Source organism: Aulonocara stuartgranti, assembly GCF_965226115.1.
Source record: "Aulonocara stuartgranti genome assembly, chromosome: 3".
In the NCBI taxonomy this organism is placed as follows: domain Eukaryota; kingdom Metazoa; phylum Chordata; class Actinopteri; order Cichliformes; family Cichlidae; genus Aulonocara; species Aulonocara stuartgranti.
The window spans coordinates 10,235,851-10,307,939 of record NC_138941.1 but is presented as its reverse complement, the minus strand read 5'-3'; the positions used below and the strand labels follow the sequence as shown (position 1 = coordinate 10,307,939).

The 72,089-nt window shown below is 42.0% G+C and overlaps 2 protein-coding genes and 1 long non-coding RNA gene across 3 annotated transcripts in view; 1 reads left to right on the top strand and 2 right to left on the bottom strand.

The window, feature by feature from the left end:
- LOC309702411 (protein NLRC3-like) overlaps nucleotides 1-14,847 on the bottom strand; it is a 25,681-nt gene extending 10,834 nt beyond the window's left edge. The window contains exons 1-8 of the mRNA XM_082527129.1: nucleotides 14,774-14,847; nucleotides 13,198-13,268; nucleotides 12,993-13,122; nucleotides 12,636-12,737; nucleotides 11,565-11,643; nucleotides 8,895-9,099; nucleotides 6,943-8,743; nucleotides 4,840-5,013 (exon numbers count right to left, since the gene is read on the bottom strand). Of these exons, the coding sequence (XP_082383255.1) occupies nucleotides 4,840-5,013; nucleotides 6,943-8,743; nucleotides 8,895-9,099; nucleotides 11,565-11,643; nucleotides 12,636-12,737; nucleotides 12,993-13,111 (2,480 nt within the window). The 5' untranslated portion in view covers nucleotides 13,112-13,122; nucleotides 13,198-13,268; nucleotides 14,774-14,847. The remainder of the gene's footprint in view (nucleotides 1-4,839; nucleotides 5,014-6,942; nucleotides 8,744-8,894; nucleotides 9,100-11,564; nucleotides 11,644-12,635; nucleotides 12,738-12,992; nucleotides 13,123-13,197; nucleotides 13,269-14,773) is intronic.
- Nucleotides 14,848-22,744: 7,897 nt separating this feature from the next.
- Nucleotides 22,745-23,542, top strand: LOC309702546. The gene is made up of 3 exons (XR_014275610.1): nucleotides 22,745-23,069; nucleotides 23,155-23,262; nucleotides 23,340-23,542. It is a non-coding gene; the product is annotated as an uncharacterized lncRNA (long non-coding RNA).
- Nucleotides 23,543-34,138: 10,596 nt separating this feature from the next.
- Nucleotides 34,139-52,544, bottom strand: LOC309702203 (protein NLRC3-like). Its single transcript, XM_082526715.1, has 10 exons — nucleotides 52,458-52,544; nucleotides 50,659-50,788; nucleotides 50,302-50,403; nucleotides 49,231-49,309; nucleotides 48,883-49,069; nucleotides 46,960-48,754; nucleotides 46,293-46,466; nucleotides 40,832-41,005; nucleotides 36,232-36,278; nucleotides 34,139-36,083 (listed from the first exon to the last, which is right to left on the bottom strand). Exons 2-10 carry the CDS (start codon nucleotides 50,775-50,777, stop codon nucleotides 35,548-35,550), a joined length of 3,213 nt encoding a protein of 1,070 aa, XP_082382841.1. The 5' UTR covers nucleotides 50,778-50,788; nucleotides 52,458-52,544; the 3' UTR covers nucleotides 34,139-35,547.
- Nucleotides 52,545-72,089: the final 19,545 nt, after the last annotated feature.

Here is a 72,089-nt window from a genome sequence, read left to right as displayed (position 1 = left end):
CACACACATGATCACAGCCGCAAGAATCAATCAGTGAAAGAATAAAGTGTCTCAAACCAAACCTTAAGCTCTTTATTCCACATGCTGGGATCATTTGGCCTTCAGTGGTGTTCTGGCTGACACACCGGAGTGACCAGAGTGCTAAAGAGTGAATCGGACACACCAGTGTCATCTCTGATATCTCCACTACATTTAATCGTCCTTCAGCTTGTGGCTGCCGTTAGCTGGTCTGCTAGTTAGCTGATTTGCTATTTAGCCGGTGTGCTAGTTAGCTGGTGTGCTAGTTAGCCGGTTCGCTAGTCAGCTGGTGTGCTGACCAGCGAACCAGTAGGTTACAAGATGAGCTTGTCTGTCTGATGAGCCAGCTCTCTCTGTCTTGGTCATTTTGTCCTTGGGCAAAACCTAACCTACCACTACAACTGTAGCTTACCTCCACCAGTGTGTGAATGTGAGAGTGAATGAATACAGGGAGTGCAGAATTATTAGGCAGATGAGTATTTTGTCCACATCATCCTCTTCATGCATGTTGTCTTACTCCAAGCTGTATAGGCTCGAAAGCCTACTACCAATTAAGCATATTAGGTGATGTGCATCTCTGTAATGAGAAGGGGTGTGGTCTAATGACATCAACACCCTATATCAGGTGTGCATAATTATTAGGTAATGTCCTTTCCTTTGGCAAAATGGGTCAAAAGAAGGACTTGACAGGCTCAGAAAAGTCAAAAACAGTGAGATATCTTGCAGAGGGATGCAGCAGTCTCAAAATTGCAAAGCTTCTGAAGCGTGATCATCGAACAATCAAGCGTTTCATTCAAAATAGTCAACAGGGTCGCAAGAAGCGTGTGGAAAAACCAAGGCACAAAATAACTGCCCATGAACTGAGAAAAGTCAAGCGTGCAGCTGCCAAGATGCCACTTGCCACCAGTTTGACCATATTTTGGAGCTGCAACATCACTGGAGTGCCCAAGAGCACAAGGTGTGCAATACTCAGAGACATGGCCAAGGTAAGAAAGGCTGAAAGACGACCACCACTGAACAAGACACACAAGCTGAAACGTCAAGACTGGGCCAAGAAATATCTCAAGACTGGTTTTTCTAAGGTTTTATGGACTGATGACATGAGAGTGAGTCTTGATGGGCCAGATGGATGGGCCCGTGGCTGGATTGGTAAAGGGCAGAGAGCTCCAGTCCCACTCAGACGCCAGCAAGGTGGAGGTGGAGTACTGGTTTGGGCTGGTATCATCAAAGATGAGCTTGTGGGGCCTTTTCGGGTTGAGGATGGAGTCAAGCTCAACTCCCAGTCCTACTGCCAGTTTCTGGAAGACACCTTCTTCAAGCAGTGGTACAGGAAGAAGTCTGCATTCTTCAAGAAAAACATGATTTTCATGCAGGACAATGCTCCATCACACGCGTCCAAGTACTCCACAGCGTGGCTGGCAAGAAAGGGTATAAAAGAAGAAAAACTAATGACATGGCCTCCTTGTTCACCTGATCTGAACCCCATTGAGAACCTGTGGTCCATCATCAAATGTGAGATTTACAAGGAGGGAAAACAGTACACCTCTCTGAACAGTGTCTGGGAGGCTGTGGTTGCTGCTGCACGCAATGTTGATGGTGAACAGATCAAAACACTGACAGAATCCATGGATGGCAGGCTTTTGAGTGTCCTTGCAAAGAAAGGTGGCTATATTGGTCGCTGATTTGTTTTTGTTTTGTTTTTGAATGTGTTATGGTTCACAATTGAGGAGGGAGAGTACAAACCACCCATGGTCCAGAGGATCTTGGTCAAACAATGATTTTAATGACTACACACGTGTGGGAAGACAACTCTGTACGCCGACAGCAATTGATCTTCAACTTAATCAAAGCATGAACAGATATTTTATAGCATCAGGGTTTGATTTACTGACGCCCCTTCATGCGTCACAGATACATTTTATACATAGATCAGATCAACACCACAATGACTTTTAACCCAGAAGATCATCTTCTATTTTCATGGCTGGTACTTTCCGTTCTTGTCTTAAAGTGAATTGTTCCTCTTTCTTGCCGAGACACGACTAATCTCTCCTCTAAATAAATCTAACTCATGTGTGTGTGTGTGTTGACCTCACATGCTCTTTGTGTCACCTCTTCACCTACTAACTGTCTGTGTCTCGTCCTCAAATACTCTTTCTCAATTCACCTGTTGCACTTCTGACCTTTCACCAGACCAGAGGCTCACTGAGACTATATGTATGTCTTCTACTAAATAAATGTTTTAACCAAGAACCTCTACTTAAAACCTTAATATAAAATGATCTGATATATAAGTGTTTTGTAAGCATGTATTGCGATTCCTTCTATGGCTCCAAGTCACTTGCACAATAGATTGTCCGGACATCGCGCCGAACAAAGCTTCCAACCCCCAATTAATTGACCGAGCTCCAACTCTTTAATAAGCACAGATATGCAATATGTATAAAATAGTCATAACTGTATGCATAACATCTTAAGGCCTTCTTAAAGCTATCTGTTACATTGTTAAAGCCTCGTCTTAGCCTGCTGCTCAAAATAACTTCCTGCTTCTGCAAACTCTCTGCAAGCCTGTTTCCTGTCAGCCTGTGACTTTTAGCCTTTCTGAAAGACACACACTGTTCAACCCCTGAATGCAATATAAACTCCAGATTATATTATTAATGCAATGGTAATAATGATGATTATTTAACAATAGCAGTAAAATAATTTCCCTGCTCCACAAATGTCAGAAATGTATATTTGTGAATGTGGAGATGTTATATTGGTTTCACTGGTAAAAATAAATAATTGAAATGGGTATATATTTGTTTTTTGTTAAGTTGCCTAATAATTCTGCACAGTAATAGTCACCTGCACACACAGATATCCCCCTAAAATAGCTAAAACTAAAAACAAACTAAAAACTACTTCCAAAAACATTCAGCTTTGATATTAATGAGGTTTTTGGGTTCATTGAGAACATGGTTGTTGTTCAATAATAAAATTATTCCTCAAAAATACAACTTGCCTAATAATTCTGCACTCCCTGTAGTGGGATTGTAAAGGGTCTTTGAGGGTCTCGAAAAGCGCTATATAAATGCAATCCATTATTATTATTAAGAGCATCTTTAGGCCTGACTGTGCTCATCCTTCCTCCAACCTCTCCTTACCAAAGATAACAACTACATCAGTATTAGCTCAATAACAATTTCTGCAATTCAATTGTGGACATTCATTTTTAAACCTTGTGTAAAACGATAAAACCTCAAAGTCTGAGCATTATTCTTTGTGCAAACAGCTCTTGCAGGTTCCCCCGGACTTAGGTTATTTTTATTATTTAATTACTTTCCTTTAAGCAGCTGTTCAGGCTACTAAACTCATCCCAGAAATAACAAGTGACACCATTAATAGTAGAGGTGGGAATCACCATACAACTCGCGATACGATATTATCACAATACTTAACGCACGATACGATATTATTGCGATTTTTAAAAATATTTTGCGATATTTAAATTCTGCACATAAAGGTAAACTTTATCAATATTCATTTTATCTAATATCAAAGTCTCACACTCAGTCTTTCTCTCATTTCAGTCAGTTTTATTGTTGACAAACTGAACGGTTTGTATTACAGTCTAGTCCAACTTAACTGAATGCAACCATCTGGTACAATTACAGCTATTCTGAACTATGCAATTTATGAAAACTATGCAGCCCCTTCAGCAACTGAAGAATTTGAAAGTAAATTTAAAAAAATATATAATTTTACATTAAATAAAAAAGTTTCAAACTTAATTAAAATTAAACATGTCTTAAATTAAAATAAGTAAACTGTCATGTTTATTGCTGCCAAAAAAAAAGTTAAACACATTTGGACAGTGAAGGAATGTCAGGATTGTTGCTCAGAAAAAGGATCAACATGCTCTGAAGTCAACATGCTCTGACTCCAGAGCATGTTGACTTCAGAGAAAAAATTGTTTGTAACAAAATATCGATTTCTGCTGTCCCTGTATCGATACATTATTAGCAAACAAAATATCACGATACTACACAGTATCGATTTTTTCCCCCACCCCTAATTAATAGTGGAGCTAACTTTAACAGGTGAAACTGATTTGACCTATAAGGCTACTGCAGTTACTTCTTATCAGGTTTAGTAGGGAAGACATCTGGATGAGGTAGTTAGTAGTATGTAGTTAGTACCGGGCGACTCCCCTCCCCCACATCGGCACCAGAACCCTGTATTATCTACAGCGTAAGACTGCCTGTTTTATCAAACTATGGCCATTACTACTGTGATCATTTGCAGCCCAGTGTGCCGCTCTCTCTGCTGGGATGAACCACTGGAGCTCACCCAGTCATCCCTTTCTTTCTCTCAAGAAGAAGTGAAATAAATATATTTATTATGTTACGAGTCTAATATTCTTTAAATCAAACTGTAATGAATAAATCAAGCAAGAAGATTTGGTGGCTCCACGTGTTGTAGAAGAAAAGATAAACATCTCATTTTGAGAAATCAGCCTTTAAAATTAAGTACTGTGAATAAAAAACAAACAGCGAGCCAATCAGCAGTCGCCAATATCCTCCTAATTTCATTCACAAAGAAATCAAATATATATATTATGGGCCCAAAGGAGCCTAAATCTTTAAATTAGGCAGTGCATGAAGTATTTTTTTAAATAAACAAAGACATGACTATAACAACTTTTAGTAATTCAGAGTCCAATTATCCACTCAAATGTGAATAAAAGTTCACTTGACAGCTGTAAAAGTTACCTGTTTATACAATAATATAAGTCACATTTCAAATGATCATCTGTGGAAAAGTTTGAATCCTGACCTGAGAGTTTCCACTGCACACTGTGAACTCTTTAGTCCAGCGGACAGAAGCTTCACTCCTGAATCCTGCAGGTCAGAGTTACTCAGGTCCAGCTCTCTCAGACTGGAGGACTGGGAGCTGAGGACTGAGGACAGAGCTTCACAGCTTCTCTCTGACAGGTTACAGCCACTCAGTCTGAAAAATAAAAGACAATCTATAAAACAAGTACTCATGTAGAGTTTGTTAATACATTTCAAAACATTAAATGTTGACTTTCTATTTTTAAAGGAAACATAAACATACTAAGATACAACATCATATGTATGAACTTTAATTAATAATTCTAAAAACTAAATGTTTTCTGATCTGACCTCAGAGTATTCAGTTTACAGTTTAAACGTTGTAGTCCAGCAGACAGAAGCTTCACTCCTGAATCCTGCAGCTTTCTGATACTCAGGTCCAGCTCTGTCAGACTAGAGGACTGTGAGCTGAGAACTGAGGACAGAGCTTCACAGTTTTCCTCTGAGAGTTCACAGATGTTAAGTCTGAAGATAAAAACATGAATAAAGATTGTTGTTAAAGTGTAATCAGGGTGCAATAGCTTATTGTCTTGTGCTGAGCAGGTTAGTAAAACTTCTGTTTAACTTTGAAATGAATAAAAATGCTATGAAACAAGGATAACTGGATAAAGACATAAACAAAAACAAACATCAAACACATAAACAAACAGAACTAAACAGAATACAAATTGATCTGACCTCAGAACATTCAGTTTGGCATGTGGACTCTCCACTGCAGCAGACAGAAGCTTTACTGCTGAAGCCTTCAGGCTGTTGGTACTCAGGTCCAGCTCTCTCAGACTACAGGACTGGGAGCTGACCACTGACAACAAATTTTCACAGCCTTCCTCTGAGACGTTACAGCTGCTCAGTCTGAGAGAGAAAGGGAAAAAACAAAAACAAAAAAAAACAAACAATATATGTGATCAAATTAAATTTGTTTATATGTTGAACCCTTTTTTTTTTAATTTATTTAAACCTATGAGACTATGAGTGCTACCAGTCCAGTGCACATGATTGGTACCTTGATGGTACCTTGCTCAGGGGTACCACAAGGTAACTATTCGGTGGATTCGACCCCTGACCTTATGATCATGGGGCGACCACTCTGCCTACTGAGCTAATAATTCTGTGTACACTGTCATACAATATTAACTAAAACAATTATTTTAGAAAATTTTAGTAATTCAATAATCATGCTCATTACCTGTGTATTGTGAATAACACTGGATTTTAAACACTAGCTGTATAAAACTCTTCCTGTTAAAGGTGTGTATAAAGGAGATGAGCTGAAATGCAGACTTCATGGAGAATGTTTGCTGTCAGCATATATCAAAGACAAAGCAGAGATCCATCCAGTCTCTTCCACTAAGCCCACAGAGGGACAGACAACCACTCTCACTCACACCTGCATGAAGTTTAGATCACCAGGTAACCTAACTGCATGTCTGTGGACAGTGGGAAGAAACTGTAGAGGACCCAGAGTGAACCCACTGTAATTCTGTGATAACACTGGTTATGGAAGCCTTACAGTTACATATGGTTACTGACAAGAAACACGACCTTAGAGGCAATTTCAGTAATGAAGACCGAGTTTCTCCCTCCATACAGGATGAAAACATGACAGCACAGCAGAGATTTATATTTAAAAAGGGAGGGTGTGCACTGAAAGTGAGATACAAACTTGAACTTAAATTATGAACATCAGAAAAAGATGTAGGTGAAGTCTGGCAGGTGAAGTTTGTGCTTTAGAATAAAACAACCAAACTCCTGGAGTTGGAGACAAGTGAACAAGCTGAGGATAATAAACCTGTCAGAGGGGCTGAAGCATCAGAGCTCATGTTCTTATAGGCTGGGTCTGGATTGTCCTTTGATAAGAGTTACAGAACAAAGTGTGTTTTAGAAATGCTGGAGTGAAACATTAAAACTACCATATATTTACCGAGTGACTGATGATCATTTAATTTACTATTTTAAAAAAATGTTACAGTGCTCTTTGAACTCAGCATTTCTGATTTATTTCCCATGATTTTAAGAATGAAGCGATGACAACATGTTTACTTACAGAGCTTTGTTGGAGGCTTTGACCACTGGCAGCAGCCTCAGAAGAGCCTCCTCTGAAGCAGAGTATTTCTGCAGGTCAAACACATCCAGATCTTCTTCTGATGACAGTAAGATGAAGACCAGAGCTGACCACTGAGCAGGAGACAGTTCATCTGTGGAGAGACGTCCTGATCTCAGGGACTGTTGGATCTCCTCCACTAGAGAACGATCATTCAGTTCATTCAGACAGTGGATCAGATTGATGCTTTTCTCTGCAGACAGATTCTTACTGAGCTTCTCCTTGATGTACTGAACTGTTTTCTTATTGTACTGTGAGCTGCTTCCTGTCTGTGTCAGCAGACCTCGTAGGAGACTCTGATTAGTCTGCAGTGAAAGACCCAGGAGGAAGCGGAGGAACAAGTCCAGGTGTCCATTTGGACTCTGCAAGGCCTTGTTCACAGCACTCTGGTGGAGAGATTGAAGTTTTAGTTTGTTAAATAATTTAGATTTCTTGGATGTTGTTTGTTGTTGTTCCAGCAGATTGAGTCCAGAGTTGCTGAAGGTCAGATGGACATGAAGAGCAGCCAGAAACTCCTGAACACTCAGATGGATGAAGCAGAACACCTTGTCCTGGTACAGTCCGCTCTCCTCTTTAAAGATCTGTGTGAACACTCCTGAGTACACTGAGGCTGCTCTGATATCGATGCCACACTCTGTCAGGTCTGATTCATAGAAGATCAGGTTTCCTTTCTGCAGCTGATCAAAAGCCAGTTTTCCCAGAGACTCCATCATCTTCCTGCTCTCTGGACTCCAGTGTGGATCTGTCTCAGCTCCTCCATCATACTTGACCTTCTTCACTTTGGCCTGAACCACCAGGAAGTGGATGTACATCTCAGTCAGGGTCTTGGGCAGCTGTCCTCCCTCTCTGGTTTCCAGCACATCCTCCAGAACTGTAGCAGTGATCCAGCAGAAGACTGGGATGTGGCACATGATGTGGAGGCTTCGTGATGTCTTGATGTGGGAGATGATCCTGCTGGCCTGCTCCTCATCTCTGAATCTCTTCCTGAAGTACTCCTCCTTCTGTGGGTCAGTGAACCCTCTGACCTCTGTCACCATGCCAACACAGTCAGGAGGGATCTGATTGGCTGCTGCAGGTCGTGTGGTTATCCAGAGGCGAGCAGAGGGAAGCAGTTTCCCCCTGATGAGGTTTATCAGCAGCACATCCACTGAGGTGGACTTTCTAGGGTCAGTTAGGATTGTAGTTTTGTGGAAGTCCAGAGGAAGTCGACACTCATCCAGACCATCAAAGATGAACACAACCTGGAAGTCTTCAAAGCTGTAGATTCCCGCTTCTTTGGTTTCAGTAAAGAAGTGATGAACAAGTCCCACCAAGCTGAACTTTTCCTCTTTCAGCACATTCAGCTCTCTGAAAGTGAATGGAAATATGAACTGGATGTCCTGGTTGGCTTTGTCTTCAGCCCAGTCCAGGCTGTATTTCTGTGTTAAGACTGTTTTCCCAATGCCAGCCACTCCCTTTGTCAGCACTGTTCTGATTGGTTCATCTCTTCCAGGTGAGGCTTTAAAGATGTCTTCTTGTCTGATGGTTGTTTCTGGTCTGTCTGGTTTCCTGGATGCTGTTTCAATCTGTCTGACCTCATGTTCATCATTGACCTCTGCAGTCCCTCCCTCTGTGATGTAGAGCTCTGTGTAGATCTGATTCAGGAGGGTTGGGTTTCCTGCTTTAGCGATGCCCTCAAACACACACTGGAACTTCTTCTTCAGCTTAGACTTAAGTTTACAATGACAAACAGCAGCTGGAAGTTCTGAATAATAATAATAAAAATACAACTTTAACAATCACATTTTACAAAATGCTGATGACAATTTCTGACCCACTGAGAAATGACTGAACACACTGGTGTCACAAGTGTCTCATTTATCCAGCAGCTTAAACCTTTAGATAAATCCTCTTACGTCTCTGCAGACGGTCAGCCAGCTCCTCCTGCTTCATTCTCCTCAGGAAGTCCACTGTGATCTTCACAAATGCCTCTCTGCTGTTTCTCCTCTGCTCATCATCCTCCCTCTGAAACTCCAAGCACTGGGGCTTATTTGGATTCAGAACCTTCTGGATCTTCTTCAGCTCGTTCTTCACAAAAGTGATGATGTTGTCCTCCAGCAGCTGGAACAGAATACTTTATGAATGACCCACCACTCTGAACTTTAGTCCACACAACATCCACTTCTTTACCATCAAGGGGCATATCATCCGCGAACTCTTTACCAATTATAGGTTTGACTTTATCTGATTAACTGAGACTTTGTCCACAACTCCACGATCCCAAAACGTTGATGCTGTTCATATGAATGCAGCGATTTCAGTGGGAGAAACATTTCACTGGTGTTCAGAGCTGAACTACCAACAGGTTGATGATCAAAGCCAGAAACTTGGAGATGTTTCAGGTGACTGAGTTGATCGTACAGACAACTGGTCTTAAAGGTTCACTCTGTTTACACATACAGATCAGTATTTAAGGTTTGACTCTCATCATCCACTGGGGCACAAACTGGGCGTCATCAGGACACTACAACACAGAACAAACACCATCCCCACAGACACAGCAGCCAGCGAAGCAGAAGAACTTCACATCAAGAAGGTCCTGAGTAAATGTGAACGCTGGTTTGAGGGCGGAGTCAAGGAGGCCATTTATGTGAAAAGGAAAGACCATCTCTGAATGGAGGAGGGGCCTAAGGGTACATTTGTCACCATCTTACATGCTGTGATTGCAGCCATTCCCCAGCTCTCTGTGAACTGGACTCATGAACATTGATCAACAACCATTGATCAATGGTCCTGACAATATGCGTACCAATGATCAATGAACTGACCTCCCAGCCCATTGTTCCTTCAGTGGGCTGGTTTCAGTCATACAAATGTCCTGTTTATGAGATTGAAACCTGCAGTCAGCTGAGACTGAAGAAGTCACCTGATGATGATGAAACGTTTCTCCCACTGAAAACATCCAGATGAACAGAATCAAGCTTTTTGGGATTTACGTACCTGGATGATTGAGCATCAAGACACAACTCTGTGACTTTTCTCAGATGAATCAATCCTCTCCTCCAGCTTTGTTTACATCTACCAGCCCTGTGGCGCTGCCCAGGGACAATAATCTATGTGAGAGGTGGAAAGTCATACAGGTGTCTGCTCCTGCCTTCAGTTATTTTATCTACTGTGTGTCAACTGGCTGAACCTCCTCCAACTGTCTACTGTCTCCCTAAACTCAACAATGACTTGGTGATCTATCCATTCTCTGACCAAAGACATCCTGCTGCAGGAGGTTAACATAGCAGCCAATGATGATCCCACTCACTGTGAACAACACATTTGGACCTGATTTGCTGCTCTGGTTTACACGTGAACTTCCACTGCTGCTGTCACCAACTTGAGAGGCTCTACAGAAAAACTGGACTTGTCCATAAAAATCATAAACTACATTACAAGGACAGCATTGCTCAATCAACTCTAATTACTACTGACATGTTATCTCTTCTAACTAAGGTACAGACACTCAAACTTGCTGCTTTCAGTGAGAAGTCAAATGTCTGAATATGAGCTGGAAGCTGCTGAGAGTCCTCCTCCTTCCCGTGGGGTTTACTTTCTCTACTACTTTCACTATAAACACGCCCCTTTCATGCACCTGCAGAGGGCCACCAGCAGATGGAGCTGTCTTAAACAAATCCACTTGGATAGTTAGCTGTAGATGACTTTATCAGTATGATTGTAGGACTTTGAGTTATTCTTTAGATTTATTTAAACTCTTATATTGTGCACAAGTGTTGAGCGACCCATAATTTCTCTGTACTTTTCATAAGAGCAGCCAGACTTTCAGCTAGTTTTTCTTTGCTCTGCAGGTTTATGAAGGTGTGTCAAAGCTGTTCTTTGGACATTAGCTGCTTATTAAATCATTTTCAGTCCTCGTACAGGAACATTCTTCAAGCTAAATCCAAGTGTGTTAGACCAGAGTTAACCTGATAGATATGTGTGGGTGTGTAACTCTTAGAAGCTGATTGGCTGCTTTTTATGGGGGCTGGGTCTTTGGAAAGTGTTTTAGTAACACACCCTGAACTGCACACTTTAACAAACAACATGAGATTTTAACAGTAATGTAAAACTCATGTGATTCACTGTTATTAAGCACAAACACATCTATGGCCCTGTTTCCATTAGTAGCTGCTCAGATCGACTCACCACAGGTCGCCACGACTGGACTGGATCCACTGGTTTCCATTACAGTTGAGGACCACCTAATGTGGTCGTCTCAATACAGCCGAGTGTCAGCTCACATCATTAGTAAGTGCTAATGCTGCTAATTTCCATCATATTTGTCATTTATTGCTCAAAGTTATTGAAGAAACAGTTATTCAGCTTCATTCCCACTGATCTCGACTACAAACTGTTTCACTTTGGTTTTTGTTTAAAGCCTCGATGTTTAAAACGTTTCCCTGTGATCACATTTGCACCGTCTGATTTCAAAGTTTGTTTCTTTTGGTCGTTTAGTCCACAGAGTCCTTGGTGTTCTGAAAGGGACCTATAAATAAATGCATTATTATTAATATTAAAGTAGTTGTTGTACATGTACAGACCATAAATATGGAGTCCAGCTGTGTTTGATGCTGCTGGGCAGACTGACCACTGGGAACCTCTGAGCTCTGCTGGTCCACTCTGTGGAGGAACCATGAAGGATCAGATCAACACAGGATAAAGATCCAGGAGTTTCTGCTCAAATAACTTCATCTGAATCAAGTCTGTCAAGTTTTAAACTCTCAGATTGTGAACATATCAGTAATTTTCAGTCTGTTTTCATGGACGTCCTTTCAGTGGTGATGTCAGGGATGATTTTGAAGAAGCTCATCAAACTGAACCATCAGCAGATCACTGCTCCAAAACCAGAACATGATCCGAGTCTCCCTCCACCACCAGAACACCAGCTTTACTAACGTGGTAGATCAGTGTAGTACAGATCAATAACTGATGAGTCATTTGATCAAAATCACTGAGTGCTTCACGTCTGACCCTCTGATGCTTCTGTAGACATTTTGCATATTTAATGAATGTCTGACAGTTTTACATTCATTCTATGAACACAGTGGAAATGTTGTGTTATAGTCTCCATGTTGTTTCCAGCATCATAAATTCTTAAGTTCAGAAAATTAGATTCTTTCTTCACAGCTGAAAAACAACAACATTTATTCTCTATTGAAATCTGCATCGTCCACTCCAAAGGTCACAATCTGAAGGTAACATCTGGTTTTGTTCCCTGTGGTTAACTCTGAGCATCAGTATGGTGGGATTTATCCACTACATCCACACCACTGTGGTTCAGTGTTGTCCTGATGGAGTAACAGCAGCCAGTATGATCCAGGCTTTAGCTGCTGGGTCTCTGTGTGACCTCTCAGACTGTTTAACAGATCAGACACAAAGAGAATCAGAGCAGCTCTGTTCTTTAAAGACAAACATGAACCCACTCAGGTCACACTTTCCCCACAGATATGAGCATCACTGTCCTCAAACAGCAAATGACCAAGTCGAACATTTGGATCTTTTCTCTTTCATTGTTTTCTTTTTAATGAATCTTTGTAACAATCTGAGGATGTTTCAGGTCATATTTATCCAGGAAACACAAACATGTAAAGGAGTCATCACAGCTCTCTGACCTCGTTGCTCCAGGTTCACCACTGAAGAGTGGATTTTCATCTTTGGACCGGTCACTCCTCACAGACGGACAGCTGGACCCTGCAGACTGTGACCTCTGACCTCTGCAGACACAAACATGATTGAAGCAGCTGTGATCACACAGACTGCAGATAATGCAGCTGTTTCCTGTCAGTAACATCCTCTTAGATTAGAGTTCAGCTTTTTACAGGAAAACTGGACAAAACTGATTTTTGTTACAAACTCATTTTCATTTCCTCTCAGCTCACAAACACAGTCAGACAATCAACCAGAGTCAACACTGATTATAATGTCAGTGCAGAATTATTTCTGTTACTCAGTGAGTTCAGCTCTCTGACCTCGTTGCTCCAGGTTCACCACTGAAGGCTGGATTATGACCTTTGGACCAGTCACTCCTCACAGACGGACAGCTGGACCCTGCAGACTCTGCTCTGTCCTCCTCTTCCTCCATCATCATCTTCAGTCAGTCTGAGAGGTAAACCACAAACACTCAGTGAGTTCACATTAACAGGAGGAACTGAGTTACAGTCGCTGACCTCTGACCTGTCATGTGACCATGAAACCAGGTCAATATGTCTGTAGGGTCAGTCATCCAGGTCATGTGATCTAAGGAGCTTGGAGAGAAAAGAGACGTCTTTAAGTTTCTGGAAGACGTTTCATCTGAGAAGCTTCTTCAGCTCTAAAACCAAACGGTGGAGAGTCCCAGATATTTAAACCTGAGAGGGAAAGAAAGCATGTCGCTGACCCACCACTGATGTTATTTCAAGGAGGAAACTGAGAGCCTTTGCACCAGGAGCACAAACATCAGCTCCAGCAATGATCCACTGATGTGTTTTTATTCCATGTATGAATGTTGTTATTGACAGAGATGACGTTTGTGTGTCAGTGATGCAGTGACTGTTGTTGTTACCTGTACAGGCTGGTTAGACTCTATGAAACAGATCATACAGATCTCTGCATGTTAGAAGAGACTATTAAAGGTCATGAATGAGACAAAGGCAGGGAGGCGTCCTTTACAGCTAAACAGCAGAGTGAGAGAACAGCCAGCACCTCTACATTTATCACATTATACAGCACATGTATGATACTGACAGGGATGAGAAGAATTTAGTGATTCTGATCCCATCATTGATATTACTTATTGATTCTCAGTAGCTCTGCTCTGACAGTCACCACCATCACTGAGCAGCATATCAAAGACATTTGTGCACATTAACTGCATGTTGTGGCTCAAATGTTTGTGCATGTTGGAGGCATTTCCTCTTTGTTGTGATCAGTGTTGGTCATTACTCAAAACAGTCATTATTACACATATTACACAGAACACTTTAATTAAAAGTAATGGAGTACGTTACTTCATTACTCCTCATAACATTACTTTGATGTTACTGTGTAAAATGAACAAATGAGCATGTAACAACATAAAGCTGAGGTACAGCCCCACACACCAACACAGATCCTGATGAGGTCACGTGATGTTTCTCTGAGTGTTTATGAACACAAATCAAAGATGAAACAGCACAAAGACACTTCAAAGTGATTCTACTGTAGAAACATGAACAGGTAGAAACCTGCAGCCTGACTGCTCATCACTTTGTTACCTGTTCAAGTTCAGCAGCAGCAGCTCACTTTATCACGGTGCTGGTCTGGGGTCAGTGTTTACTCAGCTTTACGTCACTCTGGGTTCTTGGCTAGCTTAGTGTTAGCTTAGCGTTAACATGCTGTCAGGTGTCTCGTGTGTAAATATTAATCACAGTGACAGTAAAGGAGGTAAAGGGCTGTGACGTCATCACGTACGCTGCGTCCTCTGTGGGCTCTGAGTGAACTCAAAGTACAAACTACAAGTACACAAACACGAACGTAGCTCAGAGTGGCGGACACACTCGGCCTCGTTGGTCCAGCTGTGAGTCCGTTACCGTGAACTATGGAGCGGCAGATTTGTGCTGAACTAAGCTGCACACAGCTGATGTTAGCCAGGAAACATTACACACTGACTTTAATGGAGAGACCGGAAATACAAACACACACAGTTTGTTGTGTGAAGAAATCAAACACGAGCTGAACAAACAGTAAAGTTCCTAAAGACAAACTGTTAAAGGAGGAAACAAAGCAAACTTACAGTTTCTTCACACACCAACAACAAGCTCCACTCCACGAAGTTCAGGAAGTGAAAGTAAACTTTGAGCAGGAAGGAAACACCCAAAGAGACGTTTGAGGACAATAAGGAGCATTGGAACACTGTGCTGCGTTCAGTTGCACCTCGGAAACTCCAAACCTCTGGCAGGCTGTGATTTATTTCTGCTGGTTTTCCTGTTTGAAGCACAAACATCCGTCATCACTTTGTTGTTGTTCTTCCTGCAGCGTTTAAATATTTCAGCACTGAACTGATGTTTCTTCAAAGCTCATTTCAACCTGTTGAAGTCATGAATGAAAGTGCAGACTGAGAGTGGATCACATGATGTTTGAGGTGTGTCATGTGACATGTTCAGTATTGTCACACATGTCTAGATTAGAGATGGCACGATACCACTTTTTTATGTCCGATACCGATACCGATATCATAAATTTGGATATCTGCCGATACCGATATGAATCCGATATAGTGTTTTTTAATCAACAAAACTGTTTTTTTAAATATCTTGCTGCATTTTGTATAAGTTCATACTCAAGTTTAAAACAACAACTACACTAAAGCTATTCTGTTATACCTGTATGCAAAAAAAAATATTTCATAGTTCAGCAATACTGATCAATCTAATAAACTTAAACCTACACCATCCTCCCTATTCTGGTATTTTAAAGAGTACTTAGCATATATATTAAGCAACCTAACTAATAGGGTTCCAACTCCCAGCAACAATAAAAATAAATAAATAAAAAATAGGGAACCACCCCTCACGCTCCACCTCATGATGCTTAATCGACGTAATCAACCTTAATTTGATGCAGTGTGAAAAAAAAATGCACAGAAATCAATTATTTTTCAAGAAATATTAAATAGATTCAACATCTTTCTTCAACAAAATTGCAGACTGCACAGATGGTACCTTCCCAAAGGAAAAAGTACTATAGCTTACTAGGGTATATATATTAGACTTAATAGTCACTATATACAGTAATTGACTTCTATTCATTTTACATCAAATTAAAACTTTGGGTGTCAGATAATTATTTATTAAAAGCTAGACATTTTAAATGAGAATAAGAAAGAAAAGTATGTCTTTGTGCCCCCTTTTCCCTGTTCATGCCCTATCGGCCCCCCTGGCTAAACTTTGCTAGATCCGCCCCTGCACAGTTACCAGCGTCAGCTACGTAGAAAAAGATCCTGGAGTAGAAAGTAATATTAAATATATTCTAACAATAGCTGATCAAGCTTAAACGTGCTGCTGTTGTTCAGCCGCTGGTTTCCTCTTTCTGGTGCAAAGTGGGCCAAAAGCAAACTAGAGTCACGGACTCGCGACAGAAAAGCCGATCAGCTGATCGTTAAGCAGTTTCATGATTGAAGTAGCAGCAAGAAGAGGCAGTCGTTTGTTAAGCTTAACGCAGGAATGCTTTACAAACATTCAGAGATGGACTTACACACTTGCTTTACTTCTCTCGGGATAACTTTGTCGGAGATGAAATGCCGGGTTGCTAGCGAAGCTCCACATGCTATCCAGACCATGACAGGTCCCGCATGCCACAGCCGCTCTATCACGTGATGCATACTGCTCCGACGTGCTAACGTTCTGAGGTGAGTTATGGGGTGTTGCAAGTTTTGTGAGGTGCTTTCGTGATATTTAATGGATCGGATTACATTTTTTATTTTTCTCCGATATCCGATCCAGTAATTTAGGTCAGTATCGGACCGATACCGATACGTAATATCGGATCGGTCCATCTCTAGTCTAGATTGTCCCTGATATCATAACTGCTCAAACACTGATGATTATATTTGAAGAATTATTCCTGATGGCAGCAAAGTTTGAATGGAGCTCTCTGTCTGTGCTGATTTGTCGCCCTCTGGAGGTCAAAGCACAAACTGCATGATGTCACTGTAACCACCACAGAGACAGGAAGTGTTTTTATGACTGAAACACTGAAATGATGCTAACGGCTGTCGTTAGGCTCACTGACAGCAGTGCTGATGTGTTCATGTCAAACACTGGCTCAGGTCAGACTCCTTCATCCTTCTCCAGCGTGAGGCCGCCCTCAGACCCACAGGAGCTCTGACCTTTGACCTCCTGACCCTAACCATTTTAGTCTTGTTGCGTCTTTAAATGCAAATCCATCCAAACTGTAGCCGAGCAAAAGAAGCTGGAAGCTGTTCTATGAATGATGTTGTTGAAGGAGCTTGGAAAGAAAAGCGTCTGGACTTCTTTAAGTTGCTTGATGAGGGACATGGACGTCTTAACGCCCACTCACATCCTGGGACATTTGATCACAGGAAATCACATGATAGCGTGGGGCTAGATCTCACAATGGGTTCACCCAAAACCTTGGCTGATTGAGACCCACACCCGTTTTCACGGAGGAGGAGGAGTTTCACATGCTGGTTTAAAGGGACCAAAAGTAACTGGACACCTGATTCAGTTCAGGTTTATTCATCCGCTCCAAACCACAGCAGCAGTCACCTCCAGGGAACCAGCTGATCCATGTAACTAGGGACAGACCACAGCCCAGAGCACTGGTTCATGATGTGTTTGTGGACTGTAGGTTGTTTGGATAGAGATGAGATGTACTCAGCAGTCTGTCTCTAATGTTTAATGAAATGTTCTGAAGATGATAATAACTTGTGATTTTCTTTTGAATGAATCTTTAATCGTGTTGTAGGGCCTCTGACTCTCATGAAGATTTTCACATCAATGTGCTTTTCACAAAGATATTAACAATGAAAATGACGTGCAGCCCTGAACTACTCATGCGTTAACTCAGCGGTTCCCAACCCCCGGGTCACGGACCGGTCCGTGAGTCGTTTGGTACCGGGCCGTGAGAGTCGAGGCTCGGTGTGAGATTGATGGTTGATAGGTTTGTAGCATAAACCTGTTCGCTGGATCGTTCAATCCAGCTACACAGCAAAGCAAGACACGAGTAGTTCTTTCTGTTTCTCGTGCACGGGAGAGACCTGGACCAATGCCGTTCCTTCGCTTGACCACAGTCGCTCTCGTCCGTTCCCTCGTAACACTGTTCTTTTATTGAGGTTACATGAATATACATAGGTTCATTAACATACACGTGAACAAAGGTACCAGTCTGTATGTTATGTAGGTGTGTGTGTGTGTGTGTGTGTGACCCCATAAACGACTTCCCTAAACCTGCTGGTCTGGAAGTCCAGCAGTTCATCTAAACAAAAGGCACTTAGACTAAAACAGACATCCTACCACAAAACAATAAGAAGGTAGCACCTCTCCCATGATCCCAGGACGTGGGTGTGAATGCCAGAGCACTCTGGAGTCACACAAAGTCTTTAAAGACTACTATCATTACACAATTGGTTCTACACCTCTAAGCATATATGGTTAGATATTCCCCAATAACAATGACAATGATAAAATATAAATCCAACAATGGTTTTCAGGGTTTTTATCGTTAACTTCGTTTCCCTGGGTCTTTTCCCGTGTTGTAGTCGTGTGTCTTATTTTGAAAGAAATGTTTACGCGTTACCATAGCGACCAGAGAGCATTAAGGCTGCAGACAGGTGCATCCAACAACATTTTATTTTCCCTTATTTGATTTATGGACCTAACTGTATGAACTGGACTTTGGCTTTAATGCTGCTCCTCTTCATCATTGCTGTGTTGCATTTCCATCATTCTGCTGCTGGATTCACTGCAGGCTTTAACAAACACTCCTTTGGGTCCAGGCCCAGCCACGTGTTTGTAAGCTGCTGTGCTCCTCACAAATAAAGCCTGAAGCAGCTCAGACTGTTAGAAGCAGCACTGAGCCCTGTTACAGTTATAGTGTTAGAGCAGCGGCTGCAGCCTACAGCATTTAAACTAGCTGACAGTAAACACATCAGTCCAGATGTTACCACATTACTTTGTGATGCTGAGAGTTAAAGGAGACTGGCTGATTAAAATCCCATTCCTTACATCACCGTCCTCTGCTCTGACTGCTTTCATTTAATCACAATCAGAATACTTTTTGATCCCCAGGGGAAATTATTTAGGTTACAGTGCTGCAGCACAAACAGGAACAAAGACACAACACACTAAGTAAGAAATAGCACAACATACACAATATATACATGCATACATATGAGTCACTTATAAGTAACATGTGAGTGCTGGGGTCTATGACAGCAGGCAGGTCTGTATTTATGTCCAGGCTGACATGAACAGCTAGTAGTTCAGGGTTCAACACTCAGGAAAGTGTGTGACCTTCCACACTGACAGAAGATGCTAAACATGACTTTAAACTGTTGTTTGTTAAAGCCTCACAGATCTGAGAGCAGGGCTCAGTGGGTACATGAGCCTTTATACATGAAGGCTTTCTGTTTCCAGGAGAGGAAACATGTGATCCAGCTGTGTTTGGTCACATGGATCTGCTCTGCATGGATCACCTGACTAAAACATGTTGTTATTATTGTTCTGTAGAATAAGGAGGGGATGTTTTTCTCATTATTATTTAATATTTTAATATGGCATTATTAGTTCATTAGAAGTATATAACCAGCTTTGCATTAAGCATGAATTGAAGTTTTTGACCTTACATTATTCTTTGCATTACAGTGATGGTGATAACTTTAGTTTGATCTTTTCTTACAGGTACCAGAATAATAACATGATTTTCCATTGCAGATGTAACCATGATCATTCCATACACATTGCAGTTTGTTGCTTATTCTAGAGTTGTGCTCAAGGTAATTAAAGGTTAAAAGCTACAGCCAGCGCGAGTCTGGCTGATCTATGGAGGGCAAAGGCTTTGAGCTTGGAAGGCCGCACGCGCTTACACAGCACTTATAAGATGTTATTCTTGGTGATTTTGTGCTTAGTCATGTTTTAATATGTTTTAAGTAGAAGTAGCTGATCCAGCAATATTCATTTAATATTATAGACTTGATTTAGAGCAATACACACTGATGGTCTTAACAAATGAAAGAGTCCTTGTAGCTGCCATGTTGTGTCTTAGCAGGGTACAGACAGTTCCAGGAGACGGGGGCAGTCAGCGTCTGCCCTCGGGAAGGAGACAATGTTATTCTTTGTGTTAAATAAAATTGTCAACATTGATTGTATTACACCTGTCACTACGCATGAGGGGGCGTTCTAATACCCTGATTTCATAAAACTATGGTGATGTGTTTTTTGAGATGAGATCTGAGGCTGTCTGCATCAGTGTCCATCTCCCACGTGTGTGATCATTAAATCATCGTTTGACTCAACCCGACCGGACCAGTGTTGTTATTGTGGGTTTTTCCTCTGGTGTCCATCCCCAATATTTTTGAACCTTAACAGTTCTTACAGTCTTAAATCGGTACATCAGGCGGGTCACATGACACCCGGGGGTGACAGCAGCATCTTTCCTCTTTAGAAAGCTGCTCTCTGTGCCAGGAGCTGTTGTCACAGTAACAGCAGGAACAGGAAGTCACATGCTCTCTGCTCTGTGATTGGCTGCTTCTTATCTCAGCTTCCTGCAGAGGGTGGGGTCTGCTGATAACGCACAACAACAGAAGTGTGACTTTCACTTCCTGTTTATTGCTGTTGTTCTTAAAGCTCTCAGGCGATGCTGCAGCGCCCCCTGCTGACACAAACTCCTCCCTCTATCTCAGAGGTCACAGGTCAGCCTGCTGCAGAGGGTCTGCCTGTTCATGGACTTCCTGTTACAGAGACGGGTCTCAGCGTCAACACTGGTTTCTGATTGGACGGTGTGGAAACCCAGCTTCCTCCAGCCGAGTGATGTGTGGATTCATCACTCTCTGTGGATCAGTGTAAGTCTGTGTGTGGGTCAGCTGCAGGACTTGTTTGACCTTTGACCCTGGCAGACAGAGCTGGTTACTGCTGTGTGACTCCTGCCGTCGCTCCACTTTAAATTTTACTTAAAATAAGTCCTGACATGGCCCCGCCCCCTCTGACCTGCTGCTCCTGGATGTGCTGAGGACACAGCGGAGGCTCAGAGGGGGCGGGGCTTTTCCCGTGGCGGTAACCAAACTGCATTAGGTCGCTGCACTGCCAGTGTTTAACCACACCTCTTCTGACTGACCTTTGACCTCTGACATGTTGATTTGATCCTTATTTAATGACGTCTTTTATCTAGTGATTTAATTCTGTGTATTTATATGTGATGGTGTTCCTGCGTTCAGCCTCAGCTGATATCCACAGACGCTCCTATTGGCTGGTTTTAAAAACACATTTTTCCATTAAAGAGACTCTTTTAAAAACACGTCTGCCTGAAATTCACATTTCATTTATTTTGGGGGATTTTAACAGAGAGATAGAACTTTATGAATCCCTCATGTTTATCCTCCAGGAAATCCAGTTTGTAGCAGCAGAACACCGACAAATCTTTACACAGCACAGAATTAGGATATCAAATAAAGGGGAATAAGAGAATATGAATATAAGCATAAATATGTACATATATACACAGACCTCACACAGAGACAGCAGCTACACTGTGTGTGGATGTGATCCACAGTCACAGCTGTGGGTTTCAGTCAGTGTGTCTCTAACTTCATGGTCACATTTCAAAGCTTATTGGAGCCAGAAGATGTTCAAGTAAAAGATTTATTGCTGTACTCGTCTACCAGGATAACAGGAGGTTCATAAAGCTGTGTAATACTTCAGCTTTACATCATGCAGTAGTAGTTTATTAAACCCCCCAAAATATGACTATCCAGAGTTGGGACCAGGAAGCAGAGTTGCAGTCTTACACGCCTCTCTGCAGCTTCTCTCCTCCTGCTACCCCCCAAAAACCCATCTCCATAGAGACTGTGTCAGCTTCCAAACAGACAAAAAACAAACTAAAAACCAGCAACAAACAACTTAAACATAAACAATCACAAAGAAAGAACAATACAGTATCCACATCTGAACCAAAGAGTAAAACAGTGAAATGTGGATTATTAAACATTAGGTCTCTCTCCTCCAAGTCTCTGTTAGTACATGTTAGTAAAAACATTTCTGCATTTTACCCATATTTTATTTTTAACTCAAAATCAAAGATTCCAGATTCTCCTACATGTTGGTTTTGAATCAGATAGGACGACAGATTTCAGGTGGCCCTGTGTCTTTCTCTATTACATTTGCCACTGTGTAACTCAAAGTTATTTAAGGACTAGTTTATTTCAATGGATGAGTTTACTGACTGATGCGCAGAAGAAATAGTTCTTTATGGAGCCTAGATGGTGTGAATGATGAGACCAAAGACTGCAATATCTTGTACCAAAAATATATTGAATAAATGGAGGAAAGGGGAAATGGAACAAAATAATTAACACAACACACAACATAAATGCCCACAATTAAATAATAAATCAATGCTGTGATCTTTCTGTGCAAAAGTCCTTTTTGGTCCTCTTCTTTTTAAAGTTCACTTTTAAGGTATTCCTCCTTAGAGTCCAGCTTCATACAATGGGGAAATATGTCCGTAATCCAAAGACGGCTAAGTGGGGGAAAGAGGGGAAACAAAGAATGGTCCTACCGGCTCGCCACTTCAATATGAAGAAGATTAATTCAAAGGGAGGGAACAAAACCTGACCTGTAGGTCAGAAAAACGTCCATTAGCACATCAAGTTCGATTCAGTTTACCGGTAAACAAATATATTTTTCTGCAAGCCTATGTAACAATGCAAATCATCATCAACCAATGTACAACAGTTAAATTATTAATCATCTTGGCTACGTAGCTTAATCTATACATTCCAGTAGCGTTCGCTACAAACAATACAAAAACAACAATAAAGGAAAACAGCTGTCTAACAGACAGCATAGCCGAATTCAAGGCAACACATAACAATAATCATTCAATCGCACTTTGTTTCAAAGTAAGCCCATTAAAGTGCTTAAGTAAATAAAAGTGTTCAAAAACAGCGGTTTTTGAGCCGGAGTTCTGCTCGCGGTGGGAACGCCGCCGCACAAAGTCATTTTTTAATCGCGAAAACGATTGGCTGGTTACTGACAACCAAAAGGTTGTTTTTGGTAGATATTAAAGATCATGGGTGGGCGGGGCAAATGGAGCAGTTTTCTACAGTCGAGTAAAATTCCAGGAAAGAGCTGGGTGTGGCTTTCCTTTAAATCACATGATCAACAGCTTTAAGATGGAGGCAACTCGCTCAGTGTTTCCTGTTTCATTCTTAGACTGTGGCGATGGTAAGTAGCAGCTTTTCACTTGTTACCTGGCATCTTTTCAGCCACCAATGATAGTCATTGTATGTTATCAACATTTCACTAACTATGTTTTCTCTCATGTTTAAAATAGGCCGACCAAGAGCAAAATAGGTATGTCTGCAGACTCTGCTGTAGCCAAAGTTATCAGATCTCCTGTGTCTTTAAATCCCTAACTGCTCGATCATTATCATTTTAGAAGACAACAATTTCTCAAAGGAGGTTCAAAACTAATGCCTACAAGATTACCAAGAGGATGGTTCGGGGCTCTTACATGACTCCGGGAAGTCAACACTTGGTGGATGAGGTGTGTTACCTTTGACACTTTTAAGACAGTCCTGTTTATCACTACTAACAATAAGCAAATATGTTTTCACTCAACAGATCCTTCACAGCATGTTGTTTCTGGGCAAAATCAACAACATCCCCTTTTCTCCAGAAGAAATCTTCCCTAATCCTTTTGTTTTGGGTTCTTTAATGAGAAGATATCCCAGGCCTTTAAAGTTGTATTCGACTCAGCTTCCCAGGCGAAGTCCCTTCTCCTGTGTGCTCGACATGGTAAGATAACTCTTCTCACATTTTCAGTCAATCTGACAAACTTCCAGTTTTTAGGAAAGTATAATGCAAAGTGCTTTTTTACTGAGAAATCCAAAGAAAATCCATACTGTACCTTATACTTCAACATATGCTTCTAGCTATACTTCTCCACCAAACACAGAGACTGCAGGAGAGCTGGAGACTTGCTTCAGAATTTGTTAGTTCTAAATAATGTCTAACAGACTCATTATTGGAGATGCTTACAGTCTTCAAGGCGTATATGATGCTGTCACTGTGTAGCTGCTGGATCTGTTAAGTCAGCTCAAAGACTCTAAATTCAGCGTGTTTTGACAGCCCAGCATAGCAAAATAGAAAAAAAAAGGTCAATTAGCAAATTTAATTATAAATTAGTGAGAACAAAGATGGATTTTTGCTTATTGATTTAAAATTAAATAGATTTTTGTGACTTGTTTCACCCCCTATCTTAAAATGTCTAAACCAAAAGCATCCAATGGTCCTGCATAGTTAAACAAGTCAAGCAGCGAAACAAACATGTTGATCAACTTTCTATGAAAAACAACTATATAATCAGGTGCAACACTTTGACCAGATCTGTAACTGTTTTCAGATCGTCCTGCAAAATAACTCAGAGAATGAAGAGCAAATAAAGCAGAGTCTGCAAGATCTCCTCACAGACTTGGACTTAGAAGAGAATAATAAAAAAACAGCTTTCGTCTCGTCCACCATCTGCATTTCTCAAAAATCCCAAACCAACAAATCAGAAAGGTACTGCGGAGTCTCCATGTCCACCAAAGGTCCTAACGCTGGGAAAATTATGATTGCTGCCTCCTGTCTTAGCAAATGGCATAAATATGTATCTGGTGCGGTGATGACCTATTATCCAAACACAGTCCAGAAAGATTACTTTGATGGAACAATTGAAGTACCTGGAAATATCAGGTGTGAGGCTTTTTGTCTCCGTGATGGTGCCAGAATGAAGCCTTGCAGATCATGTAAGAATTTGTTTGGCTTGAACACAGAAGACCTCAGAGAGTGGCCATATGGTAACTGTGCTGAAGCTGAGAGCCTGAGCAATTTGCTTGAAAATGAGAGAGAAGTTGAAACACATGTGGATGAATACTCAGCTGAAAAGGACAACAGGCAGAGAGCTGAGGATGAGGTTGGTAGGGTTCTTAGAACCGTGTTGCAAAGGATTCGGTTTAACTGGACAGGTGAATTTTACAACCCAGAACAAGAGTGAGATTTCATGAAATCATTTGCATTCATCATTCTGATAAATCAAAGATTCTCTGCTCTGACAGCATCTGTGTGGATTTTCTGTAATCACAGAGACGTGTATAAGCATGTTTACTTTCCATCTCCATGTAATTGTCACATTTAATAATTAAAACTGGCTTCTATGGGTTTTTGTTTGTTTGCTTACATATCTAGTGTTTAATGCAATATGAAGCATTATCAGACAGCATTTATTGGGAAGAATCCCATGTTTATACTGGTCTGTACCCAGGGTACACAGAAAATAAAAACACATGTTTTCTTATTATGATCCCAACTATAATTTACTTAAGCAAAAGCACTACATGTGTAGTTATAATATTTATAGCAGTTACTGTTGAGCTTTAAATTGATCATCTTAAATGTTTATATGCTGATTATATTGCTTTATATAAGAAAGGCCTAACTCTGAGTACACTCTGTGCCAAAAAGTGCTGACAGGAAACTGCATGCTTTTGCAGAAACGTGCTTTTGCAGCTAGAAAGTGAAGCTGATATATATCAGTTTTAATTAGTTTTTACCAACTGCTTGCTAGGGCAATCCCACGAGTTTGGTGCTTTTGTATTGAACATGATTCCAAGTGCTTTCTATAACACATAGCAGAGGTGCCACAACAAAGACTGAGAAGAGGACAGGAAGAGACAGTGAAAGAGATGCACTCCTTCGCCATTCATGTTAAAGCGTTGCATAGCTTTAATTTTAGAGAGTGTTGCATAACTTTAGTCATTTTTCTACCACAGGTGAAGCCAAGAATTGTGAAGCTCTCTTTTGGCCAAATACCAGAATCTGTAAGAAGAAGAAAAAACAAACAATCAAATAGGTCATTATTAAGAGAACAACCATCTCTTGATGATTATCCACAGTGTCTTTGATAACTCTGAGATACAAACTGTCAAGGATATACACATCCCAGCAAACAATAGCTGTGTTTGACTAAAGCGATTAATAACAAGGACAGAGCTACAATCACTACAGTCAAACATAAAGGGCTTAATCCTGAATCCAAGTCTGAGCTGTGATGCCGTTGGTGCTGAAAGCTGCTCAGATCCTGAAGCTGCACGTTTTGTCTCTCTCTAACCAAACCAGCAGCAAAAGAAGACACATTTCGCTTGACATAAACATTGTCATGAATTCCCTCTTACTTTTGCTGGTTTGCTTCCACCACCATTAAAACACACACAGAAAAACAACACAGCACAGCTCTCTGCCTCTCTCAGTGTACTTTAAGAACACCGTTTCCCATCTCAAATCTCTGTTTTTGGCATTATTCGCTTGCTTGTTATGAAGCAGTCTACCGTTGCTTACAGCCATTTTTTTTTTAATGACTTCCGACAAGACAGCCTCATTTCTGCTGTTCAATACCAAATTTTATTTATTTTTTTCAAATTAAGTGAAACTGCAAAATGCTCTGCTGTGTCTCTATTAAAACCTCTTATTAAAACCTCTGAATCACTTCAGCAGCATCAGCCAATGTACATTTGTTGAGTCGTGGTTCTCGTCTGCTTTTGTTCTACTGCAGAATAATATTTTTAAGGTTATCTACTGTAAAAAGCTAGGCCAGGAAAATCTGCTTCATGGTTTTGTGTTTTATCCTCAGTTACTTTGACACAAAAGCATCTGCTGTGATGCTCACACCTCTGATGAAGTTTCACAAGTGTCAGTACTGATAAATGATCAGAATTATAATGTTTCTGACTCTCTGAGTAAGAATTAAATGGAATCTAATTGGGACCTTGTGAATTGGAATTGAACAGGTTCTAGAAATCAGTGATGATACTCAGCTCCAATACCCACCTATGATATTAGGCTTACGAACGCTGACTGGGTTTCATTTACCAGCTTTTTATGTTCTTCCTGCAGTTTCCTCCCCACATCACTCATCTTAACTTTTTTCCAGTCCTCCTCAGTCTAAACAGAACACACAACAATACAAAGAAAAGCTCAGGTGATTGATCTCTAACACTAGGCATCCCCAGTCTTATTCTTAGCAGTCTAACTTCTCACCATATCTTTGAAGGCCTCTCCATTGTAGTAGCGCTTGGATGCTGGATACTCTATCGTTTTGTCACATAGTTCCAGGAAACTGGAAGCCACCAGATGCAGCTCCTCTCCGTCATAGCCGTACAGCTTTTTGTCCTCACGCGTCATCAGCACAAGCTCGTCACATGGACATGAGGTGCCCTTTACCACACCAATAACCTGCATTTTTACAATCTCGGGAAGGTAGAATTTTCCCCAGGCGTTAACTTCATCATCATCCCCGTTGTATTTGGTGTTCTCAAGCTCTTCTATCCACAGGTCAGCACCACTTGGCTTCTTCAGGTGAACGCACATGCTTTTGTTTTTGGAAACAAAATCTTTCACCCATTTCAGGTACTTTTCACCTGGAAAGAAGCAGACAAGGAAATATGGATGAATGTAGAAGTGTTGGAAAAGACAAATAGCAAGGTTATCCTACAGCAGTTTGTGAAAATGTTGTATCTTGAAATAAGCAGGCAAAATGAGGATCTCACTTATCTCATATGTTCTGACTACCGACTTTCTTCAGTTAAAGGACAAAAAAAGGGCACACTGGAGGCTGACAGAGTGTGCAATGGTGGGAATCATTTTGCAGAACTCACTAAAGTTTGTTTCTCCTGGAACAAGCTTTTTACACTTCGGCAAATGAAAATACTGTGTTAAACTAAAAAAGAGCACCAGACCAAGGTCTACAGTACTAACAGAAAAGCATGCCGTTACCTGTTGCCTGTCGACACAGCTGCTGATCTTCCTCACCAAAAAAATGAGGATCCCTGAAAGGAATAGAAAGGTTATGTTAAAATGAATGACTGTCACGGTGATCATGGGAAGCTCCGAAATATCACAACAATAGCTACGAAATCACAAAATGCAGTGTGATGTCTGTAAGCACCAAACATGACATCTCTGCAAATTCATCTTGAAATATGTAGGTACCTCACACGTACAGCTGCAGCCATCTCAGCCATTTATCACTGTGGCTGCCAAGTGGCTGCCACTTCACAAGCGCATGGCACAACATAGAAGAGCCACCTCCACAGGACAAGACTCAGCAGTCCATCTGCATCTTAAGGATAAAGGACACTCTTTCGAGGATGCTAATGTTCACATTTTGGGCAGAGAGGACAGATGGTTTGAAAGAGGAGTGAAAGAAGCATCTATGTCCACTGTGAGCGACCATCTTTGAACAGAGGCGGGGTTTACGACACCAACTCTCTGCCATCTATAATCCAGTTTTGAGATCCCTTCCCAGACGCCTTAACGCCCACTCACATCCTGGGCCATCTGACCTCAGGAATTCGCATGATAAGGTGGGGCCAGGTTTCACAATGAACTCACCCGAAACTGGCTGATTGGGGCCCACACCCAGTTTCACACCTTGGCTCAGGCGATTAGAGGATCATCAGGGGTCCTTTTGTCCCTCTGTGGGGGGTCACTCCCACTAGGCTTATATCTGGGACTCTCCACCATTTGACCTTAGAACTGAAGAAGCTTCTCGGATGAGAGGTGAAACGTCTTCAAGTAACTTAAAGAAGTCCAGACGCTTTTCTTTGCAAGCTCCTTTGACTACGATGACCTGGATGACTGAGAACCTTCACAGACATAAGGTGAATGTGACAAACAAAGCGCCTTCTTGTTCTCTGTGATAATGTAAAGTTATTAATGAAAAAACAAACGAGTAAAAAACGGACTGGAAACATGTCTTCAATCAAAACTCGACAAAAACAAAGAAACAGCCTGACTTCTCTGCGACGCTCCCTAAAAATGACGTTACGTGTTACGTACCAGAGATTTCTATACAGCCCTTTATCAAGCCGAGAGAAAGTGACGCAAAACCCTCCAACTAATAACGACTAGCAGAGAGGCTCAGCTGAGTGTAGTTACCTGGTTTGCAGACGCATACAGACGTTTCCTGTCCTCTCGGACGCAGCTGTGATAGAACATGTGGTGCATTACCGCCACCAACTGGCTTGGAGTGAGGACCGGAAATCGCTCATGCCAAATCAAAAAAAAAAAAAAACATAAAGAAAGATTAAGTGAAGAGATAAATGAATACATTAAATCAAGAAGAAAAAAACCCACCACCGGACATATACATCCTCATATCCTTCTGTACAAATGAGTTTGTTTTAGAAACTGAAAAAAGCCACAAAACCTTCACATCTAGAAATCCTTTGCAGTAAAACTTGTTTTTTGGCAGGTTCCACAGGTTTTGAATCAGTTTTCTTCTTTATTCCTGATAATTTTGACAATGAAAAAGAACATGTTCTATAGGGCTTTGGAGTTGACGTCACGCCGCAATGCATTGTGGGAGCGCGGCACCATTTTCGAGGTCTACGAATCAAAACAAACACACTGTGTTGGAACGACAATTACAAGATGCTTAAAAGCAGATCAAAAGAGAACGGACTGTATAGAGACCGATTGCGTCCAGAGGCGAAGCGGCGGTACTTGCAGAAAATAGCGTGCAGTGGAAATGTGGACCCGTATGAAATACGGCCGTGGAGTAGAAACCCTGAAGACGTAGCCTGATATATTTTCGTACCTTATCTGTGGAGTCAGCGCGTACAAGTCGTCATTCAAACAAAGGTAAGTCAGCTCGAGTACTGCGTGTGAAATGCGTTTGATTTCCCTGCAAACATTCACATTAGTGCAGCATAAATTCATTCATGAGGGGAAATTACAGTGAGAACATGTGGAGGCTGTTAGAGGGAGAAGATAGTGAGTTCAGTGCAGGGCTGTGCAGAGAGGTTTAAAGGGGCGGGTGCTCAAAGTTAAAAAGGGGCACATTGAACCAGGCTGAATAACAACAACACACATTCATCAAGAATCTAATATGGGAAGGGCAGGGCTGTGTTGGTCTGAGACTGTAGACATTAAAAAGTCCACAGGAGAGATGGTAGCTGATTAAACAAGTGTCATGAGATAATAACAAAATGCAAAGATTGGTGACAGCGCTTGGAACCATAAGGCAACAAAAAACTATGTATGTAAAAAAAAAAAAAAAAAAAAAAAAAAAAAAAAAAATTATATATATATATATATATATAGATATATATATATAGATATATATATACACACACACACACACACACACACAGTGGGGCAAAAAAGTATTTAGTCAGCCACCGATTGTGCAAGTTCCCCCACTTAAAATGATGACAGAGGTCAGTAATTTGCACCAGAGGTACACTTCAACTGTGAGAGACAGAATGTGGAAAAAAAATCCATGAATCCACATGGTAGGATTTGTAAAGAATTTATCCGTAAATCAGGGTGGCAAATAAGTATTTGGTCACCTCAAACAAGGAAAATCTCTGGCTCTCACAGACCTGTAACGTCTTCTGTAAGAAGCTTTTCTGTCCCCCACTCGTTACCTGTATGAATGGCACCTGTTTGAACTCATCATCTGTATAAAAGACACCTGTCCACAGCCTCAAACAGTCAGACTCCAAACTCCGCCATGGCCAAGACCAAAGAGCTCTCGAAGGACACCAGGAAAAGTATTGTAGACCTGCACCAGACTGGGAAGAGTGAATCTACAATAGGCAAGCAGCTTGGTGTGAAAAAATCAACTGTGGGAGCAATCATCAGAAAATGGAAGACATACAAGACCACTGATAATCTCCCTCGATCTGGGGCTCCACGCAAGATCTCATCCCGTGGGGTCAAAATGATCATGAGAACGGTGAGCAAAGATCCCAGAACCACACGGGGGGAGCTGGTGAATGACCTGCAGAGAGCTGGGACCAAAGTAACAAAGGTCACCATCAGTAACACACTACAACGGCAGGGAATCAAATCCCGCAGTGCCAGACGTGTTCCGCTGCTGAAGCCAGTGCATGTCCAGGCCCGTCTGAAGTTTGCCAGAGAGCACATGGATGATACAGCAGAGGATTGGGAGAATGTCATGTGGTCAGATGAAACCAAAGTAGAACTTTTTGGTATTTTGGTATCCTGTATTTGTTGTTGAAGACTTCTTCAGCTTCTTCTCAAGGACATCAGCTGCTTGTTTGGCAGCAGAGGCAGTTAAGAAGCTTCCTGAAAAACACTGAACAGTGAGTTCACTGTGGCATATGACAGATTCAGCTTTCTGTGTGCAAATGTGTCTGTGTCGACCTTTCAAATGCTGTTGAATCCAAAACATCAGCGGCTCCTCAGCTGCTCACTTCATGCACTTCTGTCTGTGTGACAGTCCAATGACATCACAGCTGTTTCCAGCCCCAGTGTCTCAGGACTGGACACCTTTAAACATGTCGAGGATCAAACAGCGTCCAGCTAAACACACATGAAACTATCAGAGCTGACAATCATTCCAATAACATCTAATGGTTCATGTATGTAGACACAGGACTACAAGGAAATGGCTCTCAGCATCTGGCTGTGGGAACACATGAGTCCCTGTTTGTGTTCAGATTGTGTGCATGTTTTAGACGTGTGTCACATGTAGAAACACAACAATCCCACAATGACACACAGATGTGTTTGACACAGCTGTGCAGCTGTAAGTTGTTTCTAATGATTCATTGAAGCTCTTCTAACATTCTGGAGACGATCAGTACATGAATCTGTTCAACACGACAACAATTTGACTTCAGTGTGAACGTTTGCATTAAATAACCTTCTTCATCCAGCTGACAGCATCTTCATCCTATGATGTGAACAGTTCCTCCTGTTGATGACAAACCTCTGACAGGATCTGCTTGAGGAGCTTTTTCATGTGCAGCTCTCTGAGCTCAGGGCTGAGCTGCTGTTTCATCTTTAAGAGCTGCTGCCTCCTCGCCGGACTTGTTCTCCTCTTCTTCTCCTAATGACACCATTTCTGCTTCATATTAAATTCAATAAAGATGCTGACATGTATCTGTAGCAGCAACATCATTGAATCTAGAACAACTGGAGCCAAACCAGTGGCTCTGCTGGGATCACTGGTGAGCCAACACTTCCTTGTTGATGCAGATTTCAGGGCTTCCTTTTGCTCCTCCGTTATAACTGTTCTCTCTTCTCAACACATGATGACACAAAGGAATCAGCAGTGACAAAGATGATGCTGAAGAGAAGCACACACTTCACACATATAACAGACCAGTGCAGTTACACACACCTCTGCTCGACATCAGGCCTCAAACAAAGACACAAAACACTAACTTGACTCTAAACAGAAGAAACGAGCAGCTGTTTCTGTTCTGTGCTTATTTATATTTGACACACATGCTTCTCTTTGTGCAAACACACATCGCACTATAAGGGTAACCTCGCACACAATGATTGGACAGCACAGTGATGATGCTGGGAGATCCTATACGCAGCAACACAGAAACACTGAGAACTTTAAACAATGATGGAAAGTGTTATAAATGACTTGTTGGCCTCTGATCTGTCACAAACAGCTGAAACGTGTCTCTCATGAGTCACATGAAGGTTTTTGACAGAAAGGACAAAAAGTAGCTGCAGTCAGTTTGTGTCATTTTTATATTTATTCATCTGGGAGAAAAATCTGAGGGACATTAAAATGTGTTTTCAACAGAGACAAGAACATGAATATAACAGAACAGGTAAATGAACATGTTTCAAGTAAACAGCTGGACTGATCAGGTCCAAACACAGAGTGATAAACTTGTCAAACAGCTGTCATATCTTTATATAGAAGCTCTTTATAAATGCTGCTCACTGCAGTCTGTTTACTAATAATGTCAAAGTGTTAGAAACACAGAAACATCAGAATGGTCTTTGTTCACAGAAACCTGTCTGGGATCCTTTGTTGTTCTTTTGATGCAGAGTTACATTATAAATATAAAGAGTTATTTCAGAGTCTCATCAGTTTTCCTGCATGTCTTTATTTAACACATCAGCAGGGCTGAAGCTCTCATGTTAAACACACACTGATCTATGGACACGTTCATGTGTTTCTAACAGAACCAGGCTGTTATCAGCCTGCACTAACATTATGTCACACACACTGAATGTAACAGTGACAGTTTACATCATCACACAATCAGCTGTGATTGTTTCACTGTCATCAAACGAGTCAACAGGAAGTAGAATCAATAGAAACCAATCATTTACTGACAGCATGTCTGATGGAAATAAGTGCAGATTATGTATGAAGTCTAACTGCACACAGTAACTGTGTTACAATAAGGACTTAACAGCGCCCTCTGCTGGAGTGTTTCAGTACTGCGTTAACTACAATACACCACCTCCTCCTCACACCACCTGCTACAGCTCTACTCTTCTATGACTACAGTCATCCACAGCACTGATGTGAGGTCACATGGTTCATATGTAAGGAGCACAGCTGACCTCAGGTCAGTTTAATGACTGTGAGCAGCAGCTGTGTTATTGTCACTGTGACAGGGAGACACTCTCAGACACAGCGCTCATGTCAGCTTGTTCTCATGCAGGAGGATCAGGAGCTCCATGTTTGTCTTTCTGTTTGAATCATGATGTGTTTGTGCCATCAGAGTCTGTCATGAGTACTCAGGGTTTCACAGCAGCTCTTCTGGATGCTGACGAGGACTCCAACCTCATGTTTCACCTCTCTGAGCTTCTGATGTCTGTGAACACTCGTGTTTCTTCTCTGGGCTCATCTGGACAAAAACACCTTTCTGTGTTTGGCTGCAGCCTCATTCTGACTGACAGGAAGTGTGTTATCCATGAGCTGCACTTCTGTGAGGAAGTTTCCTGCTGTGTTTCCTGTCTGTGGACAAACACGAGTGTTCCAGCTGAGGACTTGGTTCCTTCCACCTGTCCATACAGGACATCACGCTGTCTGCAGCTCTGTAAATGCAGCTCCAGGTCCTTCCACGTGCTGCTCTGTATTTGTGCAGTTTGTAGTGTGTCCTGGGAAACGTAGCACACATGGTGTTCTTCTGCTGTTTCCTCCTTTCACTGAGTGTGAAACACTGACGCTGTGCTGTTGTTCACAGAGGGGAGCTGATTCTAGCTGCAGCTGGACTCTGTCATCTAACTGAATGTGTTGGTGCTGATCACGGGGCTCTGAGGGGGGAGCAGCAGGAGGACTCTGGATGCTGACGTCAGTGTATCTGTGGAAGCTCCCACAGCGTGTCTGTCATTCAATATTGTGCTGTATATTGTATCTATGCAAAGATGAACAGACTGTGTGTTCACTGGTCTCTGTGCTGCAGCTCTGATGTCATCATCACTCCCTCCTCCACCCTCAGCAGTCCCAGCATGCTGCTGTGGTGCACCCCACCCTCACTCTACACCTGAGCCACAGACCACACCCTCCACCTCAATATACACCACAGTTTTCTCTGCTGTGGAAATGAGATCAGGAGGAAATCATCATTATTATTATTTAATAAACGCTCACATTAATGTGGGCTTATTTGTTTCATATTAGAAACATTAGTTGAGTGTTTTTAGTATAAAATGGTCAAAGTCCCTCTTTTTGCTCCTCCCCTCACCTGTGGATGGGCGGTGCTGTTACCGTGGTGACAGCTTGGATGTGTTTCAGTCCTGCCTGGTTATCACTGCAGGAATCTTTCACATTTATTACAGGTAATAACTCTGATTTTTCTGTGTATTATGAACCAAATGTATCCTGATACACACAGAGATGGATGAGCAGAGGTTTTTTTTGCAGTTTATGTAGTTACTATGGACTTAATGCACACATATTATTAAAATTAGGGCTATAACAGTTGTATTGATGTATAGCAACTTGAAATGCTCCCACAAATGGCTCCACAGCATGTAAAAATATAACAAAAGCTCTGGCGGACTTGGTTCTGTGGTCAGTCTTAAAGGGTGAAGTTAAACTCTGTAATCTTCACTGTGTCACAGAGTTCAGTGAGTCCCGTTATTCACAGTATCAATCAGATCATCAGAGAACAGCTGATCAGCAATCAGTGGTGCCAACAGCGCCTCCTGTGGTGAGAGGATGCAATAATGCAATGTAGCATTTTTCCACTCAACACTTGCAGTCATGGAAACTGTCTGTTGGATCTGTGTGACGTTGCTTTCTTGGTTAGAGTTCCTCACAAATGTCCAGATGATTCTTCTAATGAGGCGTCGACCATGTTTGCAGCTCTTTGGAAGAAAACGTCGCCCTTTGCCATCCTTACTTTTCTTTGACTTCTTCAAATGCAGCTGAACTCCAGCTGGTATTTTCTTGGACTTTGCAGCTGTTTCTGGTCATCAGTTCATTCCTGCAAACCTCTGAAGCTGAACAACAATGATGCTGCATTGCTGGCTGATCCCAAAAGGTTGATTCTGTTCATCTGGACGTTTTCAGAAACGTTTGCTCACTGATCAGGTGACTTCTTCAGTCTCAGCTGACTGCAGCTTTACAAGCTTACAAACAGCACATTTGCACAATGACTGAAAGCAGCAGCACCTGATATATATGATACTAATATAATACATATACATATATAATCCATACTAATGATGAAGGAACTGAGCTCACAGTCCATTGTTCATTCAGTGAACTACTCAGTTTATTTTGGGCCTCAGAAATGCTCACTCTGTTTGTACATCACTGTCAGCAATAGACTCATTCTGCTGTGTGGACAGGAACACATGTGACATCACTTCCTGTTTGTTTGTGACTGAAGAAGTTTACAAGGAATCATTTAGAAGAGTTTCAAACATCAACTGATTGAATCCATGAATCTGAAAACGTGTTTGTGAGTGAAAGAGACAGACATGTACAGACTGAACTATCTGTTCAACAGTCAGAGTGTTTCTGTAACAGGAGACACTCTTTACACTCCACTCAGCACAGGGACACTGAGGCACCAGGAGACCAGCCATAAAACCTAAACCCAGGATAAAGAGTTTGAGTGAATGTGGTGTTGAAGGTGTGGAGGTGGATCAGAGTGTCAGAGGAGACTCTGTAGAAGGACAGAGTGCCAGCAGGACAGTCCACATACACTGCTGCTCTGTTAGAGACAGAGGAGGAGGAGGAGGAGATGGATGTGTGTCTGTTATTGTGCCTGACATAACAAGGACCATCATCAGAGCAGCTCAGACTCCAGGACTGATCATTGTATCCAAACCAACAGTCACTGCCTCCTTTCCTTCTGATGCTTCTGTAACTCACTGATATAAAAACGTCTCCTCTCCACTCGACCTCCCAGTAACAGCGACCAGTCAGACCATTTCTACACAGCAGCTGAGGACAAACATCAAATCTGTCTGGATGATCAGGATATGACTGAAGCTCCTCCACACGTGTCACCTTCCTGTTGTTGTCAGACAGTTGGAGCTTTGTGTTCACTGTGTTTGTGTCGATTGTGAGTTGACAGGAATCTGATGGAGAGAACAAACACAATCCAGCTGCAGTTATTGATCCATCATCTGTTCATTGATTGACACTTTGATGATGACTCCTGACATGATGAAGATGGTTGAATGTGTGCTGCTTTGTTTTCATGAATCCCATTAAAAACACACTTACACTTCCTCAGACCTGGTCTCAACCATCGGACTCCAGCAGGCTCCACCCTGAAAGGAGGAGGGGGGTCAGAGCAGCACAGTCAGCATGCACACATGGACATTACATGGCTCTCACACACACACACTGTTACACACTGAGCTCAAAGCTCGGCTCCACTGTTTTATTCAAAGAAATCTACATTTATTTATCAGCACATTTAAAAACAGCTTGAGCCAAAGTGCTGCACAGAGTAGAGAGAAAATAGGAAACATACACAGTAATGACTATAAAGACTGGTCAGGATTGAAAGCTACAGAGTACAAATGTGTTTCCAACCGGCTTTTAAAAATGTCCAGTGTTGGTGACGACCTGATGTGAAGGGCGACTGTTCCAGAGTTTGGCTGCAGCCATCGATAAAGCTCACCTCTGTTTTTACGTCTAGTTCTGGTCAGAAGCTGCTTATCTGCAGACCTGAGGGCTCCACTTGGATTCTTTTGTTAAAGAGAGATAAGATGGAGCCAATCCATTCACAGATTTAAAGACAACCAGATCTGGAAGTGGATTCTACCACGTACTGGTAACCAGTGGAAAAAGCTGGTGATGGGTCGTCTAGCACAGACCCACCGCTGGAACCAGACAATTGATGAGGGAGAGAACTGTGACAGCGCCGTTCCTTCACTTGACCTCAGTCGCTCTCGTCTGCTCCCTCGTAACACTGCTCTTTATTGAGCTTACATGAATATGCACAAGTTCATTATGACGTCTTACACAGGTATGAACAAAGAGTACCAGTCTGTGCATAGTGTGTGTGTGTGTGTCTGTGTGTGTGTCTGTGTGTGTGTGTCTGTGTGTGTGTGTGTGTGTGTGTTCCAGATGTGACCCTGTGACCCCAAAGCTGGTGCTAAGAGTCCAGCGGTCCCCCTAACAAAGGGCTCTTATACTTAACCAGACACAGAGCAGGTGTCCTCCTACACCAGGGGTCTCAAACTCGCGGCCCGCGGGCCAATTGCGGCCCGCAGGACGATAGTTTTTGGCCCCACCTTAATATGAAAATGTAATGTTAGTTTGATAATGTATGACACTTTACAGTGTTGTGGGCGGAGCTGAATTAACCCACCAATCAGGGTGGGATATGGATCTCAGGGGACACCAGCCGGGCTTGATGCAAGCAGGGAAACATTTCTCAATGAGTCAAAGTTCCAGCAGCGTTGCCCTGGAGTGTTTCTTTCTTTCCTGTGCCTGGCTGGCTTCCTCCTTTCTATTGGGCAAACGCCGACATTCGCCCCAGCGCGCTGCGTTCACAACACTTCAAAAAAAGTTGTTTTTTTAAGTTGCTGCCCAGCGGGACATTATACGTATATAGATTTATACACACGTCAGTGGGATTTAAAGTTATTTTTCCACAGAGAGAGATCTCATATTAACTCTCACAGTGATGCGTAGGCGGCGGGATAAAAGAAAAGTCATGAACTCAATGCAGCCCAATTTAGTCTGCAGTCACATAGCGACACCTGTTCATCGGCAACAACAGTCCCCGGTAACCCGGACTAATTATAGGGTCGCACCGTAATTTGTGGCTCGATGTTTTTATTTGCATCACTGCGTTTGCATTGCAGCAAACATGAACATTACATATATTTCAATATAATGTAAAAGCAGTCAAAACAACTAACATCAGAAACAGCTGATGTTATTTGTTATATGTCACGGTGTCATTTCCGCTTCTTTCTCCTGTAACAACAGCCCGGCGCCGTGAGCAGTCGCCTTTTTTGCGCTCGCTATCCCTGCACTTTCTACCATCTGCAAACGCCACGGTGTTCGTGTCGTCATGAAAGACATGAACATCGAGCGTAAAAACAAAGGAGACTGCTACCGGCTTTTTATCTGCCGATCGCCGTGCTACGGTTGCAAGAAAAAGAAGCAGAAATGACGTTCTCTACGCGTTGAGACGTTCCCCGTCCGTCGGCTAAACGCTTGATTGAAACTTCAATGCGACAGTGACACCAAGTAGAATTATAAATGTCACATAGCCCCAAACATGTCTTTTTCATAGCCTGCGGTGAAGAGAAAGGTTGGTGATGAGCACCGACAATTTCAGGAAAAGTGGGAAATGCAATATTTCTTTGTTGAGCACAGGGGCACCCCGACCTGTCTTATTTGCACAGAGAAAGTTGCGCTGCACAAGGAATACAATTTGAAACGTCATTACACAACTAGACATGCTGAGCTGGATGCAAAATACCAGGGAGACGAGAGAGCGAACCGGGTTGCCAGTCTTAAAACAGATCTACTGAGGCAGCAAGATTTCTCCAAGAAAGCAACCAAAGAGAATAATGCAGCAGTCGGAGCCACGTGGTTAGTGAGATGATTGCTAAAGCAGGGAAGCCATTCACAGAAGGTGCATTTGTCTAAAAGTGCATATTGCAGGCTGCAAATATAGTCTGTCCGGGAAAGAAAGGTCAGTTTAGCAACATCAGCCTTTCTGCCAACACCGCAGCAGATCGCATTTCTGACCTGTCAAGTGACATTTATGACCAACTGTGTGAGAAAGCCAAATGTTTCAGTGTATACTCAGTCGCTCTTGATGAGACCACAGACATCACCGACACTGCCCAGCTCCCAATGTATGTCCGTGGTGTTGATGACAGTTTTGAAGTGATGGAGGAGCTGCTCACAGTAATTCCAATGCATGGCCAGACCACCGCTCAGCAGATATTTACAAGCTGTGTGATGCCATTGAGAATGTTGGTTTGCCATGGAAGAGGTTTGTTGGAATAACAACAGATGGAGCGCCATCAATGACAGGGAGGAAACATGGACTGGTGGCACAAAACAAACTGGAAGAGGAAGGCGTGGAGGAGGCCATTGCTCTGCACTGCATCATCCATCAGCAGGTCCTTTGCAGCAAATGCCTGAAGTTTGACAATGTGATGTCTATTGTTGTGAAATGCATCAACCAAATCAGATCCAGGGGCTTAAAGCACCGAAGCTTCTGTGCTTTTTTAGAGGAAATGGAGTCAGAATATGGGGATGTGCTCGACTTCACTGAGGTACGTTGGCTCAGCAGGGGAAATGTATTAAAGAGACTTTTTGAGTTGAGAGCAGAAGTGAAGCCTTCATGGAGAAGGATGGAGTTAGTGTTCCTGTGCTAACTGATCCCAAATGGCTCATGGACTCAGCTTTTCTTGTTGATATGACACATGAGCTTAATGTACTGAACAAGACGTTACAAGGCCAGGGGCAACTTGTCAGTGCTGCCTATGACAACGTGAGAGCATTCTCCACAAAACTGGCGCTCTGGAAAGCTCAGCTCTCTCAGACAAACCTTTGCCATTTCCCAGCATGCAAGGCACTCGTGGATGCAGGCACACCATTCAGTGCTGACGAGTATGTTGATGTCATTTTGAGGCTACAGGAGGAATTTGATCACAGATTTGCTGACTTCAAGACACACAGAGCCACCTTTCACATTTTTGCGGACCCCTTCTCCTTTGATGTGCAAGATGCCCCTTCTGTGCTTCAAATGGAGCTCATTGAGCTGCAGTGCAACTCTGAACTCAAAGCAAAGTTCAGGGAGGTGAGTGGAAAAGCAGACAAGCTTGGACAATTTTTGAGAGAATTGAGCCCTAGTTTCCCTCGGCTTTCCCGAATGTTCAAGCGGACCATGTGCCTTTTTGGTAGCACATACTTGTGCCAAAAGCTCTTCTCCACTTTGAACTTCAATAAGTCCAAGTACAGGTCCAGACTTACGGATGATCATCTTCAAGACATACTGAGGGTCGCAACTGCTTCCTTCCTCCCTTTTTTAACTTTATTGTGGAAAACCTTTCCTTATAACAATATGAGCAGCTAATGCTAATTTGATGTGAATTAGCATTATATTAGTGAGGAGTTAATGTTAAGTAGGCTACCATTAGCAGCTAAAGCTAATTTGAGGTGAATAAGCATTAGTAGCTTATGCTAATACCCTTTTCTCTTGTATAATGATGTGAGACGTTAATGCTAAATAGGCTTCCATGAGTGACTCCTTTCCCTTGCATTATAAAGATGTGAAGAGTTTATGCTAAGTAAGCTGCCATTAGCAGCTAATGCTATTACTGTTTTCCCTTTCTTTATACAACTTGAGCAGCTATTGCTAAGAAGGCCACTTTTCTCTGCTAAGGATTTGTGTGACCATGATGGAAACTCTGATAAGCTAATGCTGCTAAGCTAATGCTGTTTATGGGCCCTGTTAGAATCAATATTTCATTCTCCTTCTGTTGTTTGAGAACAATAACAGAAAAATGTGCACTTGAGAACAAATTTATTGTGAATTCAGCTGTGAATGTACAGTTTGTCATTATTTAAGCTTCCATTTCCAAATGTTAGCTGACACTTTATTAGGTACACTGGTATCTATATCAGGTACACCTGTGACCTAAATGTTCCCGCAAACAGACTCCTTGGAGACCCCTACATAAATATCCATGAACTATCCAGCTAGACTAGTGTGTCTGACCCTGAAAATATTCCTGCATGTGTGATTGTTCATGTGTCATCTGCCCGAAACAAACAGGAAGTGAGTGAAAGACACAGGAAATGTTTCCAGCTCTTCCTCCTCTATCAGATTTTCTCTCCATACCTGAGAGTGTCCAGTCTCCAGCCTGGATCCTTCAGTCCAGCCGACAGCAGCTTCATTCCTGAGGGACCTGGATGATTGTAGCTCAGGTCCAGCTCTCTCAGATGGGAGGGGTTGGAGCTCAGAGCTGAGGCCAGAGAAGTACAGCCTTCCTCTGTGATCAGACAGCCTGACAGACTGCAGACACACAAAACAACAATCTATCTGTCAACAGTTGTTTTCTCTTTGTCACAATAACATCTATCCATCCATTGTAACTTTATTTATAAGTGACAATACCCAACAGACAACAACAGTCATCTGAAGCTGTTTAACAGTGTAAGGTGACCACCTCCACTGTGAGCAGCAATTGGTGATGGTGGGAAGAAGAACTCCCTTTGACACAAAGATCCTCCCAGTGAAAACAGGCTCCAGGAGGAGCATCTACCATGACTGGTTGCAGGGTGAGTGGAAAGAGAAGAGATGAGCTCAGAGAGACAAGAACAAAACAGAGAGACAAAAGTTAAGGACATGCAGTAGTGACATATAAAAGCATCAGGAGTGAAAAGAGGGGAGAAGAAAGCAGAGCATCATGGGAAGTCCACCAACAGCCTGAGCCTATAGCAGCATAACTAAGGGATGGTTCAGGGTCACCTGATCCAGCTCGAACTATAAGCTTTATCAAAAAGGAAAGTTTGAAGCTGATCTTCAAAGTAGAGAGGGCGTCTGTCTCCTGAACTCAAACTGGGAGCTGCTGCCACACCCAGTCCAACATAGCCAGGCTTTCTTTGCTGCTTTGACAAAACCTCAAATCCCAGTCAGAGATGATGAGCATCATCACAGTGATGATCATTTCTCTGTAACCCAGGCTTTCTGCTTCAGGATCTGTGCACGCTCACAGAACAAGGAGACCTTTAAACATCATTTCACTAAATGGATGGACTGAGCTCAGCCTACAGATGAACTGGTGCCAGAGATCATAAAGAACATCAAACAGTCAAATTCAACACTTTTAATGGAAATATGAGATTAATGCTGCAGACAATCATGAACCTGCTGAATTCATGAACATCAAGAATGCAGCGAGTGGTAAAATAAAGATTTGACCTCAGTGTGCTCAGTGTTCCTGTCTATTCCTAACATATTCCTAACATGATAGCTGCACTTTAGAGCTCTAAAACTGGAACTGACACATGTTTAAACTCCACATGTTACTCAGTACATTCAGTTCTGACACTCGCCCACAGTCCAACAAAGGAAACATGGAGATCACATCAGTTTGTCATCAAAGTCTAATTATTAGGGCAACTTAACCTGTTATTATCTCGTTAACTCATTAACTGATTAACGTCAGCAATTATTTTAATCACAGTTTTTAAAATCATGATTATTGTGAAAGTGCTCACTGGCTCTGAATATAAAAGCCATGGGTCACAGGAGGGATGTTGATCAGTGCTGGCTTGAAATGGGCGTCATTATGCGTCTCAGCCAATGGGAGCATTGAGGGTGGGCCTAATACTACTGCAGCGCTCACATGACCCAGGACAGAAAGAAAGGGGCGGGGACAGAAACATGGAGACAGGTACAGATCTTTGACATGTTCATTTTAAACTGTTCCAGGAGGCAGTGTTGATACAACTAAAGTTATCTGTTGTTGAAGAAGTCGGTCTGAGGAACGTTCTTAGGATCAACAAATGACGGCATGTATGAGCCTCAAGACGCAGCATCACAAGAAGAACACATGAGCTGTAGAAAAAGGAGAGACTACGAAAGCCACGGCGTTACAACATGAACCAGCTGTTGGTCTCTCTGGAGACTACTGGGCGTGGCTGGGTAACCATGGTTACCTGGGAGTTGCAGAAACGTGCAGAACATGTGATTCATGTTGCACAGCAGTGGGACATTTGAAATACAGTCGGCACACTCAGTACAGATAGTGCATCAAATATGATGCTGCTGCCAGACGTCTGCCTTTGAACACGTCCCTGCATCGCGCACAACACCAAGGTTGCCATGGCGATCACAGCTGACAGGGACAAAGCGCACAGCTGGAAGCCTGCAGGTATATTTAACATGATGTATTTCTCAGTGTCCTGTCTGTGTGTGAGAGACAAACAGCCTCTGTATGTGTGTGTAAATACAGCATGAATATGTAGAGGACATGTTTGTGGATATAAGTAAATGAAAGCTCTGCGTCATTTGAATCTTCTTGTTTCTGTTGCAGGTCTGTGACTGAACTTCTGGGAGGAGAAACGTTGGTTTCATGCTCTGTGATTCTGTGTTTTGTCATCTCTCTCAGGTGATGGAGAGCTCAGATGATGACCCCGCCTACGTGGTCAAATTCAAGTCTACATTCAGAACAGACCTGGAGACACGCAAGCAAAATGCCAACATTGTATATGTGAAAACTGCTGCTGGAGCCAGATTCAAGGAGCTCAAGTGTTTACCCAGATCTTACTGAACTTACTGCAGGAACAGAGGGTTGTTGGAGGGAAACCTGTGGAAGCAACAACATCCGAGCCACCAGAGAAGAAGTTGGCCCTGTTGGTGCTTCATCAGAGTGTGAACAGGAGGAAGACTCAGCTGAGAACAGTGTGGTGGATACAGAGCAGAGCCCACCATCAGTACAGAGGCCTGTCCATTAGAGTGCTGCTCCAACATGCAGCACATGTACTTGGCCACAGCTGCAACATCTGTACCTGTGAAAGCTTCTTCTCTGTTGCTGCTCATATTGTGCAGAAGAAGAGAGTTTCTTTATCATCAGAAAATGTCAATGAGCTTGTGAGTCTTAGCAGCTGGCTCGGTGCAGAGGAGGAAGAACATGTCAAGTCAGAGGAAGATAAATGCAGTTCATGTTGTCAACTCAACCTGGACTGTTGAAAGAGTTTTTCTTTGTCTGGTTTCTGACTGAGATTCTCCAAAGGAAATCCAGCACAAACACACACTTCACACACTCAAAGTCCTGCACAGTAAATGAGCTGATGAGCGTTTGTGCTGCTGCCTGATAACAGAACAATAGTTCTGCTGCTTCCTGTTCTGCAAACACACATTTATAAATGTTCACTTGCTGTTGATCAAAGGTATGTTGGTGGCTCTGGACGCTGAGGGAACTTTGTAAAAAACTAGATCAAATGTTAACGTCCTGGCAGAGGCAAAGAACTTTGATTTGATATTTGATTAGATTCATGTTTCAGCTCAGACTGACAGAAATATTTGAACTGCTGCTGTGTTAAAGGGAACACTGCTGTTAGAAAGCACCTGATCTGTTTCTGCACACTGAATGTTGCACTTCTCATACTGCAGTACTATTAAAATAAGTACACAATGCACTACTTTTGAACTCATGATTGAATGTTGCTGTAACAAAGCCATTAATGTGATTCAAAGTGTTCATGGTTTCCCAGCACAACAAATGATTGCACAAGTGTGACTGATCCACTTTCTAATGTGTGTGTAGCCCACACTGTGTGTCACTGTGTCACAGGTGAGTCTGTGTGTCCAGGTTCTATGAGGACAACAGGATATAGTGACTGAGTCCAGCAGCTTAAAGTCTGACTCCATCCTCCATTTAAATAACTCACAGCAACAACTGAATAGCTTTGCCTTTGTGTAGCTGACACTTCATTTTAATGTCCTTCTATTCTGGTTCATCTGGTCTCAGTTTCTATAAGCACACAGGTTTCATCAGGACTCTATGACCTCAGTGATCTTTGCTGGGCCTTAATGCTCTGAACAAAGCTGCACATCACAAGACTAAATAGAAATGAATCAGTCTTTCATTCTCACTGCTGTTTGACTTCAGCTCTCAATGTCCCACCATAACCCATGGAAAGAATTACTGTCCATCCAGGCTGCTGAACATGAAGCTGAAGAAGGTGGAGTATTGTGAGGGCTGATGGAGATGATGATGAGGAATCCAGGAGCAGTGGGTGGATGGCAGCATCAGCATGAAGGATCAGTGTGAGAACACATCATCATCCACAAAGGAAACCAGTCTGAGTGTCTGACGCTCTTGTTAGAAAGACGCAGTCCCAGCAGTTAGCTTGTCTGCTAGTTAGCTGAGAGCTAACTCACTTGTACATTGAATACCAAACTGTGTAAACCAGGGGTGTCAAACATATGGCCCGTGGGCCAAATCAAGCCCTTGACATAATTTCATATGTCAAATATTGATGAATTTTCAGGCTTGCTGATAATCAATGTGAGCACGGCTGAGATTTTATTCTGATGAGCAAACCATGTGGCCAAACACTTTCAGAGACAGACTGGGATCATACCATTATGTGAAAGAGGACATGTCCCATAGACAGCAAGGGTAGTGGTAGAGACCAGTACACAGAGAAATGGGAGCTGTACTGAAATGCAAGCGTGTCAGGAAAGAGTGAAAAGGCAAAATGAGCAGCATCTGGCTGCATTTCAGTGATATTGGAGACCACAAAGCTGAGTGCAACATTTATACAGGAGATATACAGGAGACGCTGAGAGCAGAACTGATAAAATTAGGAGCTGGCTAAAGTGAGACCCATTTTTATTTCCACCCATTTTCCACTGTGGAGGACAAAAGGTTTCAAACTGGTCCAGGTCTTAAACCTCACGTGTTCTTCCTAATAGCAGTAAATGGATAGAAATAAGGCTTTTATGAAAACACTGAATAAAACTTGCTGCCTTTAAAAAGACTAAATGTACAGTTCAGTATTGAATACTACATAAAATAAACTATATATAAAGTGTGTCTGAATGGCAGAGATGCAGAAATATGTGCATGTAGCACAGAGCCACGGCTCAGTGTCTGAATGAGTCTCACAGACCTGAATGTGCTGTTGTAGCCATTTATAATTATAACGTAATTCTTTACTCGTTTGATCTGCTCCTTACCACAAGCCACCAGACGTAGAAGGTTTTGGACTTTTAACTATATTTTCTGAAGTTTTACAACTTTTCTTACTGTTAAAAACCTCGTTATGGCCATTCATGCTGTACAAAGTAATTAGACATGTGTGGTATCAACAGAAACGTCAGAATCTCAGCTAAAAGTTCACAAAACCATCTCAACAACCACCAAACAGCTGAAACAGCAGGTGAACAGATCACACAAAAAAGATGTAAACACAAATCCCCCTGATCATCTGTTTTTTAAACATGAAGCGTCGTTTTGGACGTTCATTTACTGCTGGTTCAGTGAATTTTGGTTGGACAGTGATGAAACCTGCAGCCTCAGAATCTGTGAGAAGTCTGCTTTCAGCACGCAACAGCATTGTTGTGTTGTGTGCTGTGGATTCACCTCTGCAAACTCATCACTGTTTCACCATCATGTTTCTACTTAGACAATAACAAAGGAAGCAGTTCCCAGGAACTACTTCCTGTCTTGTTAACATAAGAGTATGTTGCCCTTCAAAACACCTCCACTTCACCTCTTATTAGAGGACTGCCTTATTATTAATCTGCTAATTCTGTCAGTTGATGAAAGAAAAATGCTTGATCTCACCTGAGAGTTTCCAGTGTACAGCGTGGACTCTTCAGTCCTTCAGACAGAAGCTTCACACCTGAATCCTTCAGGTTATTGTTACTCAGGTCCAGCTGTCTCAGATTAGAGGTCTGAGAGCTGAGACCTGAGGCCAGAGCTTCACAGCTTCTCTCTGACAGGTCACAGTGACTCAGTCTGAAAAATAACAGATAAACAATTACAAAAATAAAACACTTATGTTGAAGCGTAATGAGATACTATTATATTTAGCAATATTTCATCTTGTTTTGTCAGGAAACTGAGCACTGATGCAGAGCAACATGTGGAGAGAATCAGAGGAGAAGAAGTGAAGAGAGAACAGCAGTAAAACAACACTGAATTGTTCAGTGTGCTTTTGATATCAACAGAATGTGTCAAACTTCTTTATTTTGTATTTGTTTTAGTAGAATTGATGATTATCACTTAGATAACAACCACAGGCCAGGTCTAAATTGCACTTTGGTGACACTTACACCCAGAAATATTTCAGAAACGTGGACAATTTGTGCTCCATTGTATTCAGTATTGAACAAACTGAGTACCGATGACCACTTAATATTTTTGATATTTTATTTGAGTTGTTCCACCTGATCTGTGTTAACTAGAATAAACATTTAAAAGCTAAAGCTATGATCACATATGTACTTACAGAGCTTTGTTGGAGGCTTTGACCACTGGCAGCAGCCTCAGAAGAGCCTCCTCTGAAGCAGAGTATTTCTGCAGGTCAAACACATCCAGATCTTCTTCTGATGACAGTAAGATGAAGACCAGAGCTGACCACTGAGCAGGAGACAGTTCATCTGTGGAGAGACTTCCTGATCTCAGGGACTGTTGGATCTCCTCCACTAGAGAACAATCATTCAGTTCATTCAGACAGTGGAACAGATTGATGCTTTTCTCTGCAGACAGATTGTCACTGAGCTTCTTCTTGATGTACTGAACTGTTTCCTGATTGGTCTGTGAGCCACTTCCTGTCTGTGTCATCAGACCTCGTAGGAGACTCTGATTAGTCTGCAGTGAAAGACCCAGGAGGAAGCGGAGGAACAAGTCCAGGTGTCCATTTGGACTCTGTAAGGCCTTGTTCACAGCACTCTGGTGGAGAGACTCTTTTTTTCTAAAAAAACTAGACCGCTTGGATGTTGTTTGTTGTTGTTCCAGCAGATTGAGTCCAGAGTTGATGAAGGTCCGATGGACATGAAGAGCAGCCAGAAACTCCTGAACACTCAGATGGATGAAGCAGAACACCTTGTTCTGGTACAGTTGTTTCTCCTCTTTAAAGATCTGTGTGAACACTCCTGAGTACACTGAGGCTGCTCTGATATCGATGCCACACTCTGTCAGGTCTGATTCATAGAAGATCAGGTTTCCTTTCTGCAGCTGATCAAAAGCCAGTTTTCCCAGAGACTCCATCATCTTCCTGCTCTCTGGACTCCAGTGTGGATCTGTCTCAGCTCCTCCATCATACTTGACCTTCTTCACTTTGGCCTGAACCACCAGGAAGTGGATGTACATCTCAGTCAGGGTGTTGGGCAGCTGTCCTCCCTCTCTGGTTTCCAGCACATCCTCCAGAACTGTAGCAGTGATCCAGCAGAAGACTGGGATGTGACACATGATGTGGAGGCTTCGTGATGTCTTGATGTGGGAGATGATCCTGCTGGCCTGCTTCTTATCTCTGAATCTCTTCCTGAAGTACTCTTCCTTCTGTGGGTCAGTGAACCCTCTGACCTCTGTCACCATGCCAACACAGTCAGGAGGGATCTGATTGGCTGCTGCAGGTCGTGTGGTTATCCAGAGGCGAGCAGAGGGAAGCAGTTTCCCCCTGATGAGGTTTATCAGCAGCACATCCACTGAGGTGGACTTTCTAGGGTCAGTTAGGATTGTAGTTTTGTGGAAGTCCAGAGGAAGTCGACACTCATCCAGACCATCAAAGATGAACACAACCTGGAAGTCTTCAAAGCTGCAGATTCCTGCTTCTTTGGTTTCAGTAAAGAAGCGATGAACAAGTCCCACCAAGCTTAACTTTTCCTCTTTCAGCACATTCAGCTCTCTGAAAGTGAATGGAAATATGAACTGGATGTCCTGGTTGGCTTCGTCTTCAGCCCAGTCCAGGCTGTATTTCTGTGTTAAGACTGTTTTCCCAATGCCAGCCACTCCCTTTGTCAGCACTGTTCTGATTGGTTCATCTCTTCCAGGTGAGGCTTTAAAGATGTCTTCTTGTCTGATGGTTGTTTCTGGTCTGTCTGGTTTCCTGGATGCTGTTTCAATCTGTCTGACCTCATGTTCATCATTGACCTCTGCAGTCCCTCCCTCTGTGATGTAGAGCTCTGTGTAGATCTGATTCAGGAGGGTTGGGTTTCCTGCTTTAGCGATGCCCTCAAACACACACTGGAACTTCTTCTTCAGGGTGGATTTAAGGTTACGGTGACAAACTGCAGCTTGAAGTTCTGAATGAGAAGAAAAACAAACACTCAATTCCAAAAAGAACTAATCTTTAAAACATGTTGCTCCATCTTCCATCTCTGGAAAATGTTCATTTATCCAGCAGCTTAAATCTTTAGATAAATCCTCTTACTGCTCTGCAGACGGTCAGCCAGCTCCTCCTGCTTCATTCTCCTCAGGAAGTCCACTGTGATCTTCACAAATGCCTCTCTGCTGCTGCTCCTCTGACTCTCTAAGCATTCTGGGTAATCTGGACTCAGAACCTTCTGGATCTTCTTCAGCTCGTTCTTCACAAAAGTGATGATGTTGTCCTCCAGCAGCTGGAACAGAATATTTATGAATGAGCCAATCAGACTGAAATCATGGAGCCAAACATCAGATCCATGTTGGACACACTGACGATCCACTGGTCTACAAAGAGCAGCATGGAGATGACTGTGAACAGAACAGATGTAACAGTAGTTGTTGTACATGTACAGACCATAAATATGGAGTCCAGCTGTGTTTGATGCTGCTGGGCAGACTGACCACTGGGAACCTCTGAGCTCTGCTGGTCCACTCTGTGGAGGAACCATGAAGGATTAGATCAACACAGGATAAAGATCCAGGAGTTTCTGCTCAAATAACTTCATCTGAATCAAGTCTGTCAAGTTTTAAACTCTCAGATTGTGAACATATCAGTAATTTTCAGTCTGTTTTCATGGACGTCCTTTCAGTGGTGATGTCAGGGATGATTTTGAAGAAGCTCATCAAACTGAACCATCAGCAGATCACTGCTCCAAAACCAGAACATGATCCGAGTCTCCCTCCACCACCAGAACACCAGCTTTACTAACGTGGTAGATCAGTGTAGTACAGATCAATAACTGATGAGTCATTTGATCAAAATCACTGAGTGCTTCACGTCTGACCCTCTGATGCTTCTGTAGACATTTTGCATATTTAATGAATGTCTGACAGTTTTACATTCATTCTATGAACACAGTGGAAATGTTGTGTTATAGTCTCCATGTTGTTTCCAGCATCATAAATTCTTAAGTTCAGAAAATTAGATTCTTTCTTCACAGCTGAAAAACAACAACATTTATTCTCTATTGAAATCTGCATCGTCCACTCCAAAGGTCACAATCTGAAGGTAACATCTGGTTTTGTTCCCTGTGATTAACTCTGAGCATCAGTATGGTGGGATTTATCCACTACATCCACACCACTGTGGTTCAGTGTTGTCCTGATGGAGTAACAGCAGCCAGTATGATCCAGGCTTTAGCTGCTGGGTCTCTGTGTGACCTCTCAGACTGTTTAACAGATCAGACACAAAGAGAATCAGAGCAGCTCTGTTCTTTAAAGACAAACATGAACCCACTCAGGTCACACTTTCCCCACAGATATGAGCATCACTGTCCTCAAACAGCAAATGACCAAGTCGAACATTTGGATCTTTTCTCTTTCATTGTTTTCTTTTTAATGAATCTTTGTAACAATCTGAGGATGTTTCAGGTCATATTTATCCAGGAAACACAAACATGTAAAGGAGTCATCACAGCTCTCTGACCTCGTTGCTCCAGGTTCACCACTGAAGGCTGGAGGGACACCTTTGGACCGGTCACTCCTCACAGATGGACAGCTGGACCCTGCAGACTGTGACCTCTGACCTCTGCAGACACAAACATGATTGAAGCAGCTGTGATCACACAGACTGCAGATAATGCAGCTGTTTCCTGTCAGTAACATCCTCTTAGATTAGAGTTCAGCTTTTTACAGGAAAACTGGACAAAACTGATTTTTGTTACAAACTCATTTTCATTTCCTCTCAGCTCACAAACACAGTCAGACAATCAACCAGAGTCAACACTGATTATAATGTCAGTGCAGAATTATTTCTGTTACTCAGTGAGTTCAGCTCTCTGACCTCGTTGCTCCAGGTTCACCACTGAAGTATGGAGGGTGACCTTTGGACCGGTCACTCCTCACAGACGGACAGCTGGACCCTGCAGACTCTGCTCTGTCCTCCTCTTCCTCCATCATCATCTTCAGTCAGTCTGAGAGGTAAACCACAAACACTCAGTGAGTTCACATTAACAGGAGGAACTGAGTTACAGTCGCTGACCTCTGACCTGTCATGTGACCATGAAACCAGGTCAATATGTCTGTAGGTTCAGTCATCCAGGTCATGTGATCTAAGGAGCTTGGAGAGAAAAGAGACGTCTTTAAGTTTCTGGAAGACGTTTCATCTGAGAAGCTTCTTCAGCTCTAAAACCAAACGGTGGAGAGTCCCAGATATTTAAACCTGAGAGGGAAAGAAAGCATGTCGCTGACCCACCACTGATGTTATTTCAAGGAGGAAACTGAGAGCCTTTGCACCAGGAGCACAAACATCAGCTCCAGCAATGATCCACTGATGTGTTTTTATTCCATGTATGAATGTTGTTATTGACAGAGATGACGTTTGTGTGTCAGTGATGCAGTGACTGTTGTTGTTACCTGTACAGGCTGGTTAGACTCTATGAAACAGATCATACAGATCTCTGCATGTTAGAAGAGACTATTAAAGGTCATGAATGAGACAAAGGCAGGGAGGCGTCCTTTACAGCTAAACAGCAGAGTGAGAGAACAGCCAGCACCTCTACATTTATCACATTATACAGCACATGTATGATACTGACAGGGATGAGAAGAATTTAGTGATTCTGATCCCATCATTGATATTACTTATTGATTCTCAGTAGCTCTGCTCTGACAGTCACCACCATCACTGAGCAGCATATCAAAGACATTTGTGCACATTAACTGCATGTTGTGGCTCAAATGTTTGTGCATGTTGGAGGCATTTCCTCTTTGTTGTGATCAGTGTTGGTCATTACTCAAAACAGTCATTATTACACATATTACACAGAACACTTTAATTAAAAGTAATGGAGTACGTTACTTCATTACTCCTCATAACATTACTTTGATGTTAAAATGAACAAATGAGCATGTAACAACATAAAGCTGAGGTACAGCCCCACACACCAACACAGATCCTGATGAGGTCACGTGATGTTTCTCTGAGTGTTTATGAACACAAATCAAAGATGAAACAGCACAAAGACACTTCAAAGTGATTCTACTGTAGAAACATGAACAGGTAGAAACCTGCAGCCTGACTGCTCATCACTTTGTTACCTGTTCAAGTTCATCAGCAGCAGCTCACTTTATCACGGTGCTGGTCTGGGGTCAGTGTTTACTCAGCTTTAACTCACTCTGGGTTCTTGGCTAGCTTAGCGTTAGCTTAGTGTTAGCATGCTGTGTGCTAGCTTAGCGTCAGAGCTCTGCAGGTGTCTCGTGTGTAAATATTAATCACAGTGACAGTAAAGGAGGTAAAGGGCTGTGACGTCATCACGTACGCTGCGTCCTCTGTGGGCTCTGAGTGAACTCAAAGTACAAACTACAAGTACACAAACACGAACGTAGCTCAGAGTGGCGGACACACTCGGCCTCGTTGGTCCAGCTGTGAGTCCGTTACCGTGAACTATGGAGCGGCAGATTTGTGCTGAACTAAGCTGCACACAGCTGATGTTAGCCAGGAAACATTACACACTGACTTTAATGGAGAGACCGGAAATACAAACACACACAGTTTGTTGTGTGAAGAAATCAAACACGAGCTGAACAAACAGTAAAGTTCCTAAAGACAAACTGTTAAAGGAGGAAACAAAGCAAACTTACAGTTTCTTCACACACCAACAACAAGCTCCACTCCACACCTGGACACTAAACACGGACACACAGGTGAGCTGCTTCCTGGAAGGAGGCGGGGCTCCACCTGAAACTCAGCACAGGTGGGAGGGGCTCAGCTCTGTGTGTGCTGATGTGTTAACTTTAAAAATATGCCGTCTGACTGCTCAGACTGAGTCAGAGTAAAGTTCACATGCTGACGTGTGGAGACATGAAACCTTGTTGTAGCTGCAGGTGTGAACACACTGATCCCAGATCAGCTCTGCTGTATTTGTAACATGAACATTTCTGCTGCAAAGCTTCAAATGTTCAGCATGTTTCTCTGTTTCCAGTCTATAGATCCAGTCACACTTTCTACCTTCACCTGTGCAGTAAAGACTGAGAGCAGAGCTGAAACCAAGCGTCCAATCAGGGAGCAGCATCAACACCTGAGCTTCATTCAGACTCTGTTATTGAAGATGTTGTTGGTACAAAGTTCATCTGCTGCTCACATGAATCCATGAAAGATTTATTTCACTGAATGTTTCTTCAAAGCTCATTTCAACCTGTTGAAGTCATGAATGAAAGTGCAGACTGAGAGTGGATCACATGATGTTTGAGGTGTGTCATGTGACATGTTCAGTATTGTCACACATGTCTAGATTGTCCCTGATATCATAACTGCTCAAACACTGATGATTATATTTGAAGAATTATTCCTGATGGCAGCAAAGTTTGAATGGAGCTCTCTGTCTGTGCTGATTTGTCGCCCTCTGGAGGTCAAAGCACAAACTGCATGATGTCACTGTAACCACCACAGAGACAGGAAGTGTTTTTATGACTGAAACACTGAAATGATGCTAACGGCTGTCGTTAGGCTCACTGACAGCAGTGCTGATGTGTTCATGTCAAACACTGGCTCAGGTCAGACTCCTTCATCCTTCTCCAGCGTGAGGCCGCCCTCAGACCCACAGGAGCTCTGACCTTTGACCTCCTGACCCTAACCATTTTAGTCTTGTTGCATCTTTAAATGCAAATCCATCCAAACTGTAGCCGAGCAAAAGAAGCTGGAAGCTGTTCTATGAATGATGTTGTTGAAGGAGCTTGGAAAGAAAAGCGTCTGGACTTCTTTAAGTTGCTTGAAGAGGGACATGGACGTCTTAACGCCCACTCACATCCTGGGACATTTGATCACAGGAAATCACATGATAGCGTGGGGCTAGATCTCACAATGGGTTCACCCAAAACCTTGGCTGATTGTGACCCACACCCGTTTTCACGGAGGAGGAGGAGTTTCACATCCTGAACATGTGACAGCCTGGTTTAAAGGGACCAAAAGTAACTGGACACCTGATTCAGTTCAGGTTTATTCATCCGCTCCAAACCACAGCAACAGTCACCTCCAGGGAACCAGCTGATCCATGTAACTAGGGACAGACCACAGCCCAGAGCACTGGTTCATGATGTGTTTGTGGACTGTAGGTTGTTTGGATAGAGATGAGATGTACTCAGCAGTCTGTCTCTAATGTTTAATGAAATGTTCTGAAGATGATAATAACTTGTGATTTTCTTTTGAATGAATCTTTAATCGTGTTGTAGGGCCTCTGACTCTCATGAAGATTTTCACATCAATGTGCTTTTCACAAAGATATTAACAATGAAAATGACGTGCAGCCCTGAACTACTCATGCGTTAACTCAGCGGTTCCCAACCCCCGGGTCACGGACCGGTCCGTGAGTCGTTTGGTACCGGGCCGTGAGAGTCGAGGCTCGGTGTGAAATTGATGATTGATAGGTTTGTAGCATAAACCTGTTCGCTGGATCGTTCAATCCAGCTACACAGCAAAGCAAGACACGAGTAGTTCTTTATGTTTCTCGTGCACGGGAGAGACCTGGACCAATGCCGTTCCTTCGCTTGACCACAGTCGCTCTCGTCCGTTCCCTCGTAACACTGTTCTTTTATTGAGGTTACATGAATATACATAGGTTCATTAACATACACGTGAACAAAGGTACCAGTCTGTATGTTATGTAGGTGTGTGTGTGTGTGTGTGTGTGTGTGTGTGTGTGTGTGGAGTCAGAGTGTGACCCCATAAACGACTTCCCTAAACCTGCTGGTCTGGAAGTCCAGCAGTTCATCTAAACAAAAGGCACTTAGACTAAAACAGACATCCTACCACAAAACAATAAGAAGGTAGCACCTCTCCCATGATCCCAGGACGTGGGTGTGAATGCCAGAACACTCTGGAGTCACACAAAGTCTTTAAAGACTACTATCATTACACAATTGGTTCTACACCTCTGAGCATATATGGTTAGATATTCCCCAATAACAATGACAATGATAAAATATAAATCCAACAATGGTTTTCAGGGTTTTTATCGTTAACTTCGTTTCCCTGGGTCTTTTCCCGTGTTGTAGTCGTGTGTCTTATTTTGAAAGAAATGTTTACGCGTTACCATAGCGACCAGAGAGCATTAAGGCTGCAGACAGGTGCATCCAACAACATTTTATTTTCCCTTATTTGATTTATGGACCTAACTGTATGAACTGGACTTTGGCTTTAATGCTGCTCCTCTTCATCATTGCTGTGTTGCATTTCCATCATTCTGCTGCTGGATTCACTGCAGGCTTTAACAAACACTCCTTTGGGTCCAGGCCCAGCCACGTGTTTGTAAGCTGCTGTGCTCCTCACAAATAAAGCCTGAAGCAGCTCAGACTGTTAGAAGCAGCACTGAGCCCTGTTACAGTTATAGTGTTAGAGCAGCGGCTGCAGCCTACAGCATTTAAACTAGCTGACAGTAAACACATCAGTCCAGATGTTACCACATTACTTTGTGATGCTAAGAGTTAAAGGAGACTGGCTGATTAAAATCCCATTCCTTACATCACCGTCCTCTGCTCTGACTGCTTTCATTTAATCACAATCAGAATACTTTTTTGATCCCAGGGGAAATTATTTAGGTTACAGTGCTGCAGCACAAACAGGAACAAAGACACAACACACTAAGTAAGAAATAGCACAACATACACAATATATACATGCATACATATGAGTCACTTATAAGTAACATGTGAGTGCTGGGGTCTATGACAGCAGGCAGGTCTGTATTTATGTCCAGGCTGACATGAACAGCTAGTAGTTCAGGGTTCAACACTCAGGAAAGTGTGTGACCTTCCACACTGACAGAAGATGCTAAACATGACTTTAAACTGTTGTTTGTTAAAGCCTCACAGATCTGAGAGCAGGGCTCAGTGGGTACATGAGCCTTTATACATGAAGGGTTTCTGTTTCCAGGAGAGGAAACATGTGATCCAGCTGTGTTTGGTCACATGGATCTGCTCTGCATGGATCACCTGACTAAAACATGTTGTTATTATTGTTCTTACAGTCTTAAATCGGTACATCAGGCGGGTCACATGACACCCGGGGGTGACAGCAGCATCTTTCCTCTTTAGAAAGCTGCTCTCTGTCCCAGGAGCTGTTGTCACAGTAACAGCAGGAACAGGAAGTCACATGCTCTCTGCTCTGTGATTGGCTGCTTCTTATCTCAGCTTCCTGCAGAGGGTGGGGTCTGCTGATGACGCACACCAACAGAAGTGTGACTTTCACTTCCTGTTTATTGCTGTTGTTCTTAAAGCTCTCAGGCGATGCTGCAGCGCCCCCTGCTGACACAAACTCCTCCCTCTGTCTCAGAGGTCACAGGTCAGCCTGCTGCAGAGGGTCTGCCTGTTCATGGACTTCCTGTTACAGAGACGGGTCTCAGCGTCAACACTGGTTTCTGATTGGACGGTGTGGAAACCCAGCTTCCTCCAGCCGACTGATGTGTGGATTCATCACTCTCTGTGGATCAGTGTAAGTCTGTGTGTGGGTCAGCTGCAGGACTTGTTTGACCTTTGACCCTGGCAGACAGAGCTGGTTACTGCTGTGTGACTCCTGCCGTCGCTCCACTTTAAATTTTACTTAAAATAAGTCCTGACATGGCCCCGCCCCCTCTGACCTGCTGCTCCTGGATGTGCTGAGGACACAGCGGAGGCTCAGAGGGGACGGGGCTTTTCCCGTGGCGGTAACCAAACTGCATTAGGTCGCTGCACTGCCAGTGTTTAACCACACCTCTTCTGACTGACCTTTGACATGTGCAAAAGTCCTTTTTGGTCCTCTTCTTTTTAAAGTTCACTTTTAAGGTATTCCTCCTTAGAGTCCAGCTTCATACAAATGGGGAAATATGTCCGTAATCCAAAGACGGCTAAGTGGGGGAAAGAGGGGAAACAAAGAATGGTCCTACCGGCTCGCCACTTCAATATGAAGAAGATTAATTCAAAGGGAGGGAACAAAACCTGACCTGTAGGTCAGAAAAACGTCCATTAGCACATCAAGTTCGATTCAGTTTATCGGTAAACAAATATATTTTTCTGCAAGCCTATGTAACAATGCAAATCATCATCAACCAATGTACAACAGTTAAATTATTAATTATCTTGGCTACGTAGCTTAATCTATACATTCCAGTAGCGTTCGCTACAAACAATACAAAAACAACAATAAAGGAAAACAGCTGTCTAACAGACAGCATAGCCGAATTCAAGGCAACACATAACAATAATCATTCAATCGCACTTTGTTTCAAAGTAAGCCCATTAACATGCTTAAGTAAATAAAAGTGTTCAAAAACAGCGGTTTTTGAGCCGGAGTTCTGCTCGCGGTGGGAACGCCGCTGCAAAAAGCCACTTTTTAATCGCGAAAACGATCGACTGGTTACTGACAACAAAAAGGTTGTTTTTGGTAGATATTAAAGATCATGGGTGGGCGGGGCAAATGGAGCAGTTTTCTACAGTCGAGTAAAATTCCAGGAAAGAGCTGGGTGTGGCTTTCCTTTAAATCACATGATCAACAGCTTTAAGATGGAGGCAACTCGCTCAGTGTTTCCTGTTTCATTCTTAGACTGTGGCGATGGTAAGTAGCAGCTTTTCACTTGTTACCTGGCATCTTTTCAGCCACCAATGATAGTCATTGTATGTTATCAACATTTCACTAACTATGTTTTCTCTCATGTTTAAAATAGGCCGACCAAGAGCAAAATAGGTATGTCTGCAGACTCTGCTGTAGCCAAAGTTATCAGATCTCCTGTGTTTTTAAATCCCTAACTGCTCGATCATTATCATTTTAGAAGACAACAATTTCTCAAAGGAGGTTCAAAACTAATGCCTACAAGATTACCAAGAGGATGGTTCGGGGCTCTTACATGACTCCGGGAAGTCAACACTTGGTGGATGAGGTGTGTTACCTTTGACACTTTTAAGACAGTCCTGTTTATCACTACTAACAATAAGCAAATATGTTTTCACTCAACAGATCCTTCACAGCATGTCGTTTCTGGGCAAAATCAACAACATCCCCTTTTCTCCAGAAGAAATCTTCCCTAATCCTTTTGTTTTGGGTTCTTTAATGAGAAGATATCCCAGGCCTTTAAAGTTGTATTCGACTCAGCTTCCCAGGCGAAGTCCCTTCTCCTGTGTGCTCGACATGGTAAGATAACTCTTCTCACATTGTCAGTCAATCTGACAAACTTCCAGTTTTTAGGAAAGTATAATGCAAAGTGCTTTTTTACTGAGAAATCCAAAGAAAATCCATACTGTACCTTATACTTCAACATATGCTTCTAGCTATACTTCTCCACCAAACACAGAGACTGCAGGAGAGCTGGAGACTTGCTTCAGAATTTGTTAGTTCTAAATAATGTCTAACAGACTCATTATTGGAGATGCTTACAGTCTTCAAGGCGTATATGATGCTGTCACTGTGTAGCTGCTGGATCTGTTAAGCTCAAAGACTCTAAATTCAGCGTGTTTTGACAGCCCGGCATAGCAAAATAGAAAAAAAAAGGTCAATTAGCAAATTTAATTATAAATTAGTGAGAACAAAGATGGATTTTTGCTTATTGATTTAAAATTAAATAGATTTTTGTGACATGTTTCACCCCCTATCTTAAAATGTCTAAACCAAAAGCATCCAATGGTCCTGCATAGTTAAACAAGTCAAGCAGCGAAACAAACATGTTGATCAACTTTCTATTAAAAACAACTATATAATCAGGTGCAACACTTTGACCAGATCTGTAACTGTTTTCAGATCGTCCTGCAAAATAACTCAGAGAATGAAGAGCAAATAAAGCAGAGTCTGCAAGATCTCCTCACAGACTTGGACTTAGAAGAGAATAATAAAAAAACAGCTTTCGTCTCGTCCACCATCTGCATTTCTCAAAAGTCCCAAACCAACAAATCAGAAAGGTACTGCGGAGTCTCCATGTCCACCAAAGGTCCTAACGCTGGGAAAATTATGATTGCTGCCTCCTGTCTTAGCAAATGGCATAAATATGTATCTGGTGCGGTGATGACCTATTATCCAAACACAGTCCAGAAAGATTACTTTGATGGAACAATTGAAGTACCTGGAAATATCAGGTGTGAGGCTTTTTGTCTCCGTGATGGTGCCAGAATGAAGCCTTGCAGATCATGTAAGAATTTGTTTGGCTTGAACACAGAAGACCTCAGAGAGTGGCCATATGGTAACTGTGCTGAAGCTGAGAGCCTGAGCAATTTGCTTGAAAATGAGAGAGAAGTTGAAACACATGTGGATGAATACTCAGCTGAAAAGGATAACAGGCAGAGAGCTGAGGATGAGGTTGGTAGGGTTCTTAGAACTGTGTTGCAAAGGATTCGGTTTAACTGGACAGGTGAATTTTACAACCCAGAACAAGAGTGAGATTTCATGAAATCATTTGCATTCATCATTCTGATAAATCAAAGATTCTCTGCTCTGACAGCATCTGTGTGGATTTTCTGTAATCACAGAGACGTGTATAAGCATGTTTACTTTCCATCTCCATGTAATTGTCACATTTAATAATTAAAACTGGCTTCTATGGGTTTTTGTTTGTTTGCTTACATATCTAGTGTTTAATGCAATATGAAGCATTATCAGACAGCATTTATTGGGAAGAATCCCATATTTATACTGGTCTGTACCCAGGGTACACAGAAAATAAAAACACATGTTTTCTTATTATGATCCCAACTATAATTTACTTAAGCAAAAGCACTACATGTGTAGTTATAATATTTATAGCAGTTACTGTTGAGCTTTAAATTTATCATCTTAAATGTTTATATGCTGATTATATTGCTTTATATAAGAAAGGCCTAACTCTGAGTACACTCTGTGCCAAAAAGTGCTGACAGGAAACTGCATGCTTTTGCAGAAACGTGCTTTTGCAGCTAGAAAGTGAAGCTGATATATATCAGTTTTAATTAGTTTTTACCAACTGCTTGCTAGGGCAATCCCACGAGTTTGGTGTTTTTGTATTGAACATGATTCCAAGTGCTTTCTATAACACATAGCAGAGGTGCCACAACAAAGACTGAGAAGAGGACAGGAAGAGACAGTGAAAGAGATGCACTCCTTCGCCATTCATGTTAAAGCGTTGCATAGCTTTAATTTTAGAGAGTGTTGCATAACTTTAGTCATTTTTCTACCACAGGTGAAGCCAAGAATTGTGAAGCTCTCTTTTGGCCAAATACCAGAATCTGTAAGAAGAAGAAAAAACAAACAATCAAATAGGTCATTATTAAGAGGACAACAATCTCTTGATGATTATCCACAGTGTCTTTGATAACTCTGAGATACAAACTGTCAAGTATATACACATCCCAGCAAACAATAGCTGTGTTTGACTAAAGCGATTAATAACAAGGACAGAGCTACAATCACTACAGTCAAACATAAAGGGCTTAATCCTGAATCCAAGTCTGAGCTGTGATGCCGTTGGTGCTGAAAGCTGCTCAGATCCTGAAGCTGCACGTTTTGTCTCTCTCTAACCAAACCAGCAGCAAAAGAAGACACATTTCGCTTGACATAAACATTGTCATGAATTCCCTCTTACTTTTGCTGGTTTGCTTCCACCACCATTAAAACACACACAGAAAAACAACACAGCACAGCTCTCTGCCTCTCTCAGTGTACTTTAAGAACACCGTTTCCCATCTCAAATCTCTGTTTTTGGCATTATTCGCTTGCTTGTTATGAAGCAGTCTACCGTTGCTTACAGCCATTTTTTTTTTAATGACTTCCGACAAGACAGCCTCATTTCTGCTGTTCAATACCAAATTTTATTTATTTTTTTCAAATTAAGTGAAACTGCAAAATGCTCTGCTGTGTCTCTATTAAAACCTCTTATTAAAACCTCTGAATCACTTCAGCAGCATCAGCCAATGTACATTTGTTGAGTCGTGGTTCTCGTCTGCTTTTGTTCTACTGCAGAATAATATTTTTAAGGTTATCTACTGTAAAAAGCTAGGCCAGGAAAATCTGCTTCATGGTTTTGTGTTTTATCCTCAGTTACTTTGACACAAAAGCATCTGCTGTGATGCTCACACCTCTGATGAAGTTTCACAAGTGTCAGTACTGATAAATGATCAGAATTATAATGTTTCTGACTCTCTGAGTAAGAATTAAATGGAATCTAATTGGGACCTTGTGAATTGGAATTGAACAGGTTCTAGAAATCAGTGATGATACTCAGCTCCAATACCCACCTATGATATTAGGCTGACGAACGCTGACTGGGTTTCATTTACCAGCTTTTTATGTTCTTCCTGCAGTTTCCTCCCCACATCACTCATCTTAACTTTTTTCCAGTCCTCCTCAGTCTAAACAGAACACACAACAATACAAAGAAAAGCTCAGGTGATTGATCTCTAACACTAGGCATCCCCAGTCTTATTCTTAGCAGTCTAACTTCTCACCATATCTTTGAAGGCCTCTCCATTGTAGTAGCGCTTGGATGCTGGATACTCTATCGTTTTGTCACATAGTTCCAGGAAACTGAAAGCCACCAGATGCAGCTCCTCTCCGTCATAGCCGTACAGCTTTTTGTCCTCACGCGTCATCAGCACAAGCTCGTCACATGGACATGAGGTGCCCTTTACCACACCAATAACCTGCATTTTTACAATCTCGGGAAGGTAGAATTTTCCCCAGGCGTTAACTTCATCATCATCCCCGTTGTATTTGGTGTTCTCAAGCTCTTCTATCCACAGGTCAGCACCACTTGGCTTCTTCAGGTGAACGCACATGCTTTTGTTTTTGGAAACAAAATCTTTCACCCATTTCAGGTACTTTTCACCTGGAAAGAAGCAGACAAGGAAATATGGATGAATGTAGAAGTGTTGGAAAAGACAAATAGCAAGGTTATCCTACAGCAGTTTGTGAAAATGTTGTACCTTGAAATAAGCAGGCAAAATGAGGATCTCACTTATCTCATATGTTCTGACTACCGACTTTCTTCAGTTAAAGGACAAAAAAAGGGCACACTGGAGGCTGACAGAGTGTGCAATGGTGGGAATCATTTTGCAGAACTCACTAAAGTTTGTTTCTCCTGGAACAAGCTTTTTACACTTCGGCAAATGAAAATACTGTGTTAAACTAAAAAAGAGCACCAGACCAAGGTCTACAGTACTAACAGAAAAGCATGCCGTTACCTGTTGCCTGTCGACACAGCTGCTGATCTTCCTCACCAAAAAAAAAAAGAGGATCCCTGAAAGGAATAGAAAGGTTATGTTAAAATGAATGACTGTCACAGTGATCATGGGAAGCTCCAAAATATCACAACAATAGCTACGAAATCACAAAATGCAGTGTGATGTCTGTAAGCACCAAACATGACATCTCTGCAAATTCATCTTGAAACATGTAGGTACCTCACACGTACAGCTGCAGCCATCTCAGCCATTTATCACTGTGGCTGCCAAGTGGCTGCCACTTCACAAGCGCATGGCACAACATAGAAGAGCCACCTCCACAGGACAAGACTCAGCAGTCCATCTGCATCTTAAGGATAAAGGACACTCTTTCGAGGATGCCAATGTTCACATTTTGGACAGAGAGGACAGATGGTTTGAAAGAGGAGTGAAAGAAGCCATCTATGTCCACTGTGAGCGACCATCTTTGAACAGAGGCGGGGTTTACGACACCAACTCTCTGCCATCTATAATCCAGTTTTGAGATCCCTTCCCAGACGCCTTAACGCCCACTCACATCCTGGGCCATCTGACCTCAGGAATTCGCATGATAAGGTGGGGCCAGGTTTCACAATGAACTCACCCGAAACTCTGGCTGATTGGGACCCACACCCAGTTTCACACCTTGGCTCAGGCGATTAGAGGATCATCAGGGGGTCCTTTTGTCCCTCTGTGGGGGGTCACTCCCACTAGGTTTAAATCTGGGACTCTCCACCATTTGACCTTAGAACTGAAGAAGCTTCTCGGATGAGAGGTGAAACGTCTTCAAGTAACTTAAAGAAGTCCAGACGCTTTTCTTTGCAAGCTCCTTTGACTACGATGACCTGGATGACTGAGAACCTTCACAGACATAAGGTGAATGTGACAAACAAAGCGCCTTCTTGTTCTCTGTGATAATGTAAAGTTATTAATGAAAAAACAAACGAGTAAAAAACGGACTGGAAACATGTCTTCAATCAAAACTCGACAAAAACAAAGAAACAGCCTGACTTCTCTGCGACGCTCCCTAAAAATGACGTTACGTGTTACGTACCAGAGATTTCTATACAGCCCTTTATCAAGCCGAGAGAAAGTGACGCAAAACCCTCCAACTAATAACGACTAGCAGAGAGGCTCAGCTGAGTGTAGTTACCTGGTTTGCAGACGCATACAGACGTTTCCTGTCCTCTCGGACGCAGCTGTGATAGAACATGTGGTGCATTACCGCCACCAACTGGCTTGGAGTGAGGACCGGAAATCGCTCATGCCAAATCAAAAAAAAAAAAAACATAAAGAAAGATTAAGTGAAGAGATAAATGAATACATTAAATCAAGAAGAAAAAAACCCACCACCGGACATATACATCCTCATATCCTTCTGTACAAATGAGTTTGTTTTAGAAACTGAAAAAAGCCACAAAACCTTCACATCTAGAAATCCTTTGCAGTAAAACTTGTTTTTTGGCAGGTTCCACAGGTTTTGAATCAGTTTTCTTCTTTATTCCTGATAATTTTGACAATGAAAAAGAACATGTTCTATAGGGCTTTGGAGTTGACGTCACGCCGCAATGCATTGTGGGAGCGCGGCACCATTTTCGAGGTCTACGAATCAAAACAAACACACTGTGTTGGAACGACAATTACAAGATGCTTAAAAGCAGATCAAAAGAGAATGGACTGTATAGAGACCGATTGCGTCCAGAGGCGAAGCGGCGGTACTTGCAGAAAATAGCGTGCAGTGGAAATGTGGACCCGTATGAAATACGGCCGTGGAGTAGAAACCCTGAAGACGTAGCCTGATATATTTTCGTACCTTATCTGTGGAGTCAGCGCGTACAAGTCGTCATTCAAACAAAGGTAAGTCAGCTCGAGTACTGCGTGTGAAATGCGTTTGATTTCCCTGCAAACATTCACATTAGTGCAGCATAAATTCATTCATGAGGGGAAATTACAGTGAGCACATGTGGAGGCTGTTAGAGGGAGAAGATAGTGAGTTCAGTGCAGGGCTGTGCAGAGAGGTTTAAAGGGGCGGGTGCTCAAAGTTAAAAAGGGGCACATTGAACCAGGCTGAATAACAACAACACACATTCATCAAGAATCTAATATGGGAAGGGCAGGGCTGTGTTGGTCTGAGACTGTAGACATTAAAAAGTCCACAGGAGAGATGGTAGCTGATTAAACAAGTGTCATGAGATAATAACAAAATGCAAAGATTGGTGACAGCGCTTGGAACCATAAGGCAACAAAAAACTATGTACGTAAAAAAAAAAAAAAAAAAAAAAAAAAAAAAAATATACATATATATATATATATATATATATATATATATATATATATATATATATATATATATATATATACATACAGTGGGGCAAAAAAGTATTTAGTCAGCCACCGATTGTGCAAGTTCCCCCACTTAAAATGATGACAGAGGTCAGTAATTTGCACCAGAGGTACACTTCAACTGTGAGAGACAGAATGTGAAAAAAAAATCCATGAATTCACATGGTAGGATTTGTAAAGAATTTATCCGTAAATCAGGGTGGAAAATAAGTATTTGGTCACCTCAAACAAGGAAAATCTCTGGCTCTCACAGACCTGTAACGTCTTCTGTAAGACGCTTTTCTGTCCCCCACTCGTTACCTGTATGAATGGCACCTGTTTGAACTCATCATCTGTATAAAAGACACCTGTCCACAGCCTCAAACAGTCAGACTCCAAACTCCGCCATGGCCAAGACCAAAGAGCTCTCGAAGGACACCAGGAAAAGTATTGTAGACCTGCACCAGACTGGGAAGAGTGAATCTACAATAGGCAAGCAGCTTGGTGTGAAAAAATCAACTATGGGAGCAATCATCAGAAAATGGAAGACATACAAGACCACTGATAATCTCCCTCGATCTGGGGCTCCACGCAAGATCTCATCCCGTGGGGTCAAAATGATCATGAGAACGGTGAGCAAAGATCCCAGAACCACACGGGGGGACCTGGTGAATGACCTGCAGAGAGCTGGGACCAAAGTAACAAAGGTCACCATCAGTAACACACTACAACGGCAGGGAATCAAATCCCGCAGTGCCAGACGTGTTCCGCTGCTGAAGCCAGTGCATGTCCAGGCCCGTCTGAAGTTTGCCAGAGAGCACATGGATGATACAGCAGAGGATTGGGAGAATGTCATGTGGTCAGATGAAACCAAAGTAGAACTTTTTGGTATAAACTCAACTCGTCGTGTTTGGAGGAAGAAGAATACTGAGTTGCATCCCAAGAACACCATACCTACTGTGAAGCATGGGGGTGGAAACATCATGCTATGGGGCTGTTTTTCTGCCAAGGGGACAGGACGACTGATCCGTGTTAAGGACAGAATGAATGGGGCCATGTATCGTGAGATTTTGAGCCAAAACCTCCTTCCATCAGTGAGAACTTTGAAGATGAAACGAGGCTGGGTCTTCCAACATGACAATGATCCAAAACACACCGCCCGGGCAACAAAGGAGTGGCTCCGTAAGAAGCATTTGAAAGTCCTGGAGTGGCCTAGCCAGTCTCCAGACCTCAACCCCATAGAAAATCTGTGGCGGGAGTTGAAAGTCCGTGTTGCTCGGCGACAGCCCCAAAACATCACTGCTCTCGAGAAGATCTGCATGGAGGAATGGGCCAAAATACCAGCTACTGTGTGTGCAAACCTGGTAAAGACCTATAGTAAACGTTTGACCTCTGTTATTGCCAACAAAGGTTATGTTACAAAGTATTGAGTTGTATTTTTGTTATTGACCAAATACTTATTTTCCACCCTGATTTACGAATAAATTCTTTACAAATCCTACCATGTGGATTCATGGATTTTTTTTTTTCACATTCTGTCTCTCACAGTTGAAGTGTACCTCTGGTGCAAATTACTGACCTCTGTGCAAGTTCCCCCACCTAAAATGATGACAATCGGTGGCTGACTAAATACTTTTTTGCCCCACTGTATATATCAGCAATCAATCAGAAAATCATTGGTTCATATTACAATTAAATATGAACAGGCTCCTTAGATGTAAGCAGTTCAGATCTGATGTCATTTACATTCTTCACACAGCACATTCGTCCAGGCTGACAGGTAAACATAGAACTAATCTCAGGTAACATGACTCATAGTAGAGATCCAGTAAGAAAGATTGCAGGCTCTAATATTATTACCACACAATCCAAGGACACACCAACAGCTCAGATTTGTAGAACTATTTAAACAAATGTCTTCTGAATATTCAATTCAGGTTCACAGTGTGGGGGGGGTTTCGTGGAATTTTTTAAATAAAGTCTGCAACACAGAAAGAGCTGTGATCAAGCTATTTATTACTGCGCCAACACACATCAAACATCACAGTTCAGTCATGTCAGCGCTGCCACAGAGGTCGTGCTCCTCCTCCTTTACGCCTTCCAAGGAAGAGGGAGGAAGTTACAAACTGATCCTACCACACTTCACGTGTCTCGCTATGAAACCTAACGCATCAATGGTTGTGCTGTTTTGTGCCCTTGGCCTTATCAGCACCTGTAAAGGGAGTTGTTTTCTCAAACTGCTGAAGTAAGTTCATCTAGTTTTAGCAACTTTCACTGAACAGTAACAGTGTCACAACTAAGCATATGCATAAGCACTTAAACACTTTAAATGAGAATAACAGAACATTTCTATTACAGAGGCTGGAACCTGTCCCAGTAGTAGGTAGAGCACACCTGGACAGGTCACCAGTCTGTCAGAGGACTAACACAGAGACAGACATCAGAGTAACAAATCTATTTAAAATTAATGTAAGTTTGCTGCAGCTGTATGTATGAACATGTGTTTCTGTGCTCACAGTCCACCTCTCAGGAACCTGCAGTTCACTTTTAGTCTACTTTAAACAGACCTCACAAAAGGCTGATGTGGCTGGATCAGTAGTCTGATTTGAGTACGATACCTTTGGCCAGGGATTCATCTGGTGCATCGCTTCACTGCAGTCTTACGTATTTTCCCCACACCTGAATAAAAAAATACTGATATATACAAATAACAGCTTCAGCTGATGCAGCCTGACTCAATCCTAGATGTTCAGCACACAGAGACACAGAGGTGCCGTTTAAAGTTTAGTGTTAACCTGAGTCACTGATCATTTGCAGTATTACAGAGTCTGGCAGTCTTTGCATGATGTCCACGTCACTGTAAGTTTCTAGCTGACTTCACTGCAATTTCAATTTCAATTTCTGCTGTTCACAAACGCTGTCCATCTAATCTGACTGAGCTGGAGCTGTTTTGCAAAGAAGAATGGGCAAAGATTTCAGTCTGTAGATGTGCAAAGCTGGCAGAGACAGACCCTAAAAGACTGGCAGCTGGAACTGCAGCAAAAGGTGGTTCTACAAAGTGTTGACTCAGGGGCTGAATAATTACGCACACCCCACTTTGCAGTTATTTATTTGTAAAAAATGTTTGGAATCATGTATGATTTTCGTTCCACTTCTCACGTGTGCACCACTTTGTGTTGGTCTTTCACCTGGAAGTCCAATAACATTGATTCATGTTTGTGGCTGTAATGTGACAAAATGTGGGAAAGTTCAAGGGGGCCGAATACTTTTGAAAGCCACTGTATATGTAGACACAGGACTACAAGTAGAAGATCAGACATGAAAGTGGAGATAACACAGAAGACCTGCAGCAAAGGTCAGAGGTCAGACTGGGCCCCTGGATTCAACAATGAGCCAATGATCATCAAGCAGTGACTAAAGCAGAGCCCTGACGTTCTGACATTCATCACACAGTCAGAACAAATGTCTGCTGATGACTTCATCTCATGAAACGACTGATAGATGTCAGTTCATTGATCAGCTGAGCTGCTGATCTTCATCGTCACAGAAACATTCAGCTTGTTTCAATCAGTAAATAACTCCCACTACTCCCAGTTTGAACTGTTCCCACTCAAAATGCTGTGAGAACAATGATCAGCCGGTCGTCACGGCAAAGCTACGAGAGCGTCTCTCAGCATGGGCCCGAAAAAAGTTCTGTCAGCCGAGGAAGGAGACGATATTAAGAAGTCGCTGGAGTTTATGACAGAGGAGATTTCTACTGTCAAACTGCAGCAGAAAGCCATCCTGGACCTGGTCGAGGAAGTTAAGGCTCTCCGCATCCAGAACGCCGAGAAGGATCGGCGGCTGGCGTACCTGGAGAACAGAGTGGCGGATTTGGAGCAGTACACCCGGATGAACGATGTTATCATCACGGGGCTTCGCATCAAACCCCGGTCATACGCCCGGGCGGTTGCCACTGACAATGTAGGAGGGCCAGGAGAGGAAGATGTCAACTCCACGGAGCATCAAGTGGTTACCTTTCTACGGTCCAAAGGTGTGGAAGTGGATTATAACAACATTGAGGCTTGCCACCCTCTACCCCGAAAAAATGACAGTAACAAACCAGCCATCATTGTGAGATTTGCAAACAGAAAACAGAAAACAGCACTGTTAAAACAAGGAAGGAAACTGAAAGGATCCGATGTCTTCATGAACGAACATTTGATAAAAAGAAATGCGGACATTGCCAGGAAAGCACGTTACTTGAAGAAACAGGGAAAAATTCAAAATACATGGACCACCAACTGCAAAGTATTCATTAAACTCAATGGAACACCGGAACAAGTGTTGGTCATCAGAAATATGGAAGAGCTGGACAAATACTGAGGTCAACTTACTCTGGAGGTATGAATACACATGTGACGTGACACACAACACAACACATGGCACAGTCCAAAAGAACTTCATCTGCATCCGGCAACAATATCAACATGACTCATTGGAATTCTCTTTATGATAATCTGGAACTGAGAACATTTCGATACACAGACCATAATGTTCTAGACTTAGAAAAGGATATAGACCCGGAAAATAATTTCTTCTACAACATCAGCTGTAACTGCTGCTACTTCACTGATGAACAGTTTAAGCACACCATCAACACGGAAAATAAATTATCAATAATCCATTTTAATAGCAGAAGTCTGTATGCCAACTTCAACAATATAAAGGAATATCTAAATGAGTTGACAAATCCATTTGGAATTATTGCCATTTCTGAAACATGGATCAATGCGGAGAAAGGAATGGACTTTGGACTGGAGGGATATGAAGTGAATTTTGTAAATAGAAGGAACAAGAGTGGAGGGGGAGTAGCTGTGTATGTGGATAAAAACCTAAACTACAAGGTGGTAGAAAGTATGACAACTGTAATTGATAATTTACTAGAATGTATAACAATTGAAATTTATAAGGAAAAAGAAAAAAATGTAATAATTAGCTGTATATATAGAACACCTGGCTCTAGTATTCAAGTATTTAATGACTTCATAGAGGAAATATTCTCTAAAACAAATCAAAAAGTTATGTTTATCTGTGGTGATTTTAATATTGACCTGTTGAATCCAAAAAAGCATAAAATGACCGACGAATTCCTAAACACTATGTACAGTTTGAGTTTACATCCTAAAATAACCAGGCCTAGCAGAATTACACCACATTGTGCCACCTTACTTGACAATATTTTCACTAACAATATGGAAAACAACATTGTGAGCGGAATATTAATTAATGACATCAGTGATCACCTACCAGTTTTTGCAGTTTATGACACTAATTATAAGAAAAATCAGCATGAAGAACAACTGAGATACAGACGTGTAAGGACAGAAGAAACTATGACTGCATTTAAGAACGATCTATTAAATCAGGACTGGGACAATGTGTACAAAGAAGCTGATATTGATATTGCATATGGCATATTTTTAAGAATATTCATGGAGTTGTACGATAAAAACTGTCCAACAATAAAATACAACAGAAAGCACAAATATTCAGATAGACCATGGCTCACTAAGGGTTTACAAAATGCATGTAAAAAGAAAAATACACTCTATAGGGAATACCTAAAACAAAGAACAAAAGATGCTGAAAATAAATATAAAAAATACAAAAATAAGTTGACCAATATTATACGTGTATGTAGAAAGGAGTATTATAGTAAAATATTGAACAACAATAAACATAATATGAAAGGAATATGGGATGTTTTAAACGGTATCATTAAAAATAATTCTGGACAACAAAGTTATCCACAATACTTTATCGATAATGGCAATATTATGGAAAACACTGCTGATAAGGTCAACAGCTTTAATCATTATTTTGTAAATATTGGACCAAAACTGGCAGAACAAATTCCTGAGTCACTGCCATCAGTAGACTGTAGTGAAAACCTGATTGATAGGAACTCAATGTTCCTCACATCAGTGGAGGAAAAAGAAATAATTGACATTGTACACATGTGTAAATATAAAACATCCACTGATTGTAATGATATTGACATGAAAATCGTCAAGAAGGTCATTGAAGGAATTTTAGGACCTCTAACATATATTTGCAACTTATCATTTCAGACGGGAAAAGTGCCAAACAAAATGAAAATAGCTAAAGTTGTGCCGCTGTATAAAACCGGGGATAGACGCCACTTCACAAATTACAGGCCTGTTTCTTTACTACCACAATTCTCCAAAATCCTAGAAAACCTGTTTAATAAACGATTAGACAAATTCTTAGATAAATATAAATTACTCTCTGACAGTCAATATGGATTCAGATCAAAAAGATCAACATCTCTGGCATTAATCGAATCAATTGAGGAGATTACGAATGCTATAGATCAGAAACAGTATGCAGCTGGAGTATTTCTGGATCTCAAGAAAGCATTCGACACAATCAATCATGACATATTAATTAATAAACTGGAACGGTATGGGATTAGGGGGGTTGTACTGCAATGGGTGAAAAATTATTTAAGTGACCGGAAACAATTTGTGAAGCTGGGTGTCCATTCCTCATCATGCTTGGACATTGCTTGTGGTGTTCCACAAGGCTCTGTACTGGGTCCAAAATTATTTATTATTTATATAAATGATATTTGTAAGGCATCTGATATATTAAAATTAGTATTATTTGCAGATGACACAAATATTTTTTGTTCTGGGGGGAATCTAAAGGAGCTGCTGGATACAATTACTTCAGAAATGTGCAAAATTAAAAAATGGTTTAACAGGAACAAACTATCGCTAAATCTAAGTAAAACTAAAATTATCTTATTTGGGAATTCCCTTAGAAATGCACAAGTGCAGATTCATGTAGATGGTGTGGAAATTGAAAGAGTACTTGAACATAAGTTTCTTGGTGTGATTATAGATGATAAATTAAACTGGAAGTCTCATATAAATCATATACATAACAAAATTTCAAGAAGTGTCTCAATCTTGAGTAAAGTAAAACACATTCTGGACCACAAATCACTCCACATTCTCTATTGTTCCCTGATTGCACCGTATTTGAATTACTGTGCAGAGGTTTGGGGCAATACTTACAAATGTTCGCTATCATCAATCTTTATATTACAAAAAAGGGCCATAAGGATAATCCATAAAACTGGTTACAGAGATCATACAAATCCACTATTCTTAAAATCAAAAATTCTAAAATTCACAGATCTGGTTCATTTTCTCACAGCACAAATTATATATAAAGCAATAAATAACCTGCTTCCTGACAATATTCTAAAAATGTTTTCTAAAAGGGAACGGGGATACAATTTGAGGGGGGAATTAAATTTAAAACATCCTCGTATCCGTACAACATTAAAAAGTTTTTGCATCTCTGTGTGTGGAGTGAAGCTGTGGAACAGACTAAGTAAAGATATGAAGCAAAGTCCGAGCATGGCGCAGTTTAAAAAGCGGTTTAAGGATATGGTTTTTACAGGGTACAGGGAAAAGGTAGAGATTTGATAGGGTGTTCTTGTCTAATATTTTCATGTGTGTGCGCATGCACGGGTTTGTTGGTATGGGTATATATGTATGTGTATATGTATGTATGTATATATATATATGTGTATGTGTATATGTATATATATATATATATATATATATATATTAAATATATATAAAATTGTAGGTTGTGTATCCTTCAGGTGTTAATGGGGTTATTGAAAATGTGTATATGTGCGTATGTGTGTATATACGTAGGTATGGATAGATAGAAACATATATGTGT

What these genes read in the sequence shown, in the direction of transcription:
- LOC309702203 (XM_082526715.1), bottom strand. Translation starts at nt 50,777, where the DNA reads ATGATGATGGAGGAAGAGGAGGACAGAGCAGAGTCTGCAGGGTCCAGC. An exon ending in GGTGAACCTGGAGCAACGAG is followed by an intron (nt 49,310 to 50,301) that starts GTCAGAGAGCTG and finishes GTTCCTCCACAG; the next exon opens with AGTGGACCAGCAGAGCTCAG. An exon ending in TGGAGACTGGACACTCTCAG is followed by an intron (nt 36,279 to 40,831) that starts GTATGGAGAGAA and finishes TCCTCCTTTCAG; the next exon opens with GGTGGAGCCTGCTGGAGTCC.